Source organism: Terrapene carolina, unplaced genomic scaffold, assembly GCF_002925995.2.
Source record: "Terrapene carolina triunguis isolate 2854851 unplaced genomic scaffold, T_m_triunguis-2.0 Scaffold714, whole genome shotgun sequence".
Lineage (NCBI taxonomy): Eukaryota > Metazoa > Chordata > Testudines > Emydidae > Terrapene > Terrapene triunguis.
Window position 1 is genome coordinate 8,281,923 of NW_020665065.1, and position 71,793 is coordinate 8,353,715.

At 44.0% G+C, this 71,793-nt stretch overlaps 3 protein-coding genes across 3 annotated transcripts in view; 2 read left to right on the forward strand and 1 right to left on the reverse strand.

Moving 5' to 3' along the window:
• The first annotated feature begins 7,472 nt into the window (after positions 1–7,472).
• Positions 7,473–33,565, forward strand: CUNH1orf159 (chromosome unknown C1orf159 homolog). The gene is made up of 9 exons (XM_026660135.2): positions 7,473–7,497; positions 15,246–15,336; positions 17,716–17,791; positions 20,234–20,338; positions 21,693–21,758; positions 23,636–23,770; positions 28,863–28,888; positions 29,415–29,445; positions 32,010–33,565. Exons 2-9 carry the CDS (start codon positions 15,265–15,267, stop codon positions 32,105–32,107), a joined length of 609 nt encoding a protein of 202 aa, XP_026515920.1. The 5' UTR covers positions 7,473–7,497; positions 15,246–15,264; the 3' UTR covers positions 32,108–33,565.
• A 32,402-nt stretch (positions 33,566–65,967) lies between these two features.
• On the forward strand, positions 65,968–67,195 carry RNF223 (ring finger protein 223). The gene is made up of 2 exons (XM_024201622.2): positions 65,968–66,022; positions 66,396–67,195. Exons 1-2 carry the CDS (start codon positions 65,968–65,970, stop codon positions 67,193–67,195), a joined length of 855 nt encoding a protein of 284 aa, XP_024057390.2.
• Positions 67,196–70,942: 3,747 nt separating this feature from the next.
• LOC112107793 (tyrosine-protein phosphatase non-receptor type 11-like) overlaps positions 70,943–71,793 on the reverse strand; it is an 84,744-nt gene continuing 83,893 nt past the window's right edge. Inside the window, exon 16 of the mRNA XM_024201659.2 lies at positions 70,943–71,217. The gene's annotated coding sequence lies outside the window, so the exon portion shown is untranslated. The remainder of the gene's footprint in view (positions 71,218–71,793) is intronic.

A 71,793-nucleotide genomic window follows, 5' to 3' on the forward strand; every position in this document is an offset into this window, starting at 1 on the left:
CACCTGCTCAAAGCAGGACCAACACCAACTAAATCATCCCAGCCAAGGTTTTGTCAAGTCGGGCCTTAAAAACCTCTAAGGATGGAAATTCCACCACCTCCCTAGGTAACCCATTCCAGGGCTTCACCACCCTCCTAGTGAAATAGTGTTTCCTAATATCCAACCTAGACCTCTCCCTCTGCAACTTGAGACCCATAGAATACAATAGTACAGCAAGTGCAGTGGAAAACCAGCAGTGATAGGCTTATAGGGTCAATATATTTTACAGATAATACAATTGATTGTAAATAGAACATATGGCTTCTGGAAATTCCCATCAATCCAGCAACCTAGAGGCCTTGACCCTGCAAGTGCAAGGTTCTTGCACTCCTGCAACCAGAGGCTACACACAGGCACAAGTAAGGGTAACCGTTGACACGGACCTCTACACTGAGCAGTAATAAGTCTCACTTCCCCTACATAACAGTCCTCTTAGTTGCAGATATATAACCCAAAAAGAGATGGGACATGGGCAGACAATGGGCATATTTGAAGAGACATAAGTGTAACCATCAGCAGACACACAATGATGTGCTCCCCATGCTACTAGGCATGAGTTATTTCAGTTGTAAAGTAGTGGCTTTCATTAACACACAATTCCTGCACTGCTCGTTAATTTTTATGATGTGTTTCTAGACTCAACTTTCACCACCTGCACTGTGCAGGATCAAGTGCCCAAATTTTTATTCCGGTATGTTTGAGATAGTATTGATAGTAACTACTTAAAAATACCAACAAATATTTCAAATAGAAATAATGTCTACTTCCCATTTTACATTGTAAAATTAACAAATTTGCCAGAAAGAAATACAAGGAAATTCCATCCTGGGGGGGAAAAGCACTTGAGTTCTGCTATTCTGCTTAATACCAACATCAGACACACATGCATCCCCATACTATGGAATCGTTTTTTTGTTAGATGTCTTTTCTTCTTTGTTAGACTAGAGGTAATATCTGGATTACTGATCTCAAACCCCAACATAAATTAGACACCGATCAATCATGCCTACCTGTCGTTTTCTTCTGAACTTCTGAAATGCCTTCTGGATGCTCACAGTCTCCATTTCCTTTTCAGTTTTCTCCTGATCTAAACCTTCAAGATACACCATGAAACAGCAGTTTCTCTTCCTTCCTGATTCCATGCTTCTTTCTAGATAACTATTTTGGACCTGCAATTATGAAAAAGTAAACTTGTAATTAAAATACAGTTGCTGAGCCAAGTGGTGTGCATGTGACACCCAATGGCATTAAAAATCCTGTTGGAACTCATCACTTCAACAGTATAGTAAATATGAGAAATATTAGATCCAAGCTATCCAGATGTTTTATGAAAACTGATCCAAAAATATTCTCATTGTATCTAAAATAGAACCAGCAACTGGAAGGACTAAATTAATTGTTTAAACCAGCCATTAGACACTCTTCAGAAGAGCTGGCCTACACTCTGCTAACATAGTCCACATGAATAGATGAACACACAAGTTTTAATTCAAATGGCTATTGAGTAAATAACAGCCCTTGGCTTGATTGAAAAGTGCAGAGTAAGAGCTCTTAGGAAGTTCTCTGATTCCTCATGTACCATGCAGTAGAAACAACTAGGAGTCCTTGTGGCACCTTAGAGACTAACAAATTTATTTGGGCATAAGCTTTCGTGGGCTAAAACCCACTTCATCAGACGCATGGAGGGAAAAATACAATAAGCAGGATATATATGAAAAGATGGGAGATGCCTTACCAAGTGGGGGGTCAGTGCTAACAAGGCCAATTCAATACAGACTAACACAGCTACCCCTCTGAAACCATGCAATAGAAGTCAACTAAGATAACATCTTGCATACGACTCAATTCTCACAGTGTAGGTGGGAAACTCAAGATATATCTGACTGTGAAACTGTCTGATTTGTATAATATTGCTGGTAAAAATCTAACCAGTTCTATCAAATTCAATATGTAATTTAGTCCTCCCAAGGGTATCTGTATATGCCAGAAATGTTGAGATGCTTCCCTGTTTGAGATACCAAAATTCTGTTTCCAGTTTAGTGGACCACAAAATTATGGCAATTTAGGACAGATTCTCTGGACCAGACATAAAGACTTGCAAGCCTTAGGGCTTGTCTACACTACCGCGGTAGTTCGACGGCTGGCAATCGAACTTCCGGGTTCGATTTATCGCGTCTGGTGTGGACGCGATAATTCGAACCAGGAAGTGCTCGCCGTCGACTGCGGTACTCCACGTCAGCGAGAGGAGTACCGCGGAGTCGACGGGGGAGCCTGCCTGCCGTGTGTGGACCGCGTCTGAACCGCGGTAAATTCGAACTAAGGTATGTCGACTTCAGCTACGTTATTCACGTAGCTGAAGTTGCGTACCTTAGATCGAATTGGGGTGTTAGTGTAGACCAGGCCTTAGTGTTTTTACTTTGGGTATGTAGGTCACTCCTGCTAAAATGTGATAGCTTTCTGCCTGGGTGCCCAACTATATGTCACCCAAGTAATCTTGAGGGAAGATAACAGGATGAGCAAATACATTACAAAACACAAACTATCATTGCCACCTGGCAGGTATTGTTTGATGTTTCCTTTTGCAGACCCTTAACAATAACTCAGTGAAGATTTTTCTTAAATATTGAGGGTGTGATTTATCTTTCCACCAGTGTAAATTCACTGAAGTCAATGTAATTACACGAGTGTAAACCTGATGCAAGCAACAGAGAGGAGAATCAAGACCTGAAACTTACCTTTTAGCTTTGTTTGATCTAAATGGTCAATAAGAAATGAGACCTCTGTGTAAGCTGAAAAGTTTGTATCTCTCGCCAACAGAAGTTGGTCAAATAGAAGATATTACCTCACCCACCTTGTATCTCTAATAAGAAATAAGCACAAGAGAATCACCTTGAATATTTGAAATTGTGGCAGTTAAGTGGATTTGCTGGCAGCCTAATATAACTACCAGGTAAAATGCTAGGGATCAAGACTAATCTCTGGCAATTTGGAGTCGTGAGGGGAAATCATAAGGATGACACTTCCAGCCTCTCTAAGTTGCATAGTATAGCTGAATCTCTGTGAAGAAACCTTTCACTTCCTGCACAGTATGGCAGTAGTCCAGGAGGACCCTAACAGAACCTCAAGTCACATGAAGCTTGTACAATGTTGCATCCATTTAAAAGTACCCACATGGAGAACAATAGGACATAAATGCTAGAAACAGTTCTCGGATAATGACAGCATGAATGAAATTTGCATATCGCACACAGTCTGATTTTAATATCCCAAATCTGGGATAAGAAGATCTGAAACTCACTGGAATATGCTATTGGTCCAGATTAGTAAGGGACAGACCATGCTCAGATGCCTCTCGTTTTCTACAATAACCCTCATGCCCCCTCAAAACAAAACAAAAATCAAACCCAAAACAAATCATCCTTTCACTGCATAACCTAAAAAAAGCAGCTGTTATTTTTTTCTGTCTTAAGTAAAAAAAAAATCAAGTTACATAGGCTGCCCTTTGCAACATTATATAATGCCTTTATATGGTATCTTTCTGTAAAGTGAATCACTGCATACAGTAATATGCTTATCAAAAATAACTACTGCACATGTAACCATGCGCACTGTACATTGTTTGGGTCTCCTTGTCTTTCCCAGCCCTTCTGTGGTCCATGACAGCTCCTTTTGCATCAGAGACCTTACACTAAGGCCTTGCATTCTCCTGGCTCTGCCACAACCAAGGTCAGAGTTCATTCTCTCTCTCTCTCTCTCTCTCTCCCTTTCCTCCTTTCTTCCCCCTTCTCCCCCCAACTCAGGCATCTGTCAGTGACTGTCCAATTAACAGTTCTGAGCCACAATTACAGAAGTCATAAATGAAAGGATACTTTATTGGTAACTGTATAAAAAGTGACAAATCATAAAATGTAGGAAAAAATTGACCTATTTAATAAAATAGTGCAGAAGTGATACAAGACTTAGTTCTAAAACACTGAAATATTACCTACATGCATCAGAAAAAGCATCTTCCCTTCTCACAGTGAAAACTTTCTTTTAGTAAGCATCTAGACGTTACGGTGTATAGAAATACCATAGGGAGACAGACAGAAGATAAAATAGTCCAGAAAAGTTTCTTGCTGTAGCCAAAGCTCCCTTTCTCATAGCCTAATAAATATAGTTTAGTATCTGGGATCTCATCTTCCAGCTAATTCACATGTAGTAATATAGGTGTTTTCTTTCCACAAATATGTTTTCCTTAATTTAGAAACAAACTTATTTATAGTTCTCCCTAATATCTACTCAAGGGATTGTGATCTTCCTAACACCTCTCCATTCAAGTACTCATATATTAGTAGATATTCTTTTGTCTATTTTAATGATTGCCAACATCTTGGGGAGATGTCTGGACACATTACATGGACAAACCTTGATAGGCAGAGCTGCGGAGTCAGTACAGCACCACTATAGAATTATTTAAAAATAAATATTATAAATGCATTGGCTATATTTCAAGAACAAATTTATAGAACTCATGCAATCAGATGTAGTTAATTGCCACAGTATGCCTTTTAGCTTGTATATTGCACCCAAAAAGATGTAATCTTCCACCATCCTCACTTGGAAAGATCACTGTAGAAATTTAACTGGACTGCATGCCCAGTTTATCTACTCAATCTACTGAAAGTTAGCTAGCTTATGAAATTTGTGTCCATGATCATACAGCTAGTTTGAGAGAACCCTATTCTAACTTTAAAATGTTGCAGTAGTACTGAATATGGGAATGGCATTAAAGAGGGGGTATCTCGTGTACTCATTTGCAGAAGTGTCAACATCCAGAAAGTTCTTTTCCAGCAATTTTATTTCACAGCAGTGCTGGTCTGAGTTATACAAACAGAACAATTTAAAGAACTGGGTATGTTTGTCAGTTCATGGATTTTCTTCTACCTTGTAAATTATTGATATGTTTCACTGATTCCAGGTTTAAACAGCACACAATTTTCCCCTCCATCTGTAAACTTGTAAGTGACATATCTTGCCTTACACAGAAATGATGCTGAGTTTTACAAAGGCCTCATATATTGAAAAATGTAGTAAGTTGTGGAACTGTAAAAACTATTCATAGGCTTTAAAGGACTGCCTCTTATATAGACTGGATCTGTACTAATTTTGATGTTCCGTTTGGGTTTTTTTGTGCTTTATGTTCACACGCGATTTATTTGTGAAACATGCAAGAAGTTAGCAGAAAAGCAAACTTGTTTTTTTTGCTTTTTTCAATTTACTTTGTGCATCTGTTTATCTGAAGTTGTTATTATAAATCATCTCTCACTATGATGTCTAAGTGCCAAACAAAATTAAAATGCAGAAAGATTAATTCAAAATATTTTATCTTTTCTCACGTCCCAAGAGCAAGGTGGGATGGCTTGTACAGTATGTTCACCCTGGGTGAATGAAGCTCTAGGAGTACTGTCTCAAAGTTCAGCAGCAGCAACTTTTTTGAGCTGAGGTTTCTTTGGCCTTGTTCCTAAGAAGTGTAATTAAAAAAAGTCCCTCCATGTTTGATTTTTGGTTTTGCTTTTTAGACATTGTAACTAGTTCTCTAACTGCTTTTCAAAGTTGCTAATTTAGAAATTTCAAAAAGGTCAATTTTCAAAAAGTAAAGCTGAAATTTACTGTGAACATTTTCTTAGGAGCTCCATTCAGCTTTCCATCTACACAGCCATCTAAATATTACAGTGAACCTGTGTGTATTTGACAATATTTTGTGTGTAGTCAGTTTCACTATTCTCTATTAGTCAATTACTTAGGTTCTCCCTTGCTGAAAAGACCTTTATAAATATCAAGAGGAGAGCAATTTTCAAAGTATTTTTTTTAAATGTACACTGGACTTAGTATTTAAAAGAAGTTTTCAGACATTGGAATTTTCTTAATTAGACAACTGGCAGTGTCTCTATCTAATTTTCCATAATCTAGGCTTGTCAGAGAACACAGGATTTTATAAGATTGTTCCCTATAGGACAACTTTTGTTCCGTTACAATGACATTGCTTGGTCATAGGGAGAGTAATTGCTCTTCCCTTATTTTAAAAGATGTCCATTATTTGTTATCCTACAGAATAAATGAACATAATGTCTCCATGTCCTATGGACAGGTCAGAGAGGGGGAAAAATAAATCATGATACTTTCCCAATCTCATTGGAACAAAATGAGATGCCATCGACAATATTCTGTACATCTTCATAATGTGATTGTCCCTCTTCTTGCTGGCTTACGTCAACAGTGAAATAGTTAAGTGATGTCATGTAATGTATCATGTTTCGGAGTTAACATCACATTGAGATGTTCACATCTCTCAGAGATAATGGTTGTACTCTGTCTGCAGACACCATATCTGTTTACACTTGGATTTCCCTTTGCACCTATAAGATCTAAAGGGTTTTTTTTTTAAGTAAAAGCTTAGGTTCTGGAGCACAAAATGGCAGTCTCCAAAGAATAGTGCCACCTTTCAAGCCCATTTTGACTCCTGGTCCAGTATGTCAAGAGAGAATGCCCCTTGTCTCATATTTCAGCAACAATCAGTCGAAGGATCAGACACTGATACCAGGGTAGGTCTGTGTAAATAAACTCTGCAGGGTGGGTGTCATCCTTTTGGAAATAAGCGTTATCCCATATTTCACACATCTTTCATTGAAATCAGGGTGCTCACGAGAGCTGCGATGCAGATGTCATGGCACAACCAGGTCAAGACACTTGCGTAACTTCTGCAGCATTTGCGGGAGCTCCCTACAAAATGGGGACAGCCCCTAAAAATCCTGGAGGACCATCTCCCTCTCCCCCCACCCATTTATCCTGAAAACTTCTGTCTGAACCCCATTTCTTTGCACCCATTTTGTAACTGACTTGATGGGGTGGGGAAAGAGGGTCCAACTCTGTGTCCCACCCACCCACACACACACACACTTACCACCCTACTCCTCCCCAACCCAAGTGGCACCAAGGTCCAGTACAAGGCTCGTGGGGTTCCCCAACATAAGGGGCTATTCCCTACCCAGCAACTCTTCCCCTCACCTGCTCCCTCCTCCTCCAGGGGCGTCTCTGTCTCCTAGCAACGCTCAAAATGGCTGGCCCGCGCGGCGATTTCTGGGAATTATAGTCCTGGCACCCCCGAGCCTCTCATCCTTTACGGAAGCGAGGGACTATATTACCCAGTAGGCATCGCGCGCCGGAGAAGGGAGCTCGTCGAGGCGGCGCCGCGGCGGGGTTCCCTGTGGAGTGAGGGGACACAGGTGGGGGAAGCGCGAAGGGCGCTGGGAATTGTAGTTCCGAACCCGGAGAGACTCTCCAGAGCCCGTGGGCTGGAGGGCAGAGCAGGACTACAAGTCCCAGGGAGGCGCAGGAGGGAGCGGGCTGGACGCCGCCTGAGGGCGGGGGGTACGAAAGGGAACCTGCTGGTGGCGGCTCTGGAGGTTCCTCACTCAGGTGAGGGGGTGGCTGTGGAGAGGGGCTTGAATCCCTCCTGGGCCTGCAGGGTTTGAACCCCCCTCCCCGGGGTGCAGAGTCACTCCGATGCCCGGGCGATACTCCGCTGTTGCCCCTGTGCCCCGTGCTCTGGGGGCTCAGGCCTGCCGGGTCCCCCAGCGTGGGGGGCGAAGGAGAGGGCTCGGGCTCCCCCGCATCCTGGGGTGTAGAAAGAGGGGGCGATGAGGGCTCAGGCCCCCCTCATTCTCTGGGGTGGGGGGCCAAAGGCTCTGCCTCCCACTGCAGTCGGGGGGGAGACCAAAGCCCCCATATTTTGTGGGGGACAAGTCGGAGTGAAGGCTAAGGGCCCCCATCTTCTATACTTCAGGGAGACAACAAGAGGATGGGGAATGACTAATATCCCTTTTTTCCTTTGGTGGGATGAGGCGTGAGGAGGAGAAATGCCCCAGTGTCTCTTCTTGTAACTCCCCCCCCATATACTCACCTTTTTTAAGGGGGACAGTGGGGGACACATATTTGGGATTCAAATGGCCCTGGTGCCTTGTCCCGTAACCCCCCTCAATACACCCACCTTTCTGGGCGTGGGGGGGCTCACATTTTTGGGATTAATTTTACCGGGCTTTGTTCAACCTAGTTTAATCAGAATGAAGAAGGCTTAAAAAGTAAACTAAGCTTGAATGTGACTTAAAATTTGGCATTAAAACAGGCACGGCAAAAATTATTCATTTTAGGATTCTTCTAAAAAAACCAAAATCTTAATAAAAACAAATGCCTGTCTTAACACTAGTAATTAGTGAAATTCCTGCAATGGGAAGGGGAAGTTGCACAAAGGTTTCAAAGCTGCAGACAGAAAATAGCTTGTTGTAATATATTTAGCAAGCAATGTGAACCACAGAAAAATAGGGGGTGTGGAGAATACATTCCCTGGCAAAGAAGCTACTGTACATTTTAACTCGGGGAGCAGTTGCAGCGTTTTGGTATGCAAGGGGAAGCCAAGAAAATAGAAATCTCTTTTCTTCCCAATCCTTACAAATAAATTATGTAAAATCAGATCTCTACCAAATCTAAGACAAGGAAATGCCCACATTTTTAGGCTGATTTGACAGTACAGAATCTCTCCAATGAAAGAATTTTTGTAATGTTCTTCTTAAGAAAAAAAACCCCACTTTTTCAAATTATCATAGTTTGGTAGTCCTGGATTTTAGGTTTTGTTTTCAGGAATTACTTTTTGAAGTGTGTTTACCAGTTTAATCTCTTTAATTGCACAAGAGCAGGCTTAGTACGTATCTAAAAGCATTTCTAAAGCACCTGTAACTGGAGTATGTAACTATACTTTGGCAACAAAACACTGCCAACATTAATTTCTCTCATCAAACTTTGAAGGTAGCAGTAACAATTGTCATTGTAGAAGCAGTTATTGCAAACTTCTGGCTGACTGAACAATGATGGCAGTTTTGGGTCACCCAGTGGCTGCTTTAGGCACGTTCGAACCATGTAACTAACTCCTTTTCAGTAGAAACAAGGCGTAAAGTGAGTGTAACTTTCCACTCTTGTAGATGGAATGAGGGTCTGTTTCAATGCTTACAGGAGGCCTCACATATACTTAGGTCAACTCTGTAGGTCCCAACTAAACTAGCACTGTCCTTATCATGGGTATGTGTTAGAAGGGCAGGAAAAACAGGTAAGAGAAGCTGGAAAAACAAGTCCTTTTTTAAGAAAGCTTTCCTTTGTAAGGGATTGTGATAAGCACAGCCCAAATAATTGCCTGTCCTTCTACTGTGTAGGTGTCTTGCTACATGTATTTGCAATATGAATGAGAACCTAGCAGTACACCATGTTAAATTCCTCCTTCCTGAATAAAAAGCGTTTATGGAAGATCCAGTACTTCAGTATGAACCTCTGAAAAATTTGGTAAGTGAGAGTTTTTTGGCCTTTGCAAGTATGTGGTTTATGAAACTGGGATCTAATTTATTTTGCCTGTATGATATCCTGACAGTTACGAGCAACTAAAGGTCAGAACTAAAAATGCATTTGGCAGCAGAATGGAGATGATAAAATTTCAAAATCTTATCTGATAACTGAATCCACCTGAAATGTATGCACCAAATTTCTACCACCCATTCCCTTCCTTTTTTTTTTTTTTTTTTGTTTGACCTGTATCTGGAAAAAAACAAACAAACTTGCGGATACAATTCTTTCATAATACTTAGTCCTGCTGTGAGTGCAGGGGACTGGACTAGATGACCTCTTGAGGTCCTTTCTGATTCTATGATTCTAATACTGGACACAATGCTAAAAATACACCTATGCTAGTATAACTAATGACTATCCTTAATTTGTTTTGTTATTTTTAATAAACCTTGAGTTACAGAAGCACCTCTGCATCCAGGAAAGGGATAATTTTCTGGTTGTCAGGCTACAAGAGCCAAATAAATACTGCTGAGTAAAAATGTAAAGCATGTAGCTCATGCCTATTCGAGCACATGAGATCAGAGCTGACAATAACTTAAGGTTTTAGTTTTTATTTTTAGCATTTTATGATAGGAAGTATCTAATGTTTAAGGATATGATTCTGTCATTGAGGTCACGGATTCCGTGGCTTTCCGGGACTACTTCTGGGGCAGAGCCAGAGCAGCTAGCCGGTGGTCAGCGCTGGGCAGAGCGGTGGCTGCCCAGTCAACCCCGGGGCCACTGAAACAGCTGACCAGCCACTGCAACAGTTGGCCAGCGGTCAGCCCTGGGGCTGCCAAACAACTGACCAGAGGTCAGCCTCAGGCCCGCCAGAGCAACGGTTCTCAGCCCACCAGAGCAGCAGCTGAGGTTGGGTCAGCCCCCTGGGGGCTGGAGCAGCAGTGATCGGCCCCTGCCCCAGGAGCAGCGGCAGGGCTGGAGCAGCTGCAAACCCCGGCAGCACTCTGTTTGCCTCCCCTCTTTCTCCCCCCCTGGGTATTTTAGGAAAAGTCAGGGACAGGTCGCAGGCTTCCATGAATTTTTGCTTATTGCCTGCGACCTGTCCCTGACTTTTACTAAAAATACTGTGACAGAAACTTATCCTTACTAATGTTTAATTGTAATATCTGTGTTTTCAAAATAAAGGATGTTGGCACTTATGGTCTGGGCTCCAATTTGCGTGTCCTTTTTTTTTTTAAACCGAAAGTGAAAGTCCTGCCAAATGTAGTACTCACCAGAGAACTGTTTTTCTAATTTGCTTAAACAACAAGGAGTCTGGTGGCACCTTAAAGACTAACATGGAGAGAAGGGAGTTACTTCGCAAGTGGAGAACCAGTGTTGACAGGGCCAATTCAATCAGGGTGCTTGTAATTTGTTTCATTATGCATTATATTCTGAATAAGCTATCTCCTCCTGTTATAATGTCATTCTAAAGTCAACAGTATTACATTTCTGATTGCATAGGGGATGCAGTGTCTTTTCCCTCTAGTCTTTTCCCTCTGGTCAAGTGCTGACCATGGTGTTAGTAATAAGCCTATTAGTATTTGATAGCTAAAGGCCCATGTAAAATGAGATGCATGGTCTTGATTTATATTCTAGTGGATGGATGTCCACAGCACAAACTACTATCAAAGTTGGTGCCCTATTTGGCTGTCTTGCACTTTGATTAGCATGGAGAATGAACTACTTACTACAAGCTGTCTTTGCACAAGGGACCCAAACACTGGCAGCAAAGTTTAAGGAACTTTGCATATGTTTTACCTGTTTTATTAATAACAAATTTGAGTTTCTAATTCTGTCTGACTCCTTTCATGAGCGTTACTTTTCATTTAAACAAAATATATGATGTTACCAGCATCGCTTCACTGAATGTCCTATGCCTAATCCGATCAAGTATTCTTAATATATTTACAGGTTTCCACTCTTCTGCATTTATTTGCTAATAGATATTTCTATGAGCAAATATTGGTTCAAATAAAATATAAAAGATGCCTTTATAGTTTGAGAGGGAGAAAGATCAATTCACTGGAAAGATTCAAAGGCATTTTTATCCAATGTCCTATTTCTGCTGGAACAGCTGCAGGAAAGATGTTCTATTTCACTACAATCATTAGCAGCTGTGAACAAGTAGCTGTCCGTAAATGTAATTGTCTCACTGTTGATTAGTACTCTAATGTATTTCAGGGATGGAAATACAAGAGGTGTGTGGAACCTATACCATAAACTTGTGTCCAACAAGAATGAGTACCAGTCATTCTGAAAGCATCTAGTTACTGATGTTTTCTTGTGCAGAAGATATTAAAATGTTCTTTCCTGAAAGATAAATATATTTAGATGACAGGAAAATACTTATTTAAATAAATAGTTTTCTTCTCTGACTCTCCAATATTTAACTTTAGTATACTAATGAAGCAAGTATTGACAGACATTTGTGTGTAGAGTCCAAAGTGATGAAAAATTGATCAGCATCTGACTATAACAGCTGAGGACATTTTCTCAGTGGAAGTCATATATAATCAAAGAGGCAATATTTACCTTTTTGAGGAGCGTGAGGTATAGAAGATAGACAAATTCTGTTTCTGAGAGTTGGATGTATTAATGAAACTCAAAATATTAAAGCTATAAACACTGTCAACATGCTTTTTAAAGCTATACAATTGATTGCAGTGTTGAACTGCCTCGAAAAGTACCAAGAGTAGTGTTGTCTCCCCTGTGTCTGTTTATAGCAGCTGAAAATGTGGCCTAAAGTGCACGTGTCCTTTGTATGTAGCTCTATAAGTAGTCCATGTGATGAATATATTTTGGAGTCAAGTGTTTAAAAATGAGAAACTGGTCTACCACCACCTGAAAATTCTAGGGTACATGCTTCCTTATAGCCCACAAGGAACTTGGATTTGGTTTTGGTAACAGTCTGGGCAATAGACCAAACTATTTTTTTTTTAATCTTATGACATTTTTGGATCTTGTTTGTCCATTGCACTGTGAGTTACAAGCGAAGGCTTTAAAACTTTTTGTTTATTATAAAAACATGGAAAACATAGGCTATTTTAAACTGGAATATTTTTCCACAAGGTAGGTCATTTTGAAATGTTTACCCTTGCCTTGTGATAAAACCCATGTAATCTCCATTATTCCATTTTCTTACTAGAGGGAATTTTGTCACTCAGACTTGACCACTGGATGCATCTCATCTATAGTATTAGTGTACTGGTACTTTATTTTGCCTTTCACCGGTACGATTGAATTTCTAGACTCTTGTCACAGTAAGAGGACATTAAACTAAATCCTATGGAGTCTTGTTATTGAAAGGCTTTATACTTGAAACAAAGCTGCATCTACATACTCAAAGTAGAATTATTCTTAGGATTTGTATAACCATTTTACATTTTGATAATACCAAACAAAGATTAATATTCAGAACACCCTTATGAGGATAGGTAAGTGTGATCTCTATTTACAAATGTGTAAATTGAGGAGGGGGAAATTGAGTGTCTTGCCCAAGGCTGTACAAGAAATAAGTGGCAGAGGCAGTATTATTATTTAGGATTTGTTGGCACCTGTTTCTATACTCTAATCTCTAGACAAGCTGTCTTCTTAAGTAATCTCAGAAGAATGTTGATAATTGAGGTTTTGATTAAAACTAGCGATTGAAGTTTCAAACATGCTGTTGAATAATATACCTTATTTTCACCAGTGGTTTGGGGACCTATTTGTGAATTACAAATTTATTTCCATCCTACCCTAAAGATGTCCAATTTTGTAATCCCCAAATCTGAATCTTTTCCAATCCTTTCAAATGCACTTTTTCTTCTGACGTATCTCCCCTCAATAGCCCATTTTATAGTTTGAGGTGACCCAAAGATCTCCCTTCCTAATGCAGTGCATTCAGCATGCGCTTCATAACGTAGAAGCAAGATGTGCGTAACTGTCGTTCATGAGGTTCATTAATTCTTTGTTATAAATGTCTCATTTTGGAGAACCATCTTGTTCATGGGGGATACATACACTTTGTCTCCAAATACTGTAATCTCACCAGTAACAGCAAGTCTAATCAAGTGCTCAATCTTTTCCTGGAGTCTTCAATTATCAGTGTCAGATAGTGCCAAGTACATAATGATCTTGAACTGACTGCTTATCATTTGGCAGTGGTGCCACTTTATTCATGTGTGTAAATTTAAATTTGAACTAATGGAATTGTGGAAGTTGTTGAATTGACACCACTGGAGACTTGACATTCTTTGATGTCCACAGTACCAGGTAGCACGCTGTGTAGTCTTTTCCCCACTTTGCTCTGCCCGTGTGCTTAAATCATCCCTGACTGGAGGGACCTCTTCTAGGAGGAAGAGAGGAGTGTGATCTCCATAGCCCATTCAAGTCCTCAGTCTCTAGGTCTGAAAGAGCTGTGAAGGGGGCTAATTATAGTAGTGGTCACTGTGAGGGGTGGACCCTTTTCCTAACAAGACTACCAAACCGTTTGGTCCAATTTTTGGAGTTAGGGACAAGAAGTATGTCTGACTACTTTATCGTTTGGTATTAACAGAAAGACTTATGAAAGTTAAGATTTAAGGAGGTTTTCTCTCAATATAGAAGTCAAATTTGTTTAACATGGTTTATGTGGATTCCTTTAGCTTTTTTTTTTTTTTATAATTGGTCGACGTTGCATTACGTGACTCATAGTAATTCGGTAATATCATAAATTATTTTAAAATTCACCCACAGGATCCTTTTTACGCAACAACACTTCAATAACTACTTTCGGTTTATTAAATGACGCTGAAGGCCCATCTGGAGCTTTCAGCCTGCAGTCATCATTTTTAACTTTTTCTTCTTATTAAACTTCAATCGGGAGGTCTTTTATGTTTCCTCTGAAATACTTTCCCTGCAGGTAGGCTGCTTTGAAAGTTTATTTTTTTCATAGTATTTCAGAGGAAAATGGGTCTGGCTACCACACACTGTATTGCCTGTAGAGTGTTTCGATAACATGGTGATAACATAGCAAATGTTTGAACAGCACAGTCAGATCAAGGAGTTGAGGATACGGTTTTTGGTTAGCTAAACTTTATTAGGACTGGGAGAAGGGGATTGACTTCCATTAGGGTCATTTTGGGCCTGGCTGGAAAAAGTGGGGAAGAGAAGACACATGTATGTAACAATAGTTTGAAAAACTACATTCTGCTTTATATGGAGATAGTTTCAAAATAATCTAATTTAAATTATTGCGGCCAGAAATCCTAACTAGCTAAACTTTTAATGTTGCATCTTAACTTGTAAACTTTACGAAGACTTCAGGTCTCTGTGCTGGGGAGAATAACTATGGCATTACCTTTCTGAAGGGCTGTTACTCTGTATCCTGATACGAATCCTTTGCAGTTCAGTGCTGCAGCCAGAGGAGTCGGTGGTGGTTGTGGGCAGGTTTATCAGCGATGGTGCCAGGCAGTAACTGTTCGTATTGCAATCCCATTGATTTTTAGATCATGGGTGTGGAATAGTCTCTGCATAGCCCTGTTTGGAGCAGACTGATAAGGCTCCTTGTTTCCTAGCAACCACACAGTCTGCCATATCCAGAAACCTGCCCCTCTGCAGCTGGAGTGAAAATTCTGAGTGTCTCAAATTTGTACCTTTAAACAAGGTAAGTCTTTCTCCTCTGAGACGCTGAATATAAAAGCCTTTGTGTTCAGTTAAAATTAACATTTCATCAGAAGTTTGTTTTGGATGCAGACAGAGAGAGAGAGAGAGAGAGAGAGATTCTATCTTCTTTGTCCTTAATATAGTGTTCCATTCTCTCTCTTTTTATTTAGACATTTCTCATTCCTGGGCATGGCAATGTCATATATCCTTTTCCTAACTAGACTCATAACTGAAGTTACAAGCAAATCCACTGAAAGTTTGGTATGTATTATATGTCATAGCTCTGCATGAAATTTCATTCTGCTATGAATGAAATGGAGTTAAAATTGCCTGTTTATATGCTAAATTATCTTAAGAAGGAAGTGGGGGTTTTCCCCCTTAAAATGCTGTTTATAGAAGATTTTCTGATCACAAGAAAAGCAGCACACCCAGAACTTGCCTGTAAAAATTAATATCAGCTTTTCCTTCCTCCAAGCAGCGTTTGCTGCCAATGAGCAATATGGTAGGTTGACGGAGCAAATCGTGCCCAACAGGAATGAAGATCTAGCCCCCAAAATTGCAGTATTGATTGGATGCTCTGTCTAGACAATTTGGCAACTTTTGAGGGTGAACTTGTTCTGAAGACTGCCTGTCAAAGCTTTGACTCCCCCCTGCCCTGACACAAACCCACTGGCTAGAAGACATGCAGCTGGTCACACTCTGAAAAACATAGATAATCATGATTTTGAAAGCTTTTAATCTTTCTAGCTGCTTGGCAGTACAATAGCTACAAAAGTAGTCCAAAATATGGAAACCCAAAATCAACTTTAAAAAGCTGCCCATGGTTACAGGAAACTGCTGCTGCCTATTACACAGTGAATGGGCAGAAATTTATAACCTGTCTCCAGGACAGTTTGACCTACAAGCCTTTGTATGTACCAAGCTGCCTATTTTCTCATTGACTGTGAGCCTTTCTGGTTCTTTAGTGTTCCCTGACTTCCCCTCCCACACTCGACTAACTGGGTGAAGTCTGCCGCAGTCATTACAAGTTTGATTATCTCAACCAGGTCAGGGATGAATGATACACTCTTCCTGATATCCTTGAACCTCATCACTTGCGTGATTAATTGATGACTGCCTGTAATAACAAATACTGTGCTGGGTTGGTTTAGACTGACTTTGACCCTTTAGCCATTAGCTTGGATACTAGCCTGATCTTGTGTTACTTTCCACCAAGCTCAGTGAATCTGTGAGTTTTGAGACTTGAACACCTTGGTATTTTTGAGAAAAAAAAATCAGATTTAATAAAACTGCAAAGTTCCTGGCTCCCACCTCTGTGCTCAGTCCACTAGCCCATATTGTTTCAGAACATTTTTTTTTAGCCCCATGAGGAAGAGGTTGTGTAGCTTAAATGACACTCTCATGCATTGCAACATGGATATCCAGAGACAGAATGGCTTTTCTGTAAGGGAGGAGTTATGATCGTAGTATCTGTTTTGCAAAACCACACATTTTTATTTTTAAAATTTGGCATCTGGTGTTTGGCTTGTTTACATGAATATGAAGTGCTCTAATGAGTGCTTTCACTTTATAGTACTGACATCCTAACAGTGAGAGAGTTTTTTTTTTATAACTGAGTTCTACTGTCGCTGCATATAAATGTCAAAAAGAGAGCAGTTTTATTCAAGGCGCTGTTTCACAGGAGATTGGTTTTTGCCATGATTCTGACATGCATTATATTTTTCACCTACAATATTAATGCAAATCTCCCTTTTCTAAAGGTGCTGTCTGAAATTAGGAAACTCCAATGCAAATGTGAAGTTTAATCAAAAATCAGCCTTATTCTCACTTTGGAGTATGGGGGAGGAATGAGGACCCTCAGATCTGTGCACAGAGGAGACCTAGCTTAGCTGTCTCTGCAGCAGTCCCCCTAGAGCCCACAGAGCACTCTCTGCTAGTCTAAGATCTGTGCAGGTGAAAGCAATGAGGACTAAGTGAGACAAGGTAGACATGCATCATCCCGCACATTTACTATGGAGTCCCCTTTCTGGTGGGGATTCTCTTTCGCAGAGGGTTTCTGGGACAGCTGTGTCCCTGGGGAGTCCCTCGGGCTACCAGGAGTTAGAGCTGCTGTGAAGCACAGACCCTCACCATGGATGATCCTGGCCTCCTGTCCCCCTGGAATCTGCAGCTTTTTGAGTGGTCCTATGGCCTGTTCTGTAAGGGCCAAAGAAAATGATTAGGGAAAATGGCAACCATGCTGAGATCTTCTCCTCCAGGGTTTTACCTCAGGAGAGAGTGATCCAGCCCATGGAGATGAACTGTACACTGTTCTAGAAAAGTTGGCAAGTGCTTTTACAAAGTGATTCTATGAGGTCCCATCCAAAATCAACACTGACATGTACCTTCTTTTACATTTGTTCGCAAAGCCCTAATTTGGGCAGTTGCTGACTGGTCAAAATGATCTCATTGATGTAATCCAACCTGTTCTGTATCCTCTACTGCTGATTATTAAAAATTGACAATGAAGTGTTCATTGATACAGTTTCAGCTGCCCCTGTAATTTGTTCCTTTTTCATTAGTATGTACTGGATAAGATTGAGCTGTGTTTTTAATAAAGCCAAGAGCTGTGGGAAATGTGCTGTAATGTTTTCTTTTTAGGTTTCACAGCCAGAATGCTGTATGGATGTATTGGATGCTAACAGCACCTGCCCAGTCACTAACCAGTGCAGTCCAGGTAGTGTCTTTGTCCAAGAGAAATTCCCAGAGCATTTTTCTGTAGCCAGTGGCAAAACACAGAAGCTAATTAATTAGGGAAGGAAAGAAAAGTTACCGTACACATGCATCTTGAGGAATGTTCTCTGTATGAACACATGTAACTCTCATCAATTCTCATGGAAACTGTATGCTCACATGGGGAGGATAGTAGCCTGGCATTGCTGAACTTTTTCTTCAGTTTTCACATACCATAAAGTGGTATGATACAAAGTGTACTATAAATTAATATTTACAAGCACATGTGATACAAAAATACAGTAATATACAGCTAAGGGGGTGGGAAGAAAGACTTGAGCCATGGCTAATATGATGCAAATGTACTATCTCTTATTACCAGGAAATGATGTGGGTTCCCTTTTGTGCCACTTAAAGCAGACTTTCAGAGAAATAGTAGTTGATTTCCCACCTCCTTTTATCATTCTCCAACAATGCCAAGAGAAAAGATGATCTAATGTTTGTAAAAATCCACCTTTGTTTAAGGTGAAGTGGAAAGCTTTAAAAAATAACCAAACTGTTCTAGACTCAAGATCGGTAAGATAACATATATGCTTCAATATTACTGATTCTTTGTAGAACTAAAGAATTGAAAATCACGTTTTTTCTTTCTTATGACTAAAACCATGGGTTCTGTCTTTTCCTCATATTAAATATTAAAAGGTATCTTAAGGTTCATTATTTTTCTAAGCTAAATGCTTTGCTGCTCAGTTACTTAAACATTACATGATTACTACATTCATTTCTGTTCTTAAATGATCTGAGATGTGGCACAAACTGTTGTCCATAAATCTTATAGATTCACATCTTCTTGCATCATGCTATAAATGTTAAACTACTGAAATCTTGGTGTCAGATAAAATACTTTGTTGCTTTCTTCTTATTTACTATAGAAAGGCTTTGCCCTTACAGTGGGTGTGTTTGTGTTTAGATTAAATGTCAGGTGTAATTTATTACTAAGAGCATCAAATGTGCAGCTTCCCTCGGAGGAAAACCTACCAGCAGAGCTGTTTTCCAATCAGTGCTTTACTAATAGTGTGCTTCATGGAATAATTGATTCCAGTTTGGCTAAAGGCTGTGGAGGACTGGATTTTAGCCTACATACTGAGTTTTTGCTTTAGAATCTAGACCAGGGGTCGGCAACGTTTGGCACACAGCTCGCCAGGGTAAGCACCCTGGCGGGCCGGGCCAGTTTATTTACCTGCTGACGCAGCAGGTGCGGCCGATCGTGGCCCCCACTCGCCGCGGTTCGCCGTCCCGGGCCAATGGGGGCGGCGGGAAGCCACGGCCAGCACATCCCTCGCCCGCGCCGCTTCTCACCGCCCCCATTGGCCCAGGACTGCGAACCGCGGCGAGTGGGGGCCGCGATCAGCCGAACCTGCCGCGTCAGCAGGTAAATAAACTGGCCCGGCCCGCCAGGGTGCTTACCTTGGCGAGCCGCGTGCCAAACGTTGCCAACCCCTGATCTAGACTGTAACACGATTTAGCAGGAATATCCTTCTAATCATCCGGCTCCTGGGTCATAAGACACAGAATGAAGCCACTACTGCTTTATTCTATTAAATAAAGTTAGTGCTGAAGACGTGCCTTAACTTTTTTTCCTGTCTTATCAAAGATAGAAACTTGTGCCTTTAAACATAAATTGAGAGACACATGATATCAATGAAGACACAAATTTAATCAGTTTTCAGCCTTCATTGGTAGGATGGCTGATATAAAAGACCCCACTTACCTGTCATGGAATAGTTTAAACAGGATTGAGTCCTTGTATGCAAACTATACAATACCAAAGAAGTTTGGGCAATAGAAAAATACTGTATTATAGGCCAACTTCATATTGTTCGTTACTAGCCCTCGAGTGACTGACAGGGTTGAGTCCAATATATCCTGATGCAGGAGCTCCTTTACTGGTTCTTAGCATCTTTATGCCTCTCTCTCTACCTTAGCTTGTGATATAATACACAGACGTGGTCTTAAATCTTGTTTTAGCCGGATGGGGACCCGGAGAGGGCAGGAAAAATATAAGCAGGGAGATTCCTTCTTTTCTGGGAGTTTTTAAGGGATGGCATGGAGGGATTGGAAAATTTTCCTGTTTTTCATAATTTAAAAAACTAAATGGTGAATGGAGCTACATGAAAATAACCTCCTAGCATGTGCTTGCTTGTAACTGATTTCTCCTTAATGTCCTTTATATGTAGGATAACACCTTGTTTCCTTGTTGCAGCAGGCGCATTAGAAATTAAAGCTTTTTTTTTTTTTTTTTTTTTTTGGTGTAGTATGGTAGTAAGTAAGAGACATTTTATGCAGGAAGCCTGTGTTCTCAGATGCTTGATTCTGGAGACTAGAAGGATGTTCCTGACATTTCTCATGCCATTTACAGCTCAGTGTACATTTTGTTCTTGTGCAGGTTGTTACAGAGAGTGGAATGAGGATGGGAGTAGCAGTTGCATTAAATGCAAGAATGAAACCACTTCTGTTGCGTCAACTTACAATCTGACCGATTGTAGAAATAGTAAGTCATCTGCCATCCGCGGTCCAGTTTTTTTTTTTTTTTTGCACTGGGGCCTCTTTATACACATTCAGTTCAACCAAGACTGTCCCGTAAAAGATTCTGAGGATTTCCATTCCTAGTTTTCTTCTCTGAAATTTCCATCATTCTCAGAGCCCCTACTGTACCTTTTGGGTGACAACCCCTTCAAAACCCGTCAGAACTTTCCTGAAATCAACCAGTAGAGGCACACTGTAGAGCAGTGTGAGGCACAGCATCCCGTAATCTATGATCTTTTGTCTCCTAATCTTCTTTAGACACCTTTTGTTTACACATTAGAACAGGGGTAGGTAACCTATGGCACGTGTGCCGAAGGCGGCACACAAGCTGATTTTCAGTGGCACTCACACTGCCCGGGTCCTGGCCACCGGTCCAGGGGGGTTCTGCATTTTAATTTAATTTTAAATGAAGCTTCTTGAACATTTTAAAAACCTTATTTACTTTAAATACAACAATAGTTTATATATTATAGCTTTATAGAAAGAGCCCTTCTAAAAACGTTAAAATGTATTACTGGCACGCGAAACCTTAAATTAGAGTGACTAAATGAAGACTTGGCACACCACTTCTGAAAGGTTGCCGACCCCTGTATTAGAATATCTGATCTTTACAATCAAATGCAATATCCAACCCATATCTTTCTGTGGCTTTTAAGAACTCTCAGTATCCGTAACATGCAGAACTCAAACAAATACCAAAATGTGTTGTTGTTTTTTAAGAACAAACAAACTTGCATCAGACAAATAATTAACATTGAATTTCTTGAATGATTTAATCACTATTTTCAGAAACAGGCATTTACCATAGGCACATACTAAGGATTCCTTCAGACCTCAAATAGCTCTTTTATTCGGGAAGCTGGACTGCACTATCCCATATGTAAGAGGCCCCATTTCTCATTTTTGTTCTCCTCTGAGTAGGGTGATCAGACAGCAAAGTGAAAAATCAGGATGGGGGTGGGGGGTAATAGGAGCCTATATAAGAAAAAGACCCAAAATCGGGACTGTCCCTATAAAATCGGGACATCTGGTCACCCTACCTCTGAGCAGTCCATTTCATTTAATTAATAAATTGTTTAGCAAAACTAGCGGAAGAGCTTGAGAGGCTTCCTGTAAGGGCAATGCAGTAATGAACACTTTTGCCAGAAGAGGGTGATCATGCGCCTCTTCTTTATTTCTCCCGGGAAGTGGTAGGGGCGCTGTTATCTCATGAGAGAAACCAGGCATCAGATATGATATGATGGCTTATGTCACTCAAAACCTTTTCTAAAGCTGCGCTGAATTTAATGCTTCATAAAAATGCATTTTTCCCCATATAGCTGGTACCAGAGGAATGAATTTTCAAATGAATATAAGTACCGTAACCCCCTTTCTACAGAATATAGGTAAGTAAATGGAATTGTCTTGTATTGGGGGGTAGCCACTCTAGAGCTTTTCCTGTTGTCATCTGCACACACTTGACAACATAGCATTTGATACAATCTCGGTGAGATGTTTTCTCCCATATTTTTAAGTGTAGCAGCCATTTTAGAGTTGTTAATTATTCGAGACTGTAGGAGTTTTTATGATGTTTTTTTAAAAAGCCAAATTTTGAGATAACTGCACTTCTTCTGCCGGATGGTGTTTGGTCATGATGCATTTTGCTCAGAGAGAAACAGTTATGCCAGTTACTTGCCAGCTGATTTTTAAACCTGATGCTGCAGCAAGTGTTGTGGGATTTTTTTTGGTATGCCAGTTGCCAATTCTAATTAGACCTGATGCCTGATGACTTTGACTGGCTGTTCTAGGGCTTGAAACTTTTTGTTTCTGGAGCTGGTTGTAAACTATACCAGTTACTTCAACTTCACTCCTTACATGTATTGTTTCACTTGTACTGCAAGCAAATATAAATTGAAAATAATTAGATTGCTGAAGTATGGCCCACTACTGGAGGTAAGATCCCAGACAAGGTGATTCAGTGATCTGCTCTAGAATAACCACTTACTGTGAATGCTCATGAAGTGAGAGCGTAAATGGTATAGCCATTAACAAGATTCACATATAGTTGGATGCTATACAAGCTCCTTCCAGACAGCTCTGCCAGTGCACGTAAATCTTGACCTGCAGCACCTCTTGCTATTGTATCCCTGTATTTCTCTGGCAGAGCCCACCGGAGATGCCCTGTTGTGTTATTTTATGATCTGCACAGAAGGGGAGTGGGGGCTCTTGGATGTGAGTGAGCCTCATGATTCCTGGTTTCGCAATCAAGTTCTAATTCATTTATGAGTATAAAACAAGTGCTGCTTATTTCCTTTTATACTACGTGTGATGTAATAGAGGTAAATCGCCTTTGCATCTGGCCCTGTGAAACTTGTACCCAAATGGTAAAGAAGAAGAGCTATCCTGCCCAGGGAAACTGAGGACTAATATATAGCTTTTTTAAAAAAAAGGAATTGCAAGATCTAGGGAATAGCTTTGGGAACTTAAGACAATCTATGTAGTGTTATACTAAAAATCTCACTATGCCAAGTGTTTAAAATCTCATTTAACATCTTTTGTCCCTGACCTTGAATGAAGCAAATTAAAAACAGAATGAAGCCAGAATTTGTACTGAAGTAAAGTCTTTGTATTCCATTTACAGTAAATACCAGAGATGTGGTGTATCTGCTGTTTCTGTGTCCGGAACACAAGAATTTCAGCATTCCTCTGCTTCGTAAAATAAATCTATGCCACCTCATGTGATCATGACCTTAAACAAAATAAGTTAAGCAAATTGAGCAAATGTTCTGGAGAAATTTTTTTGCTAGTTTCTATCTTCCCTTTGAGGTATTACAGATTGGTCATTTTGAAGGCAGAATACCAGATTTAATGACCAATGGCCTGACTCAATCCTGTATTGGGCAATTTAAATTTACCTTAAGTATTCTTATTATTTTGGTTACCAATCCACTTTTGTTCAATGCCTGGCAACCGCAGGTTTGAAAAGGATAAAGAAGGAAACACTTGGGACAATAATCTGTGGATATCTTCAGGAAAACATAATTAAAATAGTGTAGGTAGAGGCTAAAACACAGGAAAATTAGTATTGGAGGATGTTTCCTAATAATTTTGATGAGGTTTTCTGTTTGATATTTTGATACACAAAAGAAATGTTCTTCTCTCATCTAAATGTAAGCAAGTTTACTCTGTATTCTCTATAGCAGTGATGGGAGAATAAATCCCTTTGCCCCTTGTATCTTAGTGGTTTCTAGTAAATAACCGGCTATTTCCTCTGATTTCACAGGGGGCCCAGAAGTGGCAGCCTCTCTCATTTTAGGGACATTCTTCATCAGCTTATTCCTGATACTGTCTGTGGCTTCATTCTTCTACCTCAAACGTGCCAATAAACTTCCAAATATGTTCTACAGAAGAAATAAAGGTAAAGTGTTTCTTAGTCATTCTCCGTTTCATCATTTATTTACAGTTTAGCTGGGAATTTGAGAGAAGGCCAAAACCTTTTCCATATGTTTTAGAGTTCCATGTTCTACATTATTTTTAATGTACATATTGTAATCTGTTCTGTGCACTTCTGTACTGGAACCAGTGCAGTCCTACATATGTGTAAATGAACTGGAAAAAGAGGTAAACAGTGAGGTGGCAACATTTGCAGATGATACAAAATTACTCAAAATAGTTAAGTCCAACGCGAACAGTTACAAAGGGATCTCACAAAACTGGGTGACTGGGCAGATGAAATTCATTGTTGATAAATGCAAAGTCATGCACATTGGAAAACATAATCTCAACTATACATACAAAATAATGGTGTCTAAATTAGGTATTACCACTGAAGAAAGAGATCTTGAAGTCATTGTGGATAGTTCTCTGAAAACATCCACTCAATGTGCAGTGGCCATTAAAAAAGCTAACAATGATAGGAACCATTAGGAAAGGGATAGATAAAACCATAAATATCATCATATCACTCTATAAATCCATGGTATGCCCACACACTGAGCACTGCATGCAGTTCTGGTTGACCCTTCTCAAAAAAGATATATTAGAAATGGAAAAAGTACAGAGAAGGGCAACAAAAATGATTAAGGTATGGGTTCTAGATAGACTTATGTGTCATGTGTGGGAGGAGCCGGTGGTCATGGTACATGTAGGTACCAATGACATAGGGAAGGATAGGAGAGAGGTCCTGGAGGCCAAATTTAGCCTGCCAGGTAAGGGATTGAAGTCCAGGACCTCTATGGTAGCATTCTCTGAAATGCTTCCAGTTCCACGCGCAGGGTGAGTTAGACAGGCAGAACTGAAGGGTCTCAATGCGTGGATGAGATGATCGTGTAGGGAGGAGGGGTTACGATTTATTAGGAACTGGGGAAACTTTTGGGAAAGTGGGAGCCTATATAGGAAGGATGGGCTCCACCTAACCCAAAATGGAACCAGATTGCTGGCACTTAAAATTAAAAAGACCGCAGAGCAGTTTTTAAACTAAGGGCTGGGGGAAAGCCGACAGGTGCAGAGGAGCACGTGGTTCGAACAGACACATCCCTTAGAGGGAGGATCTATGAATGGAGATTCTCTATGTCCTAGTAAGGAGGAGAGGATGGAAAATGATAAAATACAGGTAGGATCTGATGAGAAACAGTCAAATGAAAAGAAAGGCCCATTCAATTACATCATGTAATGGCAGACAGCTAAAAAGTGACAGGCTTTTTAAGTGCTTATATACAAATGCTAGAAGTCTAAATAATAAGATGGATGAACTAGAGCGCCTCATATTAAATGATACTGATATAAAAGGCATCACAGAAACTTGATGGAATGAGGATAATCAATGGGACACAATAATACTTTCCAATACTAATATTGGAAAGACAGAACAGGTCGTGCTGGTCAGGGAGAGGCACTATATGTGAAAGAAAGCATAGAATCAAATAATTTTAAAATCTTAAATTAACCAAACTGTACCATAGAATCTCTGTGGATAGTAATTCCATGCTCTAATAATAAGACTATCACACTAGGGATATATTACCGACCACCTGACCAGGATGGTGATAATGACTACGAAATGCTCAGGGAGAGTAGAGACGCTATTAAAATAAAAAACTCAATAATAATGAGGGATTTCAACTTTCCCCCATATTGACTGGGTACATGTCACCTCAGGACGAGATGCGGAGATAAAGTTTCTTGACACCTTAAATGACTGCTTCTTGGAGCAGCTAGTTCTGGAACCCACAAGAGGAGAGGCAATTCTTGATTTAGTCCTAAGTGGAGCACAGGATCTGGTTCAAGAGGTGAATATAGCTGGACCTCTCGGTAACAGTGACCATAAATTTAATTATATTAACATCCCTGTGGTGGGGAAAACACCACAGCAGCGCAATACTGTAGCATTTAATTTCAGAGTGTGGGAGTACACAAAATTGAGGAAGTTAGAAATTAAAAGGTACAGTGCAAAAAGTGAAATCCCTGCAAGCTGCACAGTCAACCTGTGGAATTCCTTGCCAGAGGATGTTGTGAAGGCCAAGATTATAACAGGGTTCAAAAAAGAACTAGATAAGTTCATGTAGGATAGGTCCATCAATGACTATTAGCCAGGATGGACAGGGATGGTGTCCCTAGCCTCTGTTTGCCAGAAGCTGGGAATGGGTGACAGGGGATGGATCACTTAATGCTTACCTGTTCTGTTCATTCCCTTTGGGGCACCTGGCATTGGCTACAGTCGGAAGACAGGATACTGGGCTACATGCACCTTTGGTCTGACCCAATATGGCTGTTCTTATGTTCTTATGAACAGCTTCCATATGAGGAGAGATTAAAAAGACAAGGACTGCTCAGCCTGGAAAAGGAATGACGAAGGGAGGATATGATAGAGGTCTATAAAATCATGAATGGTGTGGAAAAAGTGACTTGGGAAGTGTTATTTACCCCTTCACATAACACAAGAACCGGGGTCACCCAATGAAATTAATAGGCAGCAGATTTAAAACAAACAAAAGGAAGTACATCTTCACACAACGCACAGTCAACCTGTGAAACTTGTTGCCGGGGGATGTTGTGAAGGCCAAAACCACAAATAGATTAAAAAAATAATTAGGTAAGTTCATCAGGAGGATAGGTCCATCAATGGTTATTAGCCAAGATGGTCAGGGATGCAACTCCTCTGGGTGTCCCTAGGCCTCTGACTGCCAGATGCTGGGAGTGGATAACGGGATGGATCACTTGATGATTGCCCTATTCTGTTAATTTCATTTGAATCATCTGACATTGTCCCCTGTCAGAAGACAGGATACTGGGCTAGAAAGGTTTTGGAATCTCTGTCATTGGAGGTTTTTAAGAGCAGGTTAGACAATCACCTGTCAGGGAAGGTCAAGATAATACTTAGTCCTGCCTTGAATGCAGGGGACTGGACTAGAAGACCTCTCAAGGTCCCTTCCAGTCCTATGATTTTATGGACCATTGTTGTGACCCAGAATGGTCATTCTTATGTTCTTATACATGGAGTAAACACTTCCTCTGCACTCTATGTATATTTTTTGTGGCAATACAGAACTTATCTATTTTCAGTTTAGTTTTTGCATGGATGCTTCTTGTGCAGCATCAGTGACTAACACCAGTTGAATTATTTTATGGTTTCAAAGGGTCCAACAATCCAGCCCTTCGCATTAGATGGTACTAAATGGTCTATATCTAGGGTACACACTAATGCTATGTGGACAGGCAGCATTTTTAGAGAATTTGACAATAATACTTTTCATCCGAGGCACTCCAAGCACTTTGGAAAGTTTTATTAAGCCCCACAACACTGTTGTTTTATACCAGCTTTACAGATAGGGAAACTGATGCACAGAAGGACAAGGGATTTACCCAAGATGCGGCAGCAGCAGCAGAATTAGGAAGAGAACCAAAGATTCCTGGTTATTCCTCTGCTCTAACCACTACACTTGCCTCTGTGTTTCACGTGGGATTATTTGGGAGCCCCAGAAACAGAGGAATGACACGTTTTATGACAGGAATTCTTTCATTTTATTGCGAGCTCTCCCCTGCCCACCATTGGTTTCTGCTTTTGTAGAACAATATTGGAAAGAAATGTAAATCTGAAATGCAGCTGTGTAGCTATAATCTAATGAGCTGAATTCATCCCTGTGGTAACTCATGAAAGCCAGTAGAATTATACCAGGTATAAATTTTGCCCAATATGTAATTTTTATGGAGTCAGCTGGATTTTTCACACTCTCTCTTCAGTTGCAGAATCTGTGTAAAACAATTCTGTGTACATTATTGCACCCTAACCTTTCCTGGTCAGGGAGCAAGTGTGTAAATATAATGTAGCTCAACTTCTGCACAGTAAATTTTGAAATAATATAGAAATGTATCTGTATTTCTCTACTTGTCCCGACCCCTTCTCTGTCAACCCCACATGTAATAGCTGCCACTTAAGAGGTTCTACCAGTTTAACAATGAGCTACTCTTAGTCAGATCCATCCACTGATCAGCTGGGTACCCCCTCACCTCGATTTAGCTTCTAACAGAGCCAATTCAAAACAAGACAGTCTCAACAGAAATCAGTAAATAAGAGCAATACACAAGCAAGGAGGAACGTGAGATCAAAGTGACACGTAACCTTAATTGCATAGCACAGTTCCAGTGAATTTGGTGGCACTTAATATAAAGTGTACAATAATAGACACCTAGATGCTAAGCTATTTTGTGCTAAAGAAACTGTTAGTATCATGAAAACTGACAAATTGAAACCTGTTTTTACAAGTTTCTTTCAATAGATTTAGGTACCACAGGTCTTCCTTTGGGTGTTTATAAGTGGGTCAAGAGCTATCATGCTGTGACATCTAATCTGGCAGGTCACCAAACTTGTGCTGTTTAACAACATCTAGACTAGAATTTCCACTTTTTGTGCTGCTAGTTCCCTTTTGTGCTAACATGTCACAATGTTGAAACCGAGGTTTTTATCTGAGGGAGAAGAGTTAAGAGCCTACTGGAGGGAATCTCTTAGGATTTCTGCCAGGCTGAATTTCATTTTGCCTGGCTATTTGCTTTGTTGTCAGTAAAGGTTGGTATCTCCCAGTTTCTTCTGCTGCTTCTGACTGCTATATCCTTCTATCTCCACACCATTTGCTGCCTTCACGCACTGACAGCTAGCTTCTACTGCTTTCCTTCCATGGCAGCTCCTTCAAAGCAAAGTGATGCTCCGGTGGCCTCCTCAGGGAGCAAAATAAGAACTGATTTAACCCTGTAAAAATAACTGTTTCCTGGAGAGCTTGAGAATCCTGTGTCCTTAATGCACAAAAGCATCTTCTGGGCAACGTGCTCTGATTTCCAAATACTCTTGTACGGATGTCTCCTCCAAAGCAATGGAGGGAGAATTCTCCCTCGAGTGTTGGTTGGGATATTGGACCTATCAGATTGTTCATTGTGAAGAATTTCTACAATACATAAGCAATTGAAGCAAACAGTTCCAACCTTTTAGAACAATAATGGCCTGTCTCTTTCCCCTTTAGCATCAGTTCTGCAGCCCAGTGAAACAGTAAGTAAAATCATTCCTTCTAACGGACATAAACACATCTTTCAAATAGTGTTAATTATTTATAGGGATACTGTCAGGTCACATTTTTGGCCCAAACTAGAATTTTATAGAAATGAAACTGTTACAAAACCTAAACTAAAAAGAACTGTCCCTGAATTACTTTTAAAAATTCCAATCAGAACCATTTAAAACAGATATTCCCCTGCAGTTTTTATAGCCCAAACTTTGCAGCATTGTATTGGCATACAAGAAATTGGCAGCAGAATTGACTAAAAAAGTAAAGCGAGTCTCACAAGTTTGTTGTCCATCCCGAGAAAAATGCAAAAGTAAACACAGCATTAATAATGAGAAAATAGATTTTTTAGAATTTATATTAAATTTGATTCTTTTAAGGAGTTGGTAGCACAAGTGAGGGCATTTTGCTTATTACAAATAATTGTAACCTTAGTGTCCACTTCTAATTTCTGTAATATTAGAAAATGCAAAGATCTTTTATATTTGACTTGATCCTTATTCTGTTCTGCAGGCATCAATGATACCTCCACCTACTTCTTCAGGTAAGGATCTGTTCCATGTTTGAGGGATCCTTAAATTTTCCTGTGAATATTTTCACCTCTTAACAACTTGCTCTGGTAGCTTTTTTGTTTCTTTGTCCTTGTTAGCTTGTAGTTAAGAAATACAAAACTACCTAGCAATATCCCCCAAAATCTGAATCTCATTGTGGAAGTGCCAGGAATACCCAGTAAGTACAGATATATGTATCTATATAAACAAACTCCAAAATTCAAACTACAAAGTCTGTTCAGGGGACAGAAGTGTGACAATGTCTGTAATATTAGCATTTGTTAATCGGGTGTCATTTCAGTAATTAACATGGACAACTACATTATCTAGTAGAAATGCTGCTTCCTTAATGGTATCTTTGGCAGCTAGGCGATAGATGACTTAGAAAGAGATGGATGAGTGTTCAGGTTTTCAGAGGTGTTCAAAAAATGAATTATTCAGAGTGGGACATGTTTTGAGGGCTGGAACATCTTGAGGATTCTTGGGTGGCTCATTTTCAGGCTCACTGGATTGAATGTCACACCTCTTGAAACAAATGACACTTACATGGTGTTTGGAACATGAAAATTGTGCAGGAGTTGGCAGAGTTGTTTTAATAAGCATGAAAAGTTCAGGCAGTAACCCGTTCTCTGGATTGGTGCTCATCTAACCGGTCCTTTTTCGTTCTTTCTTTTTAAATGCACGTCCTTTCAAGTAGTGCTGAGTGTATGATTAAATAATCCATTCTAGGGATGCCTTTATTTATTCTTAAGAAACCTCTCCTGAGAATTGCAGGAAAAAAGCAGACACACAGGCCACCAAAAAAAGCATCAGTACGCTAACAAATATTATTCTCAAAGCTGTAGCTGTCTGTGATGCTGATGTGCAAACAAGAAAGCTTAATGAAACAGAATCATATTGGCTACTTCTCCATTCAGAACATGGGAGAGGGTGAAATCAATCACTCTTTGTCAAATAAAAACGTAAGCAAGTTTCAAGTATTTCTGAAAACAGTGCACAGTTAAAAGCAAATTCAGTGATACGTAACATTGCAAATATTACAAAACGGTATTTGCTTATTTCACATGTAGGTATCAAAGAAACTTGTACTGCCTAATAGGGTATATCCAATTATTTAATCAGGACACTACTGAAAACTAGTCTATGCTTTACAGTAGAACCTCAGAATTACGCACATCTCGGGAATGGAGGTTGTTCGTAACTCTGAACAGTTCGTAACTCTGAACAAAATGTTATGGTTGTTCTTTCAAAAGTTTACAACTGAACATTGACTTAATACAGCTTTGAAACTTTACTATGCAAAAAAAAAATGCTGCTTTTAACCATGTTCATTTAAATGAAACAAGCACAGAAACAGTTTCCTTAACTTGTCAATTTTTTTAAACTTCCCTTTATTTTTTTTAGTTGTTTATGTTTAACAGTACTGTACTGTATTTGCTCTTTTTTTGTTTTTTGTTTTTGTTCTCTGCTGCTGCCTGATTGTGTACTTCTGGTTCCAAATGAGGTGTGTGGTTGACTGGTCAGTTTGTAACTCTGGTGTTTGTAACTCTGCAATTCTACTGTATATGCCTGATCTGTGTACTCTGAAGACAATGACAAAACTCCTATTGACTTTAAAGGAAGACCAATCAAGCCTTCCAGGAACTGGGTAAAATGTTGGGGGAGGAGGATGTTAAACAAGCCAATTTTTTTTAAACAAGCCAAACTGTTTACTTTCATTGTGTGGGTGTATGCGGATTATTTTTAAATCTAAAATGCAAGAATTAAGATTTAAATCTTTATTACCACAATCTTAATTTTAGGCCTTCCTGCAGGCAGCATGCTGACTCTAAGGCTACGGCTACACTACGAGGCTTTTAGCGACAAGGCTGTGTTGCTACAACCATGCCGCTAAAAGGCTCGTAGCGTAGCTGCTGCCAACAAAAAGCTCTCCAGAGCTCTTCTGCTGACAAAAAAACTTCCACCGCCCCACAAGCGGCAGCAGCGTTGTTGGCAGGAGAGCGCTGTTCACACCAGCGCTTTTCGTCAGAAAAACTTTTGTCGTTTGGCGGTGTGTGTATGGTTTTTTTTTAACACCCCTGAACAACAAAAGTTTTGCCAATGAAGTGCCAGTGTAGACAAAGCCCTTGTCTGAATTTGTTTTGGGCTTCAGGGAGATATAATCTGATAGAGCCAGAAACTCCTGTATTCTAATCTTGGCTCTGACCCTGAGACCCTGACTGGGAGCAAGTGTCTTAGCCTCTCTGCCTTGGTTTTTTATAGCCATAAAACATGAATAATATGTGGCTTATCTTTGTAAGGCTGAAAATGGAAATAATAATGGAAACACTGGTATCCAATGAGCACCCAATTCAATAAGTAACTAAAGTGCTTCCTTCAGAAGAGGTGTATTAGTGGGCTTTCTTAATATTTAGTCATCGGTCGAATTTTCTTCTCTATATTCTAGAACAACAATAGCCACTTTCGGATCATTGGCTGACTTGTTTAATTATGAATTAGTTATGAAGCCGTGACTAGATAGCAGTTGCTAACTGTGTGTCTGTACCCACCCTTTCAGTTCGAAAGCCACGCTACGTCAGACGAGAGCGATCGTTAGTGATGTCTGCATCCACCGCTATGATCCCTTCTGCAGAAACCAGGGTCAGCAATGTTTAGCCTTCAAAACTTACCTGAGGACTTAGTAAATATGCACAGTGTTGGCGAAACTTTCTGTAGCCACTGGAATGCCAGGAAAATGTCAGGAGCCGCTAACCGAAAAACAAGCCGAGCCACTGTGTCAAATGGGTTTGTGCCAAACGTGGACAGAGGAGTTGAACTAATGCAAACATGATGACTATAGGATATATCCAGTTCTGTGAACTGCTTTGATGGGCTTGAAAAGCCCTTTTCCAGCTCTGTGGTTTCATTTGTCTCCTAACAGAAGCTATGTTAAAATCTGCAAAGAATCTGCCTTTTTTGGAACACTTTCAGCTTTGGCAAGATCCTTTTTCCTTCATTGTGGTCAGCTGTCTGGCTGTGGAGGAGAAGCCCTCAGTGCAGCACGTCAACACGGAGTTTTGGAGGTGGGCTTGTTTAAAGGACACGTTTGTAAATGTTAACTCTAAGTGCCATGGCTTTAATGCTGCAGGAAAATACAAATGTATTTTACATGAAGTATCTCAATGCAAAAATTGATGCCTTCAGAAGCATCTTCTTCAGCTTCTTAGTCATAGAGGACCATGGTTTTTAACTGTAGGTTTAGACCCACCTGTCTCCAGATATTGTCATCCTAAGTGCTGCTGAAGTCTGTGGTCAGTATGGGTCTGATCCAAAGCCCATGAAGTTGATGGAAGTTTCTCCAGTGAATTTCATGGATGTTTAGATCAGGCCCTACGTGAGGATCCATTTGCTGTGGCTTTGTGGTTGATAAGCTGCTATTTCTGCCCCACTGAGACACCCAGCCTTCCCTCATTCCAGCGTTTCATGAGGGTGGCTGTTGCGGTCTAAAGGAAGGCACACTCTCTAAGCTAGGTTGAGCCACCCTGAGCACTTACACACATTGATTTCAACTGGAGTTGTCATGGGAATTCTCACCAACACAAGTAAGGGTTTCCCCAATCTAATCCTCCATGCACATAAGGCCTACAGATCAGCACCTTAGCCTTTGAGTTCCCCCACACACCACCTGCCTTTGTTTAAACCTCACTATCACAATGGATTCTTTAGAGGAAATGACTCATGGTGGATTTTTGTCACCAGCCAGTGGTAGCCATCATGATTTCAAGAACACAACAATTGATTCTTATCTTTAAAAATGCTAAAGTAGCTGTCTCTGGCCAATGTGACACCACTGTGGAGAGTGTAAACCTCATGATTCAGATATCCTCTCTGCCTCCGGCCAGAGGCTTGTTCAAAGCTATAGAGTAAGGTTTGGGATGGGGGCAGGGAGGAGCTACTAGTCTTTTTTATTGGATATCTATTTTATGCACATTTTAATGCAGTGTAAACTGTTTGCATTTCTTTCCTGAGAATGGAAGAATGGAGAATTTTGCAGCTTTCCTCCAGTGAGGTCAAAGACAGTGGGGCTAAAGAGGAAACTATGAAGGAGCAGGGCCTGCTAGCCACACACATTGAATCACTTTGACGCCCCTGTTTGATTAAATCCAACCTAGTTTTAATTGCTGTTTTTTCTGTCTGCTAAAACTTAACAGCCACAGTAAGTCAGGCCGTTTGAGAGGGGAAGCTTCCATTCTTGAGTACTGTATGTGTATAGTTTGTCTATTCCCAAACCAGGAGGTAGCAGTTTTGCCAGTTACTTTTTATGTCTGTTCTCTATGTATCAATAGGATTTACCTCTGATACAAATGACATTTTGAGGTGGTAGGAAGACATAGGGGCTATGAACTGACAAAGTGTCGGAAACAACTTAACTTTATAGGAGAAAGAAGTAACTATGCAATGATACAATGCAAAGATATTACATCTTTAATGGGAGGGAGTTTCTGCTTATGAATCTGTCAATGAAACTGCATCCATGCATGGCATAGCTGCTCATCAATTCTTTCCATACATAAATCATTGATGGGTCATTCTCTCCATTGCTGTGTGGGGACTGTCACTGGCCCATGTCACTGCTGCATGTCTGTATCTGTCTGTCCCTCAAGTGCATCACTGTAACAGTTTAGTGCCAAGTATCGGATGCTTCGTCCCCCTCCCCCCCACCCCCAAGATAGAGTTCAGGTTTCTCAGTGCTAACGTCGCTTTCTGTCAAACTTTTCAAACACAGCAAACTTTATTCCCATGGGCTTTGTAGTTTGTTCAGATCACATTAATGCTGTCTGACCCAACTGGATCCCTGGACAGAACCTACTTAGGGTTTTTTTTGCACTGTCACGTTAAATGCATACTGTGGAGTTGTTGTTTTCTCCCCCATACAGCTAGCTTTATTGAACACTTGATGACTGAGTCTTGAGCTATAAATGGTTAATTCAAGGACAAAGGATTGATATTTAATGTACCGGGGTATTTTTAAATTGTGCCAAAATAAACACCTTTCAGCTTTTTTTAACTATTGTTGAGGTCATGAATGTATTTCCTTTCTAAGCACAGGAAGAAAGGGGCAAACTTAGCACAAGAAACAAATCACTGATCCATCTCACTTGGCGTGTTGCCTCTTCCAGAGCTCAGGTTTCAGGAGAAAGTAAAAATGTCCATAATTCTCCTGTCCAATTATGCAATATGATAGCAGGGCAATCAGAGGGGAGGGGAGCAGAATTCCTTGATGATTGCAGAGAATCTGTTGCCTCTGGAAGCACTTAAACGTGTCCCCTTTAACTTGTTTACCATTATAAATGCTCATTTACAAGGATCTAAAGCAAGGAATATATCACCCTTTATGCCTGAATTCAGAGGTGATGGGCCAAATTTTCTACTGGCAATAACTCCACTGAAGTCAGTGGAGTTATGGTAGATGAGAATTTGGTCTGAAGTAAATGGTTGTTTAAATTTCACATCACTGAGTTGACATAAGGCTATGTGGATCTTGTACTAAAGAGACAGAAGAGGGTAGCGTGAAGAAATCTAACACAATGAGGCTGTAAGGTAAAGTAGACCCTTCTGCACACGAAAGTGGTGTAGTGTAACACTTGTAAATCTGAACAGTAAGTTCTCTTTAGCTATAATCAAACTCTTACAGACCTCTAATCCCTTCATAGTAAAGCGTTTCTTTCTGAAAGGAGTTTGCTGCAGTTGATAGGATGTTCTTTATTGTAAACAGAAAGCTGTGTTTTGTGTTCTTCAAATTTACTTTGTAAAATATTCAGGGTAATAGTGAGAGCTGAGCACAATCCGACAGCTGAACTACAGATGGTTAAATAAATACAAAGGTATTTGCTCTTCCAGAAAGCCAGCAAAACTAAGAGTTGAGCAGTGATCCTATACATGGGAAATATGCTATTTTCAGCAAAGTATGTGTAGGAGCAAGGACAAGCCAAAAGCTTTTGTACCTACTATATAGGCACTGGGATAATCCCCAAATAGTGTTGTCAGAGCCAGGATAAGAGTGCAATGTATGAAAAGATACAGGCAATGCAAATGATCCCCTGGGAGAGGAAGCTTGAAAAATGTTTTGTCAGTTAACTGGACTCTGAGCCAAAGCACATGCCAAAACAGAACAACCTTCCTGAAGATGAAGTGGTCAGTGCCCGAGCTGCTAGCCACTTGATTGAATTCAAGAGATGGAACAGGAAGTGAACTGAGGCGAGAAGGAGCTAAGTAAGTGTACAACAACAGAGAACAGTTTGAGGCAGCGTATAGTGCCTACCTGAGAGGGGCTGTCTCTTTTCTAAGATATTCAGGCCATCAGCTGAAGGTGAGTGCACACTGTATTGAGGAGAGTACGATGGACAATCACTGTTTGGACAATAAATATAAAACATTGGATTACTAAAATCTGATACCCAATTATATACTCTTTCTAAAATGCTGGTGCTGGCATCCTGCTGCTTTAGACTGGGTAACTGATGCAGAAATGACATTGCCCTCAGCTAGACAAGTACAGCAGCAGTTCTTCACTGTATGGCGAGTGTCTGTACATTTGTCTGGACAGCTAACTGTATGGTTAGGACTCCTCCCCTTCTTGGCCCTGCCATAAATGACTTGGATTGGAGCCCAAAGTGAGGCTGGACCTAGATTTTGGGAAACTACCTGTCCTGAGATTGCCTCTTGAGCCTTTCTTGCACTCATTCCTTCCAGGGAAAGTTTCCCCAGGGAGTATCTCTTGGAAATGTACACAGCGTCTTAAGGGAATTCTACAACTTCCTTATGATAAACTCAGGGACAGGAGGAAGTCATCACGAAAAAGAAATCAATAGAGTGCGAGAGAAGTGGTGTGGGTGTGCGGAGGGAGATAAAAGACAGTGTTTCTTTGTAGGCAAATGGCTTAGCTAAGGCTTATCACTTTCCCATTCATTCTTCTACGCAGCTACAAGGAATGGGGGGGGGAGACACCAAGCCAATGCAGAATGGCCCAAACCCCTCCATCCCATTTAAGCCCCAGGTAAGAGCTGTGCCGGGAGTTATAACCAGCTGAGTGACCATGTGAGAGCAGGGCCAGCGCAACCCATTAGGCCACCTAGGCGGTCGCCTAGGGCGCTACAATTTGGGGGGCGGCGACCGCGGCGGTATTTCAGCAGCGGGACCTTCCGCCGCCTCTGTGGGGGGTGGCATTTTGGGGCGGGACCTTCCGCTGCCTAGGGCGGCAGAAAAGCTGGCGGCGCTCCTGTGTGACAGTGCCATCTAATGCGAACCCCCAGACAGGTACACCTTTTGTGCTGCAACAAAACCGTCTCCGCAATGATACAATGTCCCTTGGCTTCAGTAGGAGTCGTACCTGCTTAAACCAGAGGACGATTTAGTCCTGTCTTAGCACTGCCATGGGTAGAAGTGTATTTTAAGGAACATGCCTAGAGGCTCAATTTTGTGTTGAATTTTGCTTGCATTCCTCTTGCCACAAGACACTGTGAGGTCTATTAGCATGTATAAAAGCTACTTTGCATCTTTGTCATTTATTTTTAATGCTCCCTGGGGAAGAAGAAATGAAATGGTGTAAACTTGATCATTTTACAATCTGTACCTTGCCCTATTTTTTATTGGTAACTGATTGGATGCAACAGCATTCAGATAAATCCCAGTCTCTGAAAAACCCTGAATTACCGAAATGCAATTGTGTATCTTTACCCAAAGCATGTAGAGAAAACTGTTTTAAACAATAGTTTTCAATATGATATAATGCAACTCTCAGAGTTATTTGCTACAAAGGATTAGGATTTCATCATCACCCTGGCTTTATTTTTTGGTAATAGAGCTAATGTAGGAGGGTTTAGGCTGTAGACCTGTCAGTTTCATTGTATAATGAACAATGTTTATAAATAGATCATTGGCTTTATTGCAACTTCTCTTCCCTCTACCATCATACTCATCAAATTAAACTGTTCCCCTCTGTTTCACAACCTTAGTCCGTGTAAGACTGTAATCCTTTGGATTTACTTCCTAAAGGGCTATAGCTGATCCAGAACACTGCAGTACAATCTGTCAGCTCTTCAAATTCCTATGACCTCAGAGCTTGCGATCCTGGTGACATCAGTGTCGGTAAAGTTTTCATTTCAATCACTTCCTCTCTAAAATATACCACTACTGCACTGTCCTTTCATGGCCATGGCCCTGTTTCTAAAGTTAATGCTACTTTCCAACACAATCAATCGCACCCCCAGCCATCATGTACATTCTGTTTCTTGGGCATCAGAGCACTACATACCTCAGAAATAGACTGGAGAGGACAGGAGGTGGAACCTTTATTTGTAGAACAGGCATTCCCAGCCTTATGATGTGAAATACAAACCCTCTACTGGGGGGAACTGTTGATTCCAACCAGTTGTATTTTCCTAAGCACTTTGTGAGCCATTTCAGTGATACACAAACTATTTTAATCAGTGCCTTAAAGTGATACAAAAATGTGTCTAGTAGTGGCTATGCCAATACCACCAAAGTTTGCGGATAAGTGTACAAAGAAAGGAATTCTTGTTTGATGGACGTTTTACGTGTTATATAATAAGCTACCAGCATGTAAAGTATTAGGAAATGAGCTGTAATTAGTAAAGCCCAGGTCACTAGTTGGCTGAAGGCAGCTAATGAGAATCAGAGCCTTGCTTAGCATCGGCGGCTGATTCAAGTCCAGCCCAAATCATTAATGACCACAAATTGTTGGTATGCCATGACTTTGGCCTGTGTGAAATGAGTTTGAGTCAGTTCCCCAATGAGTAAGTGGCCATGTCACAAACCACTATCAGAACCGGTACTAACTGGCCGGGTTGGCAGTCTTGACAGAGGCCCAAGAATGAATGAGCACACAGAGAGAACTTTCCTCCGATCGCTAAAGGTCAGAGTTGAGAAACTGGCAGAGCAACTTCTGCTCTGCCTGATACTGAGTAGATCAATTCAGGGACTGACTTTCTTTCATGTTGGTGTAAATCAGGAATAACAGAATGGAAACCAGTGAAGCTACCCCAGTGTAATAATGGGAGAGGAGGTTCTGGCCCACAGGTTCCAGAGTTGTCAATGCAGCCCCTTTCATAACCACTAAAGTTGCAAGGACACTTTAAAACAAATCCACAATCCATTATTATATCAACTTGTGCCTTTAGGTTTGTACATTTTGGGGGGTAGGAGGTCTATTTGTTCAGCACTTTTTTATGCCTTGTAAAGCTCCAATGCTTTATAAATAAAGTGCCCCAAACCAGTATAGCAACTGTGTGTGTGCATGGTTTTGTTTTGTTTTCAAGTAAGCCAGGGTCCATTTGCAGCGAGAGCATACTGAAACCTGAAACATAACTCATAGTCAGGTGACCAGCACGGCACAAGAAGGCACGGGTGTGGATTGCCAATAGCATCGCTGGCTGATGAGATAATGCATCTAAACACATAGTAACCTATGTACTATGTGTATTCATCAAAAGCTACATGCAATCCAAAGACTTTACATACTAGTTTTGTAACCAATTATTTTTGCATCTGTGCTCTGACCCGAGAGCTGATGTAATATTAAAAATGCTGTATCAGATGAAAATTATACAAGGGCAACATAATTTAATGACTCAACACCATAAAAGATACGGTTTGGTTATTTGTCATTTCTTGGAATTCCCATCCTTGCTTCGCTGACCTCCACGGTGCTGAAAATGATAAACAGGGACAGGGAAGGCAAACGCAAGTTAATAATGAACGGAAAGTAATACAGATTCTGAAGCTTTTACAAAACATTGGTAAGATCAACCCTAGAGTTTTAAATAATGAGTTCTCGCTAGCCAGATTGTCTTCTGGCACACAGGAAATCCAAAATGAAACTCAAGCTGACTTGTACAATGGAGTTTACTTGGAGTGTGTCCATTGGCCAAAAAAAAAAAAAAAAAAAATCTCAAGGAAAAGTACCCAATGCATTCAGGTCCAACATCCCAGCTAGATACCGGTATATTCTCCCCACTAGCAGGGCTGGTGTTCGGGTATCGCACCCCTTCTCCATTCTGAGCAGCAATTAGGCTCAGGATGAAGTATCTTGTGTGTTTTCTGTAGTTCCATTCCCAATATTTGGGGGAAAGAGGGAGAAAGTATCATGGAGGAAGGGAAAGAGGAGGTGCTGAGAGGGAGAAGAGAAGAAAAAGGGACAGAAGAGATAGGTGAAGAAGTCATCTCTTTTCTCTTTGTCCTTTAGCGTCCCTATTTCCCCCCCCCCCCCTTTGTCTTTTTATTTTCATGGCCAAAAGAAGAGAAAAGCCAGTGCGCTCTTCCTCCCCATCCATTTTGATGTGAGACATGTTGGCGAGCATGTGGTTACTAATAAATAATTGATGGCACTGTAGGATGAATTTTAGCTTACTCCAAGGAGTCAGGGAGGGACTCAATGGCAGATCATTTGTAGAGAAGCCAATGGATTGTTCCTCACCTACAGGGGGGTAGGTGGAAGGGCTGCATGTGAAAGAACTGAAACTCTGGAAGAGAGGCAGGAAGCAAATAATGTGAGCCAACTATACCGGACATTTAAGCTAGACCTCAGTCCTCCACACAGCTCAAATTCCATCTTTGTCTCCTTTATTTACTCAAACTCTGTCCAGCATACAGACAACTAGTGGTTGAATAATATACTGCAGGTAAGCCTCTAATGCAGCTCTCTCTACTAAACCCTACCCCAGCCTAAATCCTCCCAGTTCTTCCTTGTTGATCTAGTGTCCAGGAAAGTTTCCTAGTTGTGATACTTCCAGCAAGAACAGGGCTAGCCCATAAAGGACTCTAAGCATCCAGGAAGGTTGCCCCATTCATTTTATTGCCTGTTATTCCACTATCATCTGTAATATTCAGTATCAGTTGCTTCCTCCTGCCTGTCTTGAAGGAAGGTCACATGCTTGACAATAGTGTTTATTTCTTGGGAGCCGGTAAGAGCTTGTTTTGACACACTCCACTATCGCCTTTCCCCTTCCTTTTCTGATACACCTTGTAGTTTGCATAAGTATCTTATCTGGCTGAACGGTCATAATAAAGCATTATGTGAAGTCAAGTTCAAAGTGTCTACTATGTCATCCTGTATACTATTCCATTTTAAGGTGTGACAGACCCAGACCCGTGGGGTACAGGAGTCTGGTAGTGGGCAAATATACTGGTCACTGGATGAGTAGTTTTCTAGAGTAATCAGGAACCTGCTAGAATCAATTAAGGCAGGCTAATCAGGGCACCTGGGTTTTAAAAGGAGCTCACATCAGTTTGTGGGGCGAGTGTGAGGAGCTGGGAGCAAGAGGCGCAAGGAGCTGAGAGGGTGTGCTGCTGGAGGACTGAGGAGCACAAGCGTTATCAGACACCAGGAGGAAGGTCCTGTGGTGAGACTAAGGAAGGTGTTTGGAGGAGGCCATGGGGAAGTAGCCCAAGGAGTTGTAGCTGTCATGCAGCTGTTACAGGAGGGACTATAGACAGCTGCAGTCCACAGGGCCCTGGGCTGGAACCCGGAGTAGAGGGCGTGCCCGGGTTCCCCCCAAACCTCCCAATTGACCTGGACTGTGGGTTCTTCCAGAGGGGAAGGTCCCTGGGCTGTTCCCCAACCCACATGGTGAATCTCTGAGGCAAGAAAATCCGCCAATAAGCGCAGGACCCACCAAGATAGAGGAGGAACTTTGTCACAAAGGATACCAGTAAAGAGCCGATTGATGTCAGAAATGCCAATAAACTTCGCTTGGGCTGTATGGATTTCTTCCTTGTAACCGGTTTATAAGTGGCAGCAAACTGTTTTTATCATGTAAACAGATGTCACCAGCATCCCTCCTCCCCACTTTACAGGCCTGAAGTGTGAAGCTATTTTATAACAAACACCAGCGAAGAAATACTAGCTGATATGCACCAGGGAACAGGTGGAAGGTCTGTTTCAGTGTTTATGGGGAGCTATTGTAAGCAATATTTGTGCTATCCAGTCCGTGATGCACATTCCTGATGACTTCTAAATAAGCTGCATTTGGTTCTGCATGTGGATGTACTGGCTGTATTTACATTTGATTTTGGTCTAGGCACAAATCCTTGTCCAGGAATGCACTTAAATGCTTTCCTGAATTGGGGCTTATAATGCTTTGGGCCAGATCCTCTGCCTAGCTCCACTGACTTCACAGAGAATTCGCTGTGATTCTACGCATTTCCAGAGCCATCCATCCTGCTCTCAAAATCTCTTATGTGGCAGGCATCTCAGTGGAGCAAATTTCCTCCTTCTCCTCAAGCAGAATCACACTCCAGCTGCTGCTTTCAGAGATGAGCGGCAGGATTTGCCTTTCTCTGTGATGGAGCTAGGAGTGTACAATTGTTTGTAAAAGCAATCCCCAAAGAGACTGAATTACTACTGTGGCTGTCTGACAAGTTCAATTTGAAGTGTGGTTACAGCCGTGACGCAGTTCTCTATTTATTCTCTCCCTGTGATTCCAGATCAAATTAGCCTAGTTTACAAATCAGAAGATGAGATTTCAACTTGTTTATTATCCCACACCCTGGCTCGGTCTGGCCACCCAGCTACGGCTGAGGGCACCCTGGTAACGAAGACTCTGCAATTGCCGTTTAGCTGACAATTTGAATGCAGCAGCCCAGAATCGCTGTCCCACCATGATACTGGCCCTGCTGAGCCTACAGACCAGATAACAGCTTGGTTTTGTCAGCCAAACGAAATGATACAAACACCCTGGGGCAGATTTGTTGAGCAAGGAGCTGTCCTTTATCTCTAGCTGCATGTGGATGATGTCTGGCTAACAAAGAGCCTTACAAAATAAAATAAAAAAAAGCCACCAGTCATGGAACGACTGAAATTCCAGATGGGAGACTTTTGGGGACCTAAAACCCACTGTCCCCACATGACACTGTTCCAGACACAAATCTCTTGGGTGCTTTATCCAGAGTTACAAAGACACCGCTTCCATTTGAAATCAGACCACTCCTGTTTTACTGTAGCGCCCATTGACCCAAAGGAGCTCCCATTGCTGAACCAGAGTAGCAGCTGTGTTAGTCTGTATCCGCAAAAAGAACAGGAGTACTTGTGGCACCTTAGAGACTAACCAATTGATTTGAGCATAAGCTTTCGTGGGCTAAAACCCACGATAAATTGGTTAGTCTCGAAGGTGCCACAAGTCCTCCTCCTTCTTACAGCTGAACCAGCGTACCCAAGCTGCAGTCTAATCTGCCTGGCAGGTTGAGCCTGTGTTATCTGCGTTCAGTTCGTTCTCGCCATTGCTGGCGATGAGGGGTTTGGTGGATGAGAAGTTTCATGACTGCTGTGAGTAGGAAGCAGAAGGCAGCGTGATTCGGAGAGAAGGGGTACAGCTTGTAATTGTGGCAGTGAGAATGGCTGACAAAATTGCAAGAAGGTTAAATATTAGTGAACCTCATGCACGTCAGATGACACTGCTTGTTGTTGCCTATGTCTTATCTAAAGAACCAGCCAGAGCAGGAGAGCTATGGGATGATAGCACTACTGCTATTGCTCGCGCCATAAAGGCAAACAACTTCCTTGGTATAATAAGGGTGTGACACACTGGATAGTTGGTAAGAGATTACTCTTTATATCCTGGCCCCAGTCATATGACTCCTGTCACATGACAGTGGTCATTGTCCATTGGCCAGTGTCATCCTGTATTTTGTTTTCTCGCTCATACTGCTCAATACATTTTTGGGTATCATGCAGATACCTTTTCAGCTTGGTATTAGTTGTAGTTGAAGCTTCTGAGGCTTTTGATGGCATGGGTCTGTCTTCTCCTTCCAGATTCCTGATCAGGGCTTTGGAAAAACCAGCAGTGCAGCTGGATTTTAGACTGAGCTTGTGCATGCTTAGCTAGGACTTGAAGAGTTTAGTGTGGCTACCCGGGTTGTGTAGAGATGATCACTCAGGCTCTGGTTCTTCACTCTAAGGCTGGGATTGTCAAAAGAGCCTAAAGTAATTAGGAACCCAAGTTATTTGATTTATGGAGCTTCCAGCACCTCGGCAGATAGAAAGTCTTCAGGCTCCACCCACAGCTTAGTTCTCAAGGTTTGATAGGCTCCTCCTAGTCAGAGCTGGGCTCCACTTCTCAGAACCACAACTCTCAGTGAGTGGATGGGGGATGATTGACAGCTCAGCTTAGGAGAGGTCCAGGACTGGACGAGCAAGGCTAAGGAAGGTGTATTGGCAGATCTGCGAATAGAAAATGTGCAAAGCACTAATTTAGGTCTCATGCAAATGGTTGCTAGGCCATTGTCTGACACAGACATGGGCTCCGCTGACCATGAAGAATCTCACATGGGGCCAGTGTTGCAAAAGCACAGTGGAAATATTTGTTGGCCAAAAACAGGACAGAAGGATTTCAACAGATAGAGAAATAAGGAAAAGTCATTCTAAACCTTAATTCTTAATAATAATCCTTAGCTCTCCTATAGCACTTTTCACCTTTAGATCTCCAAGTGCTTTATGAAGAACGTTACAACCCCTGAGTGATTGTGCACAGACTTGGTAACGATACTGACTATCAATCTGAAATGTATTCACGCACTGGCCAGTCTCCCACCACATACCCACAGGATCTCAGTACTCTCCTGCAGCACCCAGACGATAAGATGCCTCATGCCAAACCCTGCAGGCTGTAGTCAGGCAAAACACCCCATGAGCCACACCTGCAGCCTCTGCTCATGCTCGTCCCTATCACGGCAGTCCATTCGCAGACAGCTAGCGATGGATGTGATAAGAAGACATGATGCAGAAACCCGGTGTGCTGAATGTGGCATAGACTTGCCTAAACCCATGAAGTCACAGTACTCTAGACCTCTGTCAGGCTGTAGCCTGTCACATAGCAAATCCCACATTGTGAGGCTCTGATCAGTGCTTCTGAAAACAAACAGCCTGACCTTGATACCTACACCCATGGGCGGTTGCTGGCTAAGGTTCCTCCCCTGTCCTATACCTACACCCCATTTTAACAAGGGGCATTCAAATAAAGGGTCTGGGTCTAATATGAATTGGATGGAAAATATTTGGTATAACCCGTGCAGCCAGAGAGCCTGAACCAAAGCCCATTGAAGTCAATGGAGCCTCAACTTCTGACTGGGTTTTTGAATCAGACCCTAAGAGACATGATCGTTGTACAGTAGCCCTATAAGTGGCCCCGAGATCCTGAGGGCCTCTTGGTGGACTGGCCTCCTTCTCAAGGTACATGAACCTGTAGTATTTTTGCATTTTTTTTTAATGATTCACATTTATTTTCTCCTAATTGCTTTTCTCTTGTAATAAGCTGGTGGCGGGGATGGTGCCTGGTTCTACTGCCCTCTGCTGCATGGAATTGGAACTGTTCAGCTGTGTGTCATAGGCCATGTTCTGCTGGACAGCTTCTCCAGTGGTTTGGGCTTTTGGAACAGAAGGGCAAGCGTTCGCCCGCCATTGTTTCTGTGCAGTATCACGTAGCCACAGCGTGCGGAGTAGGGGAAAGTGTCACACTCTCGGTGAGTGTGGATTGGTTGCACTATCTGTGTGACGCTCTGGTGTCTAGATGTGTTTTTAACAACCTGATCTAAAGCCCATTGAAGTTAAAGGAAGCACACTTAGGGTTGGAGCCACAGTCCTTTGAAGACAAGGGAAGTATCTGAGTGTAGACACTTAGTATTGAATGTGCAAGTGGAGGTCCCATTGGCAGCATAGCGCTGGCTTGCTGAAAAAAGGAAAGGAGGTGGGTAAATAAAATGAGATTCCCTGAGGGGTTGAAATACAATTTATTGCAATTGCGTGTCCAGCCTGTGATGCGCGCAGGTGAGGTTGAAAATGTCTGAGGTAGGGTTGGGGCCAGGCTCACGACACTATCAGGCTTCCTCCAACTAATGCAGCGCGTCTCCCTAGTAGGGCATTTGGGCTGAATTATTTCTTGGCTTTAAAGCTGTTTCCAAGTGACAAAGGCTCCGGGCTCATTTCTAATCCCAGGCAGGCACACGCGGCCATTTGAAAACCCAGCCAAACCCTGTTTACCTAGAATAACCACATTGACTCTGGAAGGCTGTCCGGGCTGTCTCCACCGTTCCTCTATTGCCCTAAAGGTGTATCCTGGGGAAGATGGTCTCATTCTAGTGAAAACTTTGGATCCAGGGCCAGTGTCTGGCTCTGGATTTCCACTTTGGGGCTTCTCTCCTGAAGAAAACTCTTGGCTTAGTAGAGCTATAGCTAATAACCGTTTTGCTTCAGGTAGCCAATACGGCTGGTGTGAGTGTAGGTTTGATCCATTAAAACTGATGACAAACCTCTGTGCTTAGATGAATCTATTCAGCTGTGGAGTTGACATGACTGGAGCGTGGCCAAAGGAATTGAGAGGGAAGTACTTTCCCTTGCAAAATAGACAACTATATAGTTTAGATAAGCCATTTTCCTCCACGCTGCATTGAAATGGGGAGATGGGGGGTGGGCAGAGAGGGAATATACCTCATTCTAGTCAGGTGGGAGCCTGTCTAATATCCTAGCCTCACCATGGCCATCAGTCAGTCCCTTAGATGACGGCGAGGTGCTTAATTAAAGACAAAGATAAAAATGCTCCGTAATTAAAAAACCCTCGGCTGCCTTGTGCGGGCATCCTGGTTTTGGCCTCTGGCCAAGCGGATTCATTTTGATATAGGTGGCAGGCTCTGTGTTACTTTGGCGTTCCTCCAACCAGCCTCCTGCACCTGGGAGAATGCAGGCGCAGCGCTGCACTGGGGGTTCTGCTGCTCGGGGAACTAGGCCTTGAGGCGGTAGGGAAATCTACAGCCTGCATCTACCCATTGTTGCGAATCATCCAAGGGGCTGGGAATGGGTGAGTGGTGCCTTTTAGCTCTAGGTCACCAGTTCAAATCTGACCTAGACCACACTGCTCATGCTGTCCCTACTCTGTAGCTAGCGAGAATGTAAGTCTCCGTGGCCTGCCAATCATGCTGGCACCGTTCAGCAGGGCTAGCTGAACAGCCGTAGTTAATTATTGTTCATCAATTCCCGAGGCGAATGGCACGCATCGTAACTAAGTGATTGTGTGACAGATTAAGGCGAGCTCAGAACCATTCTCGGGATTCGACAACCTCCTACAGCATTGGAAAATTAGCCTTTTGTTTCCTCCGCCTTTTTTAAATACACAAAAATCAAACAAGGAAATTAAATTTAATACCTCACCACCCCCCACCCCCACTGTTGGAATAGCATTTGTAACTACACGCCAGGAATTCGAAGTCAGGGTTGATGCTCCACCTTTACAAATGCACTGTTGGGGCTTTTTAGTTTTTTAAGGCAAGAGAGCGTGAGATTGCAAAGGGTTTTCTTTTGCTATTTCCTGGAAGATGAGCGAAAACGCTGCTGTCGTTATAACCTTCCTGGATCATTTATTAATCAGCATTGTGGGGGGCAAAGGTTCAGGATGGGGCAACATTTTTCTTTACCTTTCCTCATAACTGACACTAGGTTTTTATTCTTACTAGACGACACAGGCTAATGGATGAGTGACGTTACCCTCCACGTCATGTACGTAACTGATGGGCCTGATAAAGGCTGAATTGTAGCTGGATATGAACAGCCTGAATGTATCACTGAGGCCCAGTTGGTGCCACACCCCCATTCCAGCTCAGGGCTGAGTCTAAGTGCACCACCCCTGCAGGGAGAAAGCAAGTGCATGGCCCTCAGTCCTGTGTGCATAGCACAGCAGGCCCCAAACTTTTGAGGGTCGCCCCCTCCCCAGAGCTGAGGCTGGGCACAGGCTCCATTGGGGGGGGGGAGGGGGAATGCCAGTCGGGGTAAGGAGGCCACGGCTGGGGCCGCAGCTGTGAGTGCGTCTGGGGCAGGGAGCAAGGTTGTGGCCTGGAGCTAGGGTTGCCAACTTGCTAATTGCAGAAAACTGAACACCCGTGCCTGGCTTCTGCCCCGTCCCTTCCCCCCCAGGCCCCCTCCCACTCCATCCCCCTCCCTCTGTAACTCACTCTTCCGCACCCTCATTTTCACCGGGAAAAGGGTTGGGGTGCAGGAGGGGGTGAGGGCTCCAGTTCGGGGTGTGGGCTTTGGGATAAGGGGCTTGGGGGGGCAGGTGGGGGCTCCGAGCTGGGGGGGCCGAGGGGTTTGGAGTGTGGGAGGGTGCTCTGGGCAGGCATTGGGGTATGGGAGGGGGAACGGGCTCTGGGGTGGGGCCAGAAATGAGGGATTCAGGCTGTGGGAGGGGGCTCTGGGATTGGGGCAGGCGGTTGGGGTACAGGATTAGGTGCGGGGTGTGGGAGCCGGGCAGCACTGACCTCAGGTGGTCCCAGCATTTCCTGGGGATGGAGGATGTGGCAGCATGCCCCTCCAGCTCCTAGGCAGAGGGGCAGCCAGAGAGCTCCACATGCCTCCCCCCCCCCACCAGATGGCGGTGCCCTTGCAGCTCCCATTGGCCATGGTTCCTGGCCAATGGACACTGCGGAGCTGGAGGGACATGCTAGTCGCTTCCCAGGAGCCGGGCACGGAGCCTGCCCGCCCTGCTGGAGTTGCCGCCAACTGGACTTTTAGTGGCCTGGTTAGCACAGGAGCCTCCAGGGTTGAAAACCAGACACCTGGCATCCTTACCTGGGGCCACTGTTGGGAGCGGGACAGGAGCAGAGCTGGGAGTGGGGAGGGGCTGGGTGGCATGCCCTCCCCACTCCCGTGGGGGTTGGCCCCACCGCACCTCCCCCAGACGGTCCTCCACTCCCCTTTGGGGGGGGCAGCACCCCCCGACACACTTTGGGGACCTCTGGCATAGCCCAAAGGTGGCGTAGAAGGATAGTTTAGTGGCTAGGGTGCCAACGTGGGCTGCTCAGTCACAGGTTTCTGGTGGGACCTTGGGTAACCAATTTAGCCTCCTTGCGCCTCCGTCCCCACAATGGGGTTCATAGCACTGGCCTGGCGCCAAGGGGTGTTGTGAGGACTAACACATTCAAGAGTGCGAGGTGCTCAGCTATTACGCGGCTAGAGCCCTGCCTAGATACACGGTTTATAGCCGCGGCTGTAGCGAGCTGCGGAGTTGCTGCAGGGCTCTAGCGGGCATGAGCAAGACCAGCAGGGCCATGGCCAGTGACCGGGGCAGGAACCGCAGCATGTCCGGCCGCTAGTCGTAGGAGCCAATTCCCAGCCTGTGCATCTCCTCCGGTGTGGCTATACTGCCCCCCTCCCCTCCGCCCCCCCAGCCCTGCCTACGGGGGAGGGCCCCAGGCTGGCAGCAGTCCCTGGTCACGGTAGCATGTGCAAGCGGCTTGCCCACTCCTGGCCAGGAGCCGCACACCGCCACGCGGAAGTTTCCGTGCCCATAATGCTGCTATTTAAATGCAAAGCACAAGATGAGCCATAAAGTACAAGCTGGTTCCCCATTGCACCGCAGTGTATAAAATGCTCGATTGTTGGTTCTTTAACCCTTTTCAAAGGTTCTGCTGTTTAATTAATAGCCATAATGATCAAATTGACTTCAGTCGAGCGGCAAAGCCCAGATTCAGCTCCCTTCAATTACGAGCCACAGAAACACGGATTAATTTACACTTTACTAAGGTCATCCAGCAGGCCTGTGGGCAGAACCAGGAATACAAGCCAGGTCTTCTGCGTCCCAGTCCAGTGCTCCAGCCGCTGCCGCCACAACCGTGACATCAGCCTTTTGGAAAGCTCTGAACCCTCCTGCTTCAGGCTATATGCCTAACGTAATGCCCTGTGTTCTACAAGAGGTCAGACTCAATGAGCTCATCGTCCCTCTGGCCTTAAAAGAGGATCAGGCGGACTCAGTTTCTCTGAGGGCAGGTTCACCCATACCCCACTGCAGGGTTGCTTGCACCTGCCCTGAAGTAGCTGGTACCAGCCCTTGTTGGCCACAGGCTAATGAGCTAGCTGGCCCTCAGGGGCCTGGCAGTTCCTGCATTCCAAAAGCAAGTCTCCCTTTCAGCCTTTGTTAGCCCTCCCCCCTGAACCTTGCCTGTGCTGTGCTGGGCACATGCCTATGTATGAGTGGGGGGGAAATCACATGCAGCTATGTCAGGGGTTGTGGTATATTTTTTTCCCTAGTGGGCCTAGCATCTTAATAAGCCAATGACACCTCCCCTCCCGGTCACTAGGTGCAGACCACTTCGCCGCCTGTTCCTAGGAGTATCACCAGCCTTCTGCCACACACAGCAATCGCTCCCCTCGGCACAAAAAAAAGAACCAACTTTAATGTCAGTGCGGCTGCTTTTAAGTGCCGATCAGCAGCTGCCTTCACCTTGCTACGGCTAGTGCGGCTACAGATTTGTATTTAGAATGAACCCTCGGCCAAGCACTCGCTGCAGCTAGATCAGGCCTGAATGTGCTTAGCGACTGTGGCATGAGCTGTCTGCGGTCCCTTTTTATCTCTGACGGAGGGCGCACTAGGTTTCCCTGAGATAGGCGATGCGCTGGTGCAGGGTAACCGTGTGCGCGATTTGCTGCGTGATGAGAGTTATTGTCAGAAACCAGTGATAAGGGGGCCCAGTGCTTGGGTAAATATTGCCTTATGCTGACGTAGATAAAGGCCAGGACTCAGTTTAGCACCTCGGGAGCAGGACTGTCTGAGCTGAGTATGTATGTCAGAAAGTGTCACAGGGGTTCTTCTCTCACTGTGCACAGGGCCAAAGGTTCTGTGCTAATCCCTAGGATTCCTGCACAGTGAAAGCTCAGGGCACTACCCCCGTGACCCGTAGTACGGTATGATTGAAAGGGGTTGGGTGCAATAGATGAGCTTCAAGCTAAACATTCAACAACTTCAGTGCTTCCAAAATGCCAGCTGGGGTCAGCTTCCGGGCCAGCGAATCGCCCACAAATTCAGCCGCATGCCTGGACCGAAAGAGGGGATAAAGCTGGTTCCTGACTGGGTCTTATGGAAGATGTTTAGAAAAGGCAATTTTAACTGGTGCATGGGGCTTTATCAGTAGGATGGTAAAGCACCTTCTAATCCAGCTGTTCCCTGGCACTAAACCTCTCATTTGAAATCCCAGGGGAGCGTGACCGAATCTTGCTTGCTCCCAGTCCAGCTGCAATCCGGGAGTTCTGCACACTCCAGCCGTACACACACCCGCACAGGTGGGGGAAGGAGCACAGAATGGTGGCTCCATGCTGTTGCAGACCCATTAGTTGTACCCCAAACGTGCCTCAGGGACTGCAGCGCTTTTGTGTTGGCTCTCTGCACCCCTTGACCTCCATCCCCACAGCAGACCAGCACCACTGCCAGCTGCAGCTCCCGGGCCTCCTGGCTTCTACAATCTGCCCCTTAGTAATGCCTAGCCCGGGATTACATAGGCCCTATTGTCTGTATTTCCCTATGGCTTACATTAGCATCTGCTGCCTCGAACAAGTGGCTTATTGCTTCCACATGAGGTAAACTTTCCCATATGACTAATCAGGACTCACAATGGCTGAGGCTTATGCTAGTTTGAGGGCTTTCAACTGTCTAGGCTAGAGGCACGGCTTGCTGGCCTCTGACATGGAATGGGAGACGCATCACGCGTATGCGCTTGTGTGATGCAGTTCCCCCCCCCACCCAGCATTACCTGTGGGGCCAGTGTGATTATTCCGGTGTTTACCAACATCCCAGTAAAGCCTGTTGGAGGAGAAGGTAGATCCTGATGCCCCATGTGCTGCATGCCAGGCAGAGAGCTGAGCTGAGCCATTTATGGCCCCGTGACACAAAGTCCAGGAAGCCAGCCTTGGGTAGCGCCCACTCTCCCCTTAGGAATTTCACCAGTAAATCACTGATCTTTCTGTCAATAAGTCCTGCATTTTTAATACGTCAAAGAGAGGCAGCCAGTTCCTGCTGCTTCACACACTGTCCAGCAGCATGGGGGTGGGGAGGAAGAAGGCGGGGAAGGTGGTATGAAATCCTCTGGTGGTGGCTGTTACTATTACCTCTAAAATGTATACTACCACCCAGCTCTTAGCCGTAGATCTGAAAGCACTTTACCAAGGTGATCATTAACATTGTTCCCATTTTACAGGTGGGGAAACAGAGGCACAGGGCAGGGAAGTGACTTGCCTAAGGTCACCCACCAGGCCAGTGGCAGAGCTGTAAATAAAACCCAAGTCTCCTGTGTCCAATGCTATTGCTCTACCCCTTAGGCCACATTGCCTCTTATAGGACAGCCTTAAAGAAATAGTGGCGTCCTGCTTTGAGACTACTTAAAGGGGCCTGATTTTCACACCATGCTGAGCACCCACCCTCTGAAAAGGGGCCTGGTTTTAAAACATGGGGCTCCCACAAACACTGGCTAATTTAAAAACTCTTGGCTGCAGGGTCTAGTTTATGCCTGCTCTAACCAGTGTTGCCAACTCTCACAACACCTTATGTGTTACTTAAAGCCCCAGTTCCTAAAGATAAGTAATTACGTGTGTGTCTCGGCCTCAGTTTTGGAAAAGGTTTCTCGCCCTTGGGGATGCAGGCAAAAGGTTGGAAATGTGACCCAAATGGTACTATAATAGCACGGAAACCAGGAGGCAAAGGAAGAGAGTGTCAAATTCATCATCATTTTTTTTTTTAATCTTGTGATTTTTTAAAACAGTAGTTCATGATTTTTGAAGGGCCGGACTCATAATTTTTGAATGTTTGGAGCTGGCAATACTAAACTCCACTGCAGTCCTAGCCTAGAGATTAATGACACCTAATCTCTAACCTACCCATTATGGCTAATCGTTATATAGGCAACAGAAGCAAACCTTGAATCTAACCCTACAAAATACTGAGCACCGTCCACTCCCATTCGTGGCCCCAGGAATGAAGCAGGGGGGGGGTGTCTGCACCCCCTAGAGGCACGTAGCAGCCTGCTTGAGCAAACCTCATTTGACTTTCCTTGAGATATAAGTTTCAGAGTGGTAGCCCTGTTACCCTGTATCAGCAAAAACAACGAGGGGCTCAGAGTATAGGGCTACTAGCCTCAAAGCAGCTGTCACTTATGCTCCACTTCAAGAAAAACGTTCATCAATTTTGAGGATCTACATCAGTTTGCAAACAAGTTTACAGCGAACACCCAGGAATGAGCCTGTCAGAGATACGCATCGCTGGTTACATTTTAAAAATATATATAAATTGCATCAGGTCCCGAGTCAATTTGCTTTAACAGCGAAGGTTTGAACCGATAAGCGTGTTCTTTATAACCTTTGAGTTATACAGGTAAACACAAAGCCAGCCCTTTCCAGCCCAGAAACAAGAAAATCTGCCGTGCTACAGAGAAATCCTGTTCTATCCAGAACTGAGATTCTCAGGCTATGAGGGCAACATGCCTGGAAGGTAGGAGAGAGTCCATGTGTGTTAATATGCACACTTGCATGTGTATACGTGCAAATCAGACCAAGGGACGGGGGTAGCATGAAGGTCACGTCTTCAGTCTGCTCAGCTGCCCTATGCCACTAATAACTGGCATAGAAGAATATAATTATTACTAGCATGACACTGAAATTTGAAACTGTGTCATTCTCACACTACATTTTTAGTTATTGTGCTTGATTTAAAAATGAGGTATCGCCAGGCTCTCAGCAATCATACCAAGGGAAAGACATCTAACACGGTCTGAGGTGGTCCATATCCCAACATCTCCATGACCGTAGCTCAGTGAAGTAGCCTTTCTTCACATGTGCCATTGTCCCATGTCAGTACTATCCCTCTTGCTTATCTACTGCCACCGCCAACAGCTGGAGGGTTGCAGTGAAAGGGAGGGGGGCCATCAGACAACTGGTTAAAGGGAGAATAAAAACTAAACCCTGTTTCAGAGCTGCAGAATCCAGACTGGTCTCTCAGCAGAAGGGCAGGAACCAGCTACGCTCTCCTGGTAACTTGTGCCTTGCTCTCCTTTCCAGGTATTTAGGGTGGAGTGCAAGCAATACAGTGGGTCATCCCCACTTGCACAGCTGGTAAGCAGGAAAGGGCTGGCACGTGGTTGGGTGTTTTCATTTTGCTCAAGACCTCACTCTCAATAAGGTTTCACTCCTTTTCTGTAGAGGGTTGGGGATGTATTGATCTCTTCCAGCTCGCCTGGTTAAAAACCATCTTGGGAGAAATCCCTGTAGGTTAAGCGTAGGAGGAGTTTTCGCCCAGGGAATTATACTTTGTGCAGTTATGTTTCTGTGTTACCCAGTGCCACCCCAGCTGGAGCAATATGGAAGACGGATGGAAACAGCTTGCTCTCACGAGATCTCTACGACAGCTGCATAGACTTTAAGGGTGCATCCTCACTAGGAAAGAAGGGGCATTATTCACCTGTGTGTGCAAACACATGGAAACGAACATGAGGGCAGAACATACCTTTTTTCCTAGTGAAGACAAGGCCAGTGAGGTCTGCAGAGCTCAGCCAAAGTCTGAAACTTTAACTGCCTCGCTCTAGCGAGCCTCAGGAGCCCAACCATGTCCTGTTAAAGGAAGGCCTCTTGTAATGGGATCTACTGATTGGGTGTCTTTTTAAATGCAAAAGGCAGGGGAAGCACCATATTCTGTAATATGGAAGGATGCGAGTGTGTGTGTTTAAAGAATGTAAAGTATGCTGTGGGGTTTTTTTTTTTTTTTAAAGCTTCTGATAATACTGTTGGCATTGGAATATATGTTATACCCAAAACACCACGTTGAAATAACGCTCTTCAGGTTGCAAAGTTAAGCACTCAAACATTAGGCAATGCCAGAGTTAAGGTTGCCTGGGCAACCTTAATTCAGCCCCCTTGTCGATATGCTATTATTTCTATCCCCTAGCCTTTCCAGGGTTTTGTAATGGAAAGTGTATGGCAACCTTCGCTATAGCCAGTACTGCCTCTGATCTATATTAGAATTAGAACTCGGGGTTACTTAGTGGAATGCAGCTGGCAGGGCAAGTGGGAGGTGAAGGATTGAGGACTTCGTATGGCACCTTTCACCTTAGAATCTCACAGCCCCTTCCAAAGCTGGGTCAGTAGCATTGACAGAGAGATGAAGGGACTTGTTGCAGAGGGGAACAGAGCCCAGCCCTTGTGACTGCCTAGTCCCAGTTCAGCCGTGCACTCGGGCACAGGCTGAAGTGCTTTGCCGAGCAGGCACACCTCTGGGTTCAATTCTGCAAAGTTCTGAGCACTTCTGGGAGGTGCTGAGTGCCCGCAACGCCCACGGGCTTCAGACCGAAGTGAGAGTGTTTAACTCTTCCCTGGAGTTAATGCCGCTGGAGTCGCCCTAGAAAAGATGGGGAGCGGTGCTTTATTTCACACGCAGAGAAGTGCTGCCCAACCCTCCCGCTCTTCTAGTAAGAGGGCTGCTTTTCTAGTTCTGCAACTGGTGTCCACCCTGTGTCTGTGTTGGACGCCTGCTGCAGTATTTACGGGCGGGAAGAAAAGAGCCTGTTCAGCAGGACAAAACATGCATTGTGGCGGCTGTACAAAGAGGCTTGTCAACAGCTTAAGGAATGCTGGACGCCCCAGAGCAGTTCCTCATGGCACTTCCAAGGAAACTAGAGGCGCCAGGCTGAGGGGGTGCCACTTACCCGACAATCCTTTGTTGCAGAGAAAAACCTCCTCGGAACTTAAGGTTCTAATACAAGAACAACACCCCACCTTCGTATCAAATCCTTTATACCACTGCCTCAGGGAGGCGAGTGAGATGTGCTATCACAGTCCTGCATCAGCGCTGCAGTGAGTCCAAATTTCGGGATTTCAGATGAAACGGGCAGGGCTCTCAAAAGCCACCTGTCGAAATTCAGCCAGTTGAAGTCATTTCCCGCATCCTCCGAGAGCGCCCCCACTCCCTGGCTATGGCTCAAAATGTTTTGCCAGGGACACTCTGAGGGATCATATAACACAGGGGTAGGCAACCTATGGCATGTGTGCCGAAGGCGGCACGCGAGCTGATTTTCAGTGGCACTCACACTGCCCGGGTCCTGGCCCTGGTGGCTCTGCATTTTAATTTAATTTTAAAAGAAGCTTCTTTAAAATGTTTCTTTACATGCAACAATAGTTTAGTTATATATTACAGATTTATAGAAAGAGACCTTCTAAAAACGTTAAAATGTATTACTGGCACACCAAACCTTAAATCAGAGTGAATAAATGAAGACAGCACTTCTGAAAGGTTGCCGACCCCTGATATAACATCTACAAGCTCTTATTTTTTCCATTTGGGATGGCATTTTCCCAGGGAAGGATACACCGTCCTCTGAGGCCACCTGCCAGGTTGTCACCCATCTATCGCTGCACATTGTACACTCCCGACATACTCCAGTAGCATGGTCAAAATACAGACTTCCCCAGTAAAGGGCATTTAACATGAGTTTGCTGCAGTGTCACCTCCCTTCGCATTTATTAATATTTGCATTACAGCAGTGTCTAGGGGCGACAAGAAGATACACATTTTTGGTTGAAATTCCTCCCAAAAAACTCCAATTTTTTTCTTGCAAATTCCATCCGCTATAGCTGTGCTGTCAAAGTTTCATGGCAATTTTTACCCCATTTTGGATGATATTTAGTTTTGGACCAAACTCTCCTGTTGTGTCGATGCAACGTGACGGACTTCAATGGAGCTGCACATGTATTTCAAAAGAATTTGTCCAGTTTGCATGGCAGGTTGCTCATTACATAAGCAGTTGTAAGTGGAGCTACATAGAGCATCACCAAAAATCCTTACTCCTTATCTCGGGCACCACATTCCATTTCCCAAGCTCAGACTGTGACCACATGGGTCAGGGGTGTGAGTAACACTGAAGGAAGCTGGTCTCTCAAAGAACGGCCACGAGGGCAATTGAAAATAGCACTGTGGTAATTGATTGGTCTTGTTCTAAGTCTTGCTTTCGTTGTCAGCACCACCTTGCCCCATTAGTCCTGCTGTTAACCTCTGCTCATGAAAGAGACTATGACTGTAGCTGCTCCAGGGTGTATTCCGTTGCTGTCACTAATGACACTAATGTCTTGCTGGTTCATGACTGAGAACATTCTGATCATTCCTCGGTAATTATTTTGGTTCCCATGTGCCGAACAGGAGCTATGTCCCATGTTCAGTTGGAATCACTTATGAACGGTAAATCTCAACTAAAGTAACACCAACCAAAGCAGAAGTTAGTCCCTTGGCGCTTCTTAATCGCCGGTGCCCCAGTCCAGCTCTTCGTTTGGAGACGGATTAGGCCCAAGAGGTCTCCAGCATCTGCAGAAGCTTTGTCCTTAGCTCCTGACGCAGTTTGTTTCACAGTCTGGGACTGGCCCCTTGAGAAGGCTCCGTCTCCTGAATAGACGAGTAGAAAGAACCATTGTGCCAGAGGAGCAGAGCTGATGACCACAGTATTCGTCCTGGAGCTTTAGGTGATCTTTCAGATATCCTGAGTGTCTGGAAGAGAAAGACCATGATCTTGAACTTGACTTGATAGTCTATGGGAAGCCAGTTTAGAAAGCAAGGATAGGGCTGATGTGTTCTGTTGATCCTGGGGGCTGATTCATTGGGGCCTTTGGGGACATCTACTAGCAGGAACAATTTCAGGTTTGCCTCTATCAAAGGTTCTGGTGCAAGTGCCGCTCCCAGAATCTGTGTTCTTCATGGCAGACATTCCAGGGAACAGCACACCCCCCCACACACACACAATCCCCCATCTTTCAGGGATCTTGGTGGCTTTGCTGAACTTTAGTAAGACTTGATCACGAAGGCCCCTTCTGACCTTAAAGTCTATGAGTCCATAAAGCCAAGCAGTGTAAGCAACTGGACAGTATAAAGATGGACTGAAGAAGTCCAAAGCAGTAGAAATGTGGCTTGAAGCCATTTTAAGGACTGAAATCTACCAGTACATCATCGAGGGCCGAAATGGTCACCATAGCTGGAAGAGGCTTGCAGGAATGACAGAAGCCCTAGGACATTGCCTCCTGACCAGTAATTGGCTGGGAAAAAGGCTCGACATTAACTCCAGGAGAATGGTTGCTATTCCTATTATTTGTGAATGACACCATGACCGGCTGATGAGTCATGTAGCAGAGTAATAATCACATGGGTATGACACCGGATCCTCACCTCCTAGCACCTCATCATTGTTATATAATCGCCGGCCTTCCTCATTTCCTGTAGTGAGGCGTAATAGTGCAGAGTAGGCACAATAGCTGGGTGCACAGATTAATTGTGCTAAACGCCGTAGCTGTGTGTTTCCACGGCTTTGATTTGGCCTGCCATAGCTCTCAGGAATTCTGAGCCGGCGTGTCAAGGGGTGGCGCATTTGGGTCTAGATCCAGCACAGTAAAGCGTAAAAGCTTCTGTCTAATTTCTGTCAGACTACACTACTGGGCATGTTCGTTCTTTGGGATATCCCTTAAAATACTCCCTGGCCCTTAGCACTGTAGAGTAGCTTTCACTTTACAAAGTATTGGTTCAAAACGCCTAAACTATGGAAAAGAATAACGTCTAATTGAATCACCTCGTCTCTGCCTTGTGTATTGCTTGCTTTTATCCCCATTTCATCTCCCCTTTTAGCTGTAGTTTTTTTTGTTTCTCACCCTTTCCCTCCACCCTTTTCCTGCCATTGCTTGGATGACCATGCTGCCATCACTGGGAAGAGCCTATAGGCGTGTCCTATCCCTGTACAGGTCATATTCACGAGAGCAATCCTCCTCCAGTTCTGCCCAAGCTTTCCGCACTCCACGAAGTCGCCCCATCTGTAAAATGGGCTGACAACATCCCTGCTAAACAGGGCAGTTGGGAAACTTAACTCATTGCTGCTGGCAAAGTGTTTGTCCATTTCTAGCTCCTTCGGCCAAAGGATCTCCAAAGTGCAATTATGCCAGCAAGGACCCCCATGAGTTCCTAGCCTGTTTATCCGATGACTCACGGAACCTCTCTTTCCTGGCTGTAGATTAGATCTGAACATTTAAATTCCTCAGCAGACCTCGTCCTAGGTGCAAACTGCTGCAGCGATTATAAATCCTTACACTGAGCACATGGCCCAGGCCAGGCTCCATGAGTTAGCAAAGGAAAAACAAATCATTAGAACACCTGTTGTGTAAAGAGGATCATTAAATCGCAGACAGCATAAGGCCTGGCCACTACAAAAGGCAGCCCAGGATCAAAGAGTGACTTTAGCCTAGGGCCAAAGGAGGAGGAATTTTTGCCACAAAAACTCCCTCTAGACTGTTCCTCAGTATTGCATCTCCATCCAGGACAGCCTAATTAACAGAGGAGAGAGTGGCGCAGAGAGCAGGGCTGCTGATGTGGGGTCTATGCCGAAGCTCATTGAAGCCAGTGGTCGTATTTCCACTACCTTTGAATGGGATCTGGGTCAGGAACTTGAACGCTGGTGGAAAAAATATAATCTAGGCCCTCTCTCTCCACTGCGTGCGATTAACGCCCTTCGGCCTTTCCGTTCTGTTTTGAGCGTGGGGGCAGGCTTGGCCAGGCTTGTTAAAAAATCAGTTCAGCTGGCCATAGCATTGAACTGATTATTCTTGGGCATGAAATAAGGTGCCACATCAGGAAGGCAGCAAAGAGGTTTGTAATGGGCAGGCAGAGGTGTAGCGAGCGCCCTCCGTACCCTCCGACCGGAGGGGGCCCCGCAAGGAAGGGGGCCGCTAAAAGTGGCAAAATAAATACCGCATTCCAGTTTCTGCATTGTAAGGGGCCCCGCCCGGACAGATGTTTGGAGGGGACCACCGTCCGGAGGGGGCCACATTCTTTGTTGCTACGGCCCTGTGGGCAGGGATAACATCCGAATGGCGTGGGGCGTTGCCCTTCAGATGCCGGGTGGGGTGGGGGAAGAGGGCTGAAGCGGTCGGGATTAATACTTTGAATTTCGATAGCATCTCCTACCTGCGGATCTCAGAGCACTTTGCAAGCATTAATGCAGGTAGGAAAGCATTCTAAAGACAGCCCAGCTTTGGCGTGACCCAGGACTGCTAGTTTCCCCATCGCTCTGGGCTGCGGCCCAACAAGCCAGAGCACAAGCTACAAAAAAGGTCCCCAAAACATAACCAAAAGATAGGCTCCCCTGTCGTGCAAACTAGCCCATGCGCCCCGGAAACCTGTGAGCATGGATGGGGGAGAGAGCACAATAAGCCCTTTGGCCTGCTGCTTTATGTATTTATTTTCCTTGCCGTATTTTATTTCTTTGGCCGTCTCAGTTCAATTTGTGCACAATGACGGGAAAAGTGAAAGCAGCAATTTGCTGGCCCAGCCCTGGAAACCAGTCAGTTACGGCACTCCATCAAAGTTTCTCTTCGTTTTATTATTATACACTTTATTTTAGAGCAAAGGAGGTTGGCCAGATATTCATGTTAAGTCACTGGTCACGCTTCCCCAGCCAGTTTTCGCTGGGGAACGAGGCTGCCTGGCAGCTGTTCAAAGTAATTCCTGTGGCTTTTGTCATCATTCGTTTTTCAGAGCTGTGGAGCCAGTGGTCACCCAAGAAGTTATCACTTTACCCACAGTGCTATCTGAGAGACCGCAGATAATTGAATTGGGAAATGCCCATAGTGAGGCTGGGCATTCCACAGTAACTGGAAGATTCATTGGTGAATGAACCAATACAGATCAAGGCCCCCAAGGGACTCAGCACTTCACAACACACATAGTAATAGACAACCTCTGCCCCACATGCCTTGGAATCTAAAGAGATGAGATGGACAAAGCATGGGGGAGAAGGAAGGATAGTTCTCTCTCCCCCTTTTTTAACATATCAGGAATTGAGGCCCAGAGAGATTAAGTGATTTGTCCAAGGTCACAAAGGGAGTCTGTGGCAACGTCAGGGATTGTTCCCAGATCTCCCAAGTCCCAGTCCAGTGTTTGAAGCACATGACCACACTTCCTCAACTGCATGGCAAAAGTCATCTGACAGCAAATATATCTAGCTCTGTGTGTGTGTGTGCGCGCACACAGTGGTTTCTCCAAAAACTTGTTCATTGCTTTAGACAACTGAAGTATTTGTAATGGTCTATTCTGTACCCAAAGAACAAGGGAATAACGCAACTTCTGAAGTAACTATGTATTTAAGTTAGCTGGCCACGTTTTAAGGCACAACATCATAAAATATGTCCTACTCTAGCAGGCTTATAAAGATCTTTTGGGCTTTAAGCAAAGCAGCACCTGATCATGACATTCTCGTATTTCCTGTGTTTGGTGGAACGTCAGAGATAAAAATAACAGACAGACAACCTCCCACTCACCTTTGGAAGCTGAAGTCCTGATGTCAAATGCCAGAACGGTGATCAGTCTGGGCGCATTCAGTGTATTGCGGATCTAGCGTGCCCTCGCTGGGGAAGCGTGTGTGGGCATGTGAGACACAAACACAATCCCCCCAGGCAATCAGCCACTGGAGCTGAGTCAATCTGGTCCACACGTCATTCACCGTGGGGCTGGTGGGGAAACCAAGGTAAACAAAGCCATGCTTGAAAATGCCAGCAGTGCACAGCGGTTGGCAATGGCTGGGTTGGGTTAAAATCTTCCTGGTTTGTTTTCCTCTCAAAAGTCTTCATTAATTACAGGCTTAGAACATTTGAATGTTTACTTTCCTTCAAAGATGGCAAGAGGGCCAGATCCTCACCTGCTGTAAGCTGATGTAGCTCCATTGGCTTCAGTAAAGTGATGCCAATTTACACCTGCCAATGATTTGGCCCTGAGCTAAGCAGCATCTGTTGCTTGGGTATTTCAGGGGATGCATCATGGTGGGCACTGGCATTAAGTTATTCATTTTGTTCCCACTTCAGCAAAGCTCTTCTGCACGTGCTTAAGCCATTCGGAGTTTTTTAAATTGACCAAAAATTACAATTGAACCTAAATACTTTTAATAAGCATCTCTGCTTTGTCTAAGATACACACAGTGTCTGCTCACTGATATGGCTGATGTCTGAAAAGTACTATGGACACACACATTATACACAAATCTCTGGTAGCTATTGTTCACGGGTCCTACTGCATAGTTCGGATGCCCCAAGGCAGGAGATGAGCTGTATATCTGTTAAGTGGCTTATCTGTTCCGTCCTCCTTCCTCCATGTCAGGTCTCCCATTTTCAGTGTGATCTGTACATTCGATAGCTCAGTGGTTTGAGCACTGGCCTGCTAAATCCAGGGTTGTGAGTTCAATCCATTTAGGGATCTGGGGCAAAAATCTGTCTAGGGATTGGTCGTGCTTTGAGCAACGGGTTGGACTAGATGACCTCCTGAGGTCCCTTCCAACCCTGATATTCTATTCTATGACATAAGAAAATCTCAAATTAAACCTTTAAGAAAAATGATCACAGGTTGACTTTAGGAGCCATATATTAGGCCAGATAAAAAACACCTGCGGAAGAATCAGGTAACTCCAGATTTAATTTAAAAAAAAAAAAAAAAACACACAACAACAATTAAACATCACATTTCTTATTCCTAAAATCCACCCTTCTGGCCTTAGAGACTTATAGAATTTAACAGGGATGAGGGAAGGGGTTGATTTTCAAAGGCACAAATTGAGTTAGGTGCCCAATTCCCACTGAAAGTCAATGGGCTTTAGCCAGCTGATGTGCCCCCAAACTGAAAAAACACTATAGCGCTCCACAGCAATTAGTGCGAAACCCTATAATACTGAATAGAGAATGAGATTCTTTCTAAAGGATTATTTTGAGCTATCCTATAGAATTATCTAGCAAGCATATACATTTTATAGGACAGTTCACTGAACCTATGGAGAGGTTTATCATGCGCCGTTAACTTCTAGCAGGGCATTTCTGTTAAAACAAAAAAACACTTTTTCCAACCAGGATCAAGGCAGGTGAATGCCAAAATATCCCATCTCTCACTGGAAGTCTGGGGATGGTCCCTTTCTTTCTACAGATCCAAAATGATTTCAAGTAATTTGTGCTGAATGAAGAATCAGGAAAAAAAAATCTTTCCCCTTCCTAAAATTTGCTGGACTTACTAACAGAGAATATTTTTTTCATAAAGTCTATTATCCTCTCTGGTGGAATTGTAAGCCGAGATGTATTTAACATGAACTACTTAAAACCAGACTAAACTAGACCAGACAAAGCGCTAGACAAACATACTAGAGAGAGGGCAGGCTTGCACAGACACAGTGGAGAAGATAAGCAACTAGGTGTTTCCCATAATCGGATTCTATAAACAGCAAAATACTACATACAGTGAACGAGCAGGTATTGCTGTAACCCTATTTCTCACCAATGACCTTCTTTGTTGGTCAAAAGAGAAACTGCCCCCTAGTGGAAATGTTCTCGCAGTCAATGGAATGATTCACTTATAATTGGAAAAGCCAGGTGATGCAGGTAAGTCACCTCCAGACAGGAAGGTATAAAAGACACCTGAGTAACAAAGGCAGGACACTCACGCATACACTTGGAGCAGCGGGAGATCATTCATCCTACCAGATCAACCTCACCTGGAAACTTATCCACAAACTACCAGGGGACTTGGATATCAGAAGACAAACAGAGACAACTTATAAATAAAAAGAGCTGGGATAGAAATCAAGAGACAGAACATGCTTTTCACCTGCTAAACAGCACTCTGTACAGGTAATTATAGACTTCAATCTCAGTTATATAGCTCTTAACTCTGCATTCAGTTGCTTGGAGTTAAAGGTGGCACTGGGGAATCGGGTTACACAGCATTAGAGGCCATTGTGTTTTCTTTGTCTTAGTTTTATGGTCAAGAAAGAAATTAGCTTTTTGCAACAGCCTGAAATAGGCAAGTGATTTTGAATTTGATGAGTTACTGTGTCTTCTTTCATGGTTCACTTATTTACTGAAGTGGAAAAGGCGTATGGAAAACTTTGAACAACATTCTGGGGCAAATGGGCATTGCTTTGTTAAAGCCTCTGGGGGTGATGCCAGCTTAAACCAGCAGAAGTTCTGGCTCACCGTTTGATTATTTTCAGTGTCACAGGTGTGCAATAAAATATTTTTAATCAATTCTGTCCAGTGTAAAACCCAGAGGTTTGCTATTGGGTCTCCTCCCTCCTCTCTCATTTTACATCTTGGGTTCTGATTATTGTCTATCATTTGTACAGAAGTAGCTCCTAGAAGCCCCAGTAGCAATCTGGGTCCTGCTGTGCTAGGTGCTGTACAAATACATAAGCAACAGTCCCTGCCCTGTCGAGCGTATATGCTAAATAGACAGAACAGACAAAGGAAGGAGAAAGGAGGGGGGGGAAGTCCAAGGATATATAGCAGGTGAGGACAGAACAAAAAATAGAAACCAGGTGTCCTGACTTCCAGTCCAGTGCCCTCCTCCATCCCCCATCCCATTCATCTCTCGCGCACGTCATCCGTGATGCAGAGAGAATGTTGGTAATGGGCGAGGAGAGACTCCTCGGAGCATCCTTTATCCATCCACATGCACTGACACCTTCAGTGACAATTTGGACATTTCTTATTTCTAACTTTTTGTTTTAGTTTCCAACAGGGAGTCAGCAGCTCTCTAAAAAGAACAAAGATTATTATTTTCAATCAATTGAGATGAACATTAATGGTTAGATTTTTAAAGCCATCTATAGGGTTTAAACACATTTTCTGTTAAAACTAAGTATCAAAATCCCCTAGGCTGATTTCAAATTCTCAACCTAAACATTTAACCCATGATTTTTTTTTTAAACTGTATTCTGGGGCAATCAACTGATACTAGCTTATAAATTAGATATCTTCATACGTGTATGACTTTAAATATAAAATGCTAGGTCCTGACTACATTTAGTTGGAAGGTTTCGTGTTTATGCCAAAGTAATACCATATTCTTACTAATACATGGGATTATTTTAAATATATTTATGGGCTTTGCTGTCAGATTCATAGGGGTAATTCAAGAGCAACTCAAAAGAATGTCATTCCTTTATCTTTGACTCAAAACTAAATTACACTCCTTTATAAAAGTAGTAATTATTTTTCTTAGGATTTTATTAACTACCAGGAGCGTCTGGGTTATTACGGATTCTGCAATGACTGTTGTGGAGCACTAGTAAAAATTCTTTACCAAACGTTTTAGGCTTCAGGCCATATTAAGTCATGCAGAACTCAGTGATTTCATCGCTGAGGCTGGTGCAAACACCCTTCTGCATCGTCTGTCCATGTGGGTTCTCAATCCTTGTGCCCCAAACGCTGAAAGTGAAACGGCCACGTTTTACTGGATGGAATTTTGAGAACCCACAAAGTTTGTGTGATTTTGATTAAAAGCCAGGAAATCTGCCCCAAGTTCTCTCCAAACTGCGCCCAGGTTTGTGAACAGTTTGAAAAGGGTTGTGATGGAACTAGAAACCATGCCAGCTTCAAGTTTTGTTGCCCCAAAAGAATTAAAATGATGGTAGGATTTGCTGAAGAGCCTTGGCAGATATTAGCAACAGCCACCAGGTGACCTGTAGAATCAAGGCTTTACTAGGTAACCCTAAGATTAAAAAGTGGTGGTGTGCACGTGTGCGGGGGGAGAAACGGTGCCCCCACTGATGAGCTAAATTATCCTCATTAAGTGACCAGGTTTTAGCTCATAGGTGCATAATCTGGGTACCTAAAATTAGCTTCAGCTCTGGCAAGACGAGCGGTAACAGAGCAGGACTTTATTTCCTGCATGATAGCGAGAGGGAAACATGCACACACTGACTTATGGACGTGGAGGAACAAGGCAGGATTTTCAATAGCTTAAAGTTAGCCTCTTGCAATGCTTAAGATGAGGAGATTCTTGCCCAAGGCTGGTGAACTACCCCTGGAGTGACTCAGGAGCTATTAGGGTTGTGCTTTGAACACCCCTGGCATGTCATCCATATGCCATCCGTTTCTCAAAGCCAAGCAAACAGGTTCGCCCGGTTCAGCGACGAGTCGGAAACGAATGCTTCCCAGGCATTTACGAGGGAACCCTCCAATTAAATGTCTACTTTCCAGGACAAAAACTTTTAAATGCCCCATAAGTCAGGGTAGCTAGCGGCCATGTTGTCATGGAGACCAGGTTTACACACTCCATCTGGAGTGACTCCATCTGAGATTGTGAATTAACTTGCTGCCACCCTGGCAGCATTAGCACTCTGTGCCAGAGCTCCCACTCCCTCTCAGACGTCCTTGTGGACAGAAAGCACCATGGCATCGCGTAGCTACAGGCAGGCTGGCACTTTCAGTCAGAGTGGATGACAAGACAGAAGCAGCTTCCCCATGAGGTAGCAATAGGACAACGAGGAAATAGCTCAGTGGGAAATTCTCCCCACTCTGGTGCCTGAGGGAATTTCCTTAGGCAACTTTTCTTCCGTGTCATGGTTGCAAGGCAGGTAAGCTTTTTTTTCCCCCCCCCCTGTGGGGGCGGAGGGAGCAGAGGATAGACCTGATCTTGTAAAGCACCCGGGTGCCCTCACCTCCCATGAGGGCATGCTGGAGAGGACACTCAGGCAAGCGTGAAGGCACCTGGTTGGTGGTGCTGACCATCAGCTGGAGGGGATGTTCTGTTCGCCCATTGGGGCACTGTATCAATGAATACAATTTATCTATTTATCTTAGGCTTTTTCACTGGTGCCCATCACCTGTAATACCTGAGCGCCTCCCAGGGTAATAGATTGGCATAGCAAAGTCCCTAGTTGACTTCATGGAGTCTTCTGCTCTTCTCCTCCCTTCTCAGATTATGGGAAGCGGCACTTGGGGTATGTGTTTTGGTTTTTGTTGGCAGGGGGAGGTATGCGGGGGAGACGGAAGTTGTAAACTCTTTCCCCGTGGCTGTGGTGGAAAAGTTTTGGCCTGATGCTGGCTTAGGCTGTTGTCTGCTGGTGGCGTGTCTCTGTCCCAACACAAACTTTTTCTGGATGGGGATTGCGGACTTGGGGGAAGAGGTGTCTTATTTTCATATCTACCAACAGCGATTTCAGCTCTGCTAGAATTGCAGCTCTCAAGGGAGCTGTGCCCATGCCTGCATAGGACTAGTCTCTCTTTAAGGTCTTGGGAAAATGTAACAAAAGTTAAAGGGTCGTTCCCACCCTCTTTATCTAGCTTCTGACACTGTTCTGTTTGTCTCCTCAGGGTCGGTCATGTCGTGCTTCCCCCAAATGCGGCGCACCGAGACGCCAGATTCCCCCACCAGCCCCGTTCCTGCCGCTCCGGATGAAATCCCCATTCCTATTAGCCCCATCATAGTCACCTCCCCCACTGACAGCAGGAAGCTCAGCTCCCCGACATCCAGTCTTGCCTCCCCCAAACCTACCTCCCCCATCGAGTGCTCCATCTGCTTCAACACCTATGACAACAGCTTCAAGACACCCAAGCTGCTCCAGTGCTCGCATGTCTTCTGTCTGGAATGCGTGGCCCGCTTGACCTCGGCACTGCCCCAGCCCCGCGTTGAGGACCAGCTGCCCTGCCCCCTCTGCAGACAGCTCACAGAGATCCCCCTTGAGGGCCCTCCGGCTCTCCAGACCAGCCAGGAGCTCCTGTCCACCCTGCCTGCCGAATACCAACGGGAGAAGGTGGTGTGGATGGAAGGCAGCAAGCTATGCTGCAGGCAGTCATCCCAGGACCCGGAAGATCCCGACGCATGCATCTGCCTCGATGTGGCCATGAGCAAGCCCAATCCCCCTGTGACGCCGACAGAGGGCATGGCTGGGAGGCTGTCCCGCTGTGCCATGTGCGACGACTGGAAACGCATCGTCCTCCTCTCGGCCCTGGTCATCATTCTGCTGTGCATCATTCTGTGGCCGGTGCAGTGTGCCCTGAAAACTGGGAACCTCCGCTGCTTCACAAGGACGGTTACATTCACCAGGCCAAACCCTGTTCCGTTTACATATACAACCCCGCCAGCGCCCGGGACCAGCCCACCCTCGCGCTAGCAAGAGCTGGCATTTAAAAGGCTGCCCATGCCGAGGAGCTCTGTCAAAGCGCCTCCACCCCATTGAGCTAGATCAAGCTGCTGCCTACTGGACTTCGCCAACTTACCTCACTGCCAAGCTGTAGCAGCCCCTGTTCTCGGCCTACACACTGCTCCGCCTATGCACTTTGAACGTCACCTGAACATCCACTGTTAATCCAGCCCCTTGCTTTCACACAACTCTGCCAACGCCAAGGGGAGGGGGGCTGTGCATAGCCGTATATTGAGCCACTGCTTCACCTGAATCTCTAGCCATCCTAAACGCTACATAGATAACGGAGCCTTGAAGACTTGCACGAAGGGCATAGTTCTAGGACTGCTGCTTCCCAGGAAAGGTGCATGTGCCTCAAAGTGAGGGGCTGTTGCCATAAAGACACAGCTGTGAATGGGAAGGGTTGGATGGAAAGGAAGGGCTAAGGGAAGGGTTATTTTCTTGGGAACCGACAACACTGTGAAAAAGAGAGTCTAGATGTGATTATTTCTAGGAGAGAAATCCATCAGCCCTTGGAAAGAAGCCTGCGAAAGCTGTGTCTATAAAGTGACCATATTTAATTTTATACAATGTGCTTTATTAAACATTTCAACTGTATAGTTTGTTAGTATTAAACTATTGCTGGAGGTGGTGGTTACCTGCCTCTGCTTGGTATTTGGGTCTAGTACTAGCTTTTTACTCTGGTCAGCAGAACAAGACTCAGCTCAGAGAAGACCATGCTGAAGGTGCGAAAAGAAAATTGTAAATTTTCACCTCTCCCAGACAGGCACTTGTGCTGTAAAGTTCGGTCATTTTTTTGTGGAATTGCCCGCAAATGAGGTTCTTAGAAAAATACAAATTTCTGCATGTTTTTGTTGCAAAGCCATCCCTGCTTAATATTTAGCTTGGCCACTTTTTTTTTTTTAAATTCAAAAACAAACAGGGGGCAGGAGGGAGTAGTTTATTTCTAACATGCAAAAAATACAAAAAAAACCCCAGCCCTCCCAGGGATTACCATTTAACAGAGAATTTTGCACAGCTCAACTTAAAATGTAGTAGCTGACATACAAGAGAAAAGCTAGATCATTCTCCTAGACATCACAAAAATGTCAGTCTAGCTCCATAACTAATACTGACACCCTTTAAAACCACTAGGGTAAGACATGGGGCAGTTGCTCCAACTATGTATTTAACGGGATGACTTCTGCATTGCTCGAACACGAGGAACTCAGTGAATAATACGCCATTGTTAGAGTAAAGAGACCTGATAATGCAGTTTAAGAGAATAATTTAACATAGCCAGCATTAGATGCAAGTGCTGTAATAGTATTTAGATGCTTTGTACATTTTACATAGGTGGCACTGGCTGCCGACGTTAACTCTATGACTTTGCTCCTTCTTCTAGGTGCGATTTAGGGGTGTTAAGCTTAAAATCCAGATCAGATGCTAATTGCATTTCCCCAAATTCTGCATCAATCCAGCACTCAGTGGCCAGCTGGATACAATAAGCCAAGCTAGACCCACAGTAGTGCTCTAAAGTAATAGATGTTTACACTAATCATCAGCTTGCAACTACACTCCCCCACCCTCAGCACCCTGCTGCAGTCTCTCTCTGGTCATCTTATTGCAGCCACCTGAAAGGAGGGGGAAGGTTCATTTTGTGGGCTGGTCGTCCTTTGTTGTTTCCAGCTGGAGAGAGGAAAAGGCAGACCCCCCGCTCATCTCTCCTCTTGCCATCAAAGCTGTAAAGAGGGATTGGAATAGGATAGCATGCTGCAGCCAGCGGTGGCACGGGAGCTTTGCCAGGCAGGATGTCAGCAGGGTCCTGGCTGCTGCAACAGATTCAATAGGTTGCCAATTTATAGCAAGCCCTAGAAGGCTGGTATTGTCCAGCCCAGTTCCCCGGCCGCTGGACCCAGAGCTTTTAACACAGTGTTTGTCAGAACCATTGGGGTTGCCAGGGACTCTCTTGGGTGATCTTGACCATCCCCACAGCAGACTACCACTGAAGTCTCACCAGTAGTGGCCAGATGACGAGTGCCTGCATTGCCTCAAAGCAGAGGAGATGGAATGTGACGGGGGTGAGTCGTAGCTAGCTCCTTTGTCACTGTACACACATCTGACTGCCATATGCTCATTTGACTTCCCTCTACAAACAACGGCCCAGGCTGAACCTGTCCACCTGCCACCATCACATCCGTTCCCACTGATTTACCGTATCGACACTCGACACCCATCCATCCCCCTTGCAGCGTTTTAATACCTCTCACTTCCCAGCCTGCTGCCACACTGAAAGCTGGAGGGTCGGGATGGCTTTGGGAGAACTGGTAATGGGCTACAGAGGCTCGTGCTGAAGCTGCTGGTTCAGAGCTAGCCCAAAACTGTTTGGGTCACTTGAGCGGGACTCTGGTTGGGGGTCTAAGAGAAGCAGGTTTTTTGGCTAGGAGAGGCCTGGCACCCGCTGGCATCCTACCCCCTTTCAAATGCCCATCGGTCACTTTCACAAGCATTTCAAAACTTAAAAAGGAAAAAAACCAACCCTTTAGAATATTCAACATTTATTAAAAGTGCAATAAAAATAAACTGTTTTCTTGTCCCTGTGACAAACGACTGAAGATGCCAGCCGGTAATTACAGCCCCGTTCCATCGGTGTACTCTTTGTTCAACCCCTGCAGTGCCTGGGGAGAACAGCAACTCCAGCACTGAGAGCTAATGCCATTGCCCCGCACGTCCATTATCCCACACAGACAAGGAAGAACGTTTCTTTTCCCCCCCATTAACAGCTGCCCAAGACAAGCTCTCCTGGTTTCGGCCCTGGCATTCAGACCCTGCATAGCAAGGAGTCCGGCAGAAAGGAGATTCTTTGGCAGAGCGGTTGCAATAGCAGGAAGTGCTGCCAGTGAAAACTGAGGTGCGCGAACAAAGCTGGAATGTTAACATTCCAAAGCGCTCTCTTCTTCTTCGCCGTGCTGTACAAATATTAATCATTGCCCACAGCTCCCCTATTTCGTATACATAGCATTAGGCTCAGCATACAAACGTGGGGGAACTAACACAGGGCATCCAGCAAGACAGCGACAGAGTCAGGAACCCAGCAGAACTCTATGCCCTAATGTGCTGATGGTACATGTGATGTTGCCCTCTGGTTGCTGAGCGCACAGATAAGTTGCCTCCCTACTGCTTTTACCATCAGCTACGGGAGATCTCTTAGCTCCCGCAGCAGAGGCCTGTGTTGGTGGAGAGGAGGGTTCGAACGCAGGCTCCCCACTCGTGTGCGTGTCAGAATCTAGTAAGCGTGCAGCACGGGGATTTTGCTACCAGAGAGACAAGTCCACTGCACCACACTGCTTCTCTGCATGCTGCAATAGCAGGGGTTGCTCCAGGGTCAGGAGCTAGGCGCTTTGGCAGATTGCATAGGCGCCCAAGCCTAGCACAGCAGAAAGGAGGTGCATTTTCTAAAGGAATGAGGGCGGAGGGCATTTACACAGCGGTTATTTGCACCGTACCTAGGTCCAGTCCACATGCCCAGTCCATCACTTCCATGGCAGTAGAGTTAACCCAAGATTCAGTTTAAACACCTCTAGCTGAGAAACAACCAACCTCATGAAGTCGTGAAGTGCAGCAACACCCCGGTGACTGTCCTGAGCAGGCAAAGCTCCTACACATGTCGTCATTTTATTTTAACTTTTTACAAAATCAATTTCTTTAAAAATTAAATTAATTCTTTTAAACAAAAAATTTTTTTAAAACTGAGCTTTTACGCCCTATGACCATCCAGAGGCACTTGCACATAAATATCGGCCTATGTGAAAAAGGGACCGGAAAAGGTCGCTCCCGTGAATAAGTTAGATTGAGGCGTGTTCCTGAGGCGCGCACTCTGCCCTGCTCAGATGCTTTCGGCATTTTGGTTCCTCGCTGGATCCAAGGTGCTTGAAGGGGCGTGGGGGGGCACGGGGGTAGAGGGAGGCAGCGGTGACAGAACTTGGAAAGTGTGGACGTGAACACTGTAAATCCTAAAACCCAAAACAAGAGAGGAAAGAAGGTGTCAGCTATTATGTATAACAGAGTGACACACACACGAGAAAGAAGACGCTCCCAGTACGCACGTGTAGGTCTCTTTCACTCCGGGATCCAATCGGAGGTGTGACTGAGGCTCAAGCAGACATACCTGTGCTAGCAGAACTAAAACCAGCAGTGTAGATGCAGTGGCAGGGCTTTCAGCAACACAGGTAGGTACCCAGGGTTCTGGATGCCTACACTGAAGTCCATGCTACCGTATCTACATGGTTATTTGTAGCCATGCCAGCCTAGGTATGTTTACTCAAGCTGCAATCCCACCAGACTGCAGTGTAGACATACCCTCAGAGTCTACACTAGGAAAAAGCAACAGAGAGTGCTGTGGCACCCTTAAGACTAACAGATGTATTGGAGCATAAGCTTTCGTGGGTGAATACCTACTTCGTCTGACCAAGTGGGTATTCACCCACTAAAGCTTATGCTCCAATACATCTGTTAGTCTTAAAGGTGCCACAGGACTCTGTTGCTTTTTACAGATCCAGACTAACACGGCTACCCCTCTGATACCGTAC

Coding starts and splice junctions, on each gene's coding strand:
- CUNH1orf159 (XM_026660135.2), top strand. CDS start 15,265: ATGGCAATGTCATATATCCTTTTCCTAACTAGACTCATAACTGAAGTT. Junction 17,792..20,233: donor CACTAACCAGTGCAGTCCAG/GTAGTGTCTTTG, acceptor GTTCTTGTGCAG/GTTGTTACAGAGAGTGGAAT. Junction 29,446..32,009: donor ACCTCCACCTACTTCTTCAG/GTAAGGATCTGT, acceptor CCACCCTTTCAG/TTCGAAAGCCACGCTACGTC.
- RNF223 (XM_024201622.2), top strand. CDS start 65,968: ATGGAGTCTTCTGCTCTTCTCCTCCCTTCTCAGATTATGGGAAGCGGC. Junction 66,023..66,395: donor TATGGGAAGCGGCACTTGGG/GTATGTGTTTTG, acceptor TTGTCTCCTCAG/GGTCGGTCATGTCGTGCTTC.